The sequence below is a fragment of the Homo sapiens genome, chromosome 16, assembly GCF_000001405.40.
Source record: "Homo sapiens chromosome 16, GRCh38.p14 Primary Assembly".
In the NCBI taxonomy this organism is placed as follows: Eukaryota; Metazoa; Chordata; class Mammalia; order Primates; family Hominidae; genus Homo; species Homo sapiens.
This window is the reverse complement of record NC_000016.10, coordinates 79,871,366-79,943,454: the sequence shown is the minus strand read 5'-3', so window position 1 is coordinate 79,943,454 and position 72,089 is coordinate 79,871,366. Positions and strand designations below refer to the sequence as shown.

The 72,089-nt window shown below is 40.8% G+C and overlaps 6 annotated features.

Annotated features, from left to right (window-relative positions):
- Nucleotides 24,615-24,674: an enhancer, noted in NCBI's record as "active region_11165". NCBI's record gives its function as "activates an Ori minimal core promoter by ATAC-STARR-seq in GM12878 lymphoblastoid cells {active_cell/tissue: GM12878}" and the evidence as "EXISTENCE:reporter gene assay evidence [ECO:0000049][PMID:35858748]".
- Nucleotides 27,969-28,263: a silencer, noted in NCBI's record as "tiled region #4834; K562 Repressive DNase matched - State 7:EnhWF". NCBI's record gives its function as "represses a minimal TATA promoter and a strong SV40 promoter by Sharpr-MPRA in K562 cells {active_cell/tissue: K562}" and the evidence as "EXISTENCE:reporter gene assay evidence [ECO:0000049][PMID:27701403]".
- Nucleotides 45,579-45,723: an enhancer, noted in NCBI's record as "145 bp enhancer 204/205 fragment used in the MPRA reporter construct; PK_construct_1575". NCBI's record gives its function as "activates an SV40 promoter by MPRA in HepG2 cells {active_cell/tissue: HepG2}" and the evidence as "EXISTENCE:reporter gene assay evidence [ECO:0000049][PMID:23512712]".
- Nucleotides 45,645-45,658: a transcriptional cis regulatory region, noted in NCBI's record as "HNF4 motif; enhancer activity is reduced when this motif is scrambled". NCBI's record gives its function as "necessary for full MPRA enhancer 204/205 activity {active_cell/tissue: HepG2}" and the evidence as "EXISTENCE:site-directed mutagenesis evidence [ECO:0005528][PMID:23512712]".
- Nucleotides 67,164-67,273: an enhancer, noted in NCBI's record as "active region_11164". NCBI's record gives its function as "activates an Ori minimal core promoter by ATAC-STARR-seq in GM12878 lymphoblastoid cells {active_cell/tissue: GM12878}" and the evidence as "EXISTENCE:reporter gene assay evidence [ECO:0000049][PMID:35858748]".
- Nucleotides 68,824-68,933: an enhancer, noted in NCBI's record as "active region_11163". NCBI's record gives its function as "activates an Ori minimal core promoter by ATAC-STARR-seq in GM12878 lymphoblastoid cells {active_cell/tissue: GM12878}" and the evidence as "EXISTENCE:reporter gene assay evidence [ECO:0000049][PMID:35858748]".

Sequence of the window (72,089 nt, the reverse complement as noted above, 5' to 3'; positions counted from 1 at the left end):
GTATACACAATGAAATTATTCAGCAGCCATTAAAAATCAAGTTTTTGAAGAACATTTTATAATATTGTAATATAGGAATGTTATATGTATAAAAAGTGTGTATACTCACACTCACGTGTTCATATGTATCTAGATGTTAAAAAGGAACATCTGAGCTATTATTTTAGGTTAGTGGGATACTAGGTGATTTTTTATTCTCAGATTTAAGGTTATTTATACCTTCTAAATTGTGAACCATAGACATGCATTATTTTTATGATCCAAATGTATTTAACAAATGTGCACATAAAAGTGTTCAAAAGGTGCAAAGAAAAGACAAGGAAATGCAATCAAGGAAGCATTACCCGGCCCCTCTGACCTCACTTGCTTGCTCAGAGGAAGGCTCTAGCACTCTCCTCACACAGCCATTGAAAGTATTGAAAGAGTGAAAAGTGCTGCATATGACACAACTTCAGGTGCATATTCAAACACTATCATGAGACCTATATCTCTGCTGAATTCTTTTATCCTCAGTATCTATACCCATAAAATGAGTATAACAATATTGAATTCACCTCAAGGTTATAAATATGAAAGGATATAATTATAAAAACACTGGTACACTTAAGGTCAATTAAGTTTTCATGAAAGATAATGAGAAACAAAACCAAGGAAACTATTAGTAAAGTGGTTTTTAAGAGATAGCTTCAAAGGCAGGGGAATGACCTCCTTGCTACATTCTACCAACGTCTAGCTCCTGGATGAAATGGTGGGTGCTCTAGCTTCAGGGGAGATCAGTGGTGCTAAGGGCATTGATTTGAGCTTAGAGAAGAGGGAGTTGAGGGGGAGCAATAAGATCACTGTTTGCATGTGTTTTCAAGATAGTCATGTGAATAAAAGAGCAGTCTTACTTTCGGGTTTCTTAGACTATGCTATGGGCAGAATTGGACCCTTCTCCAAAAGCAAAATTTTGTATGTTACAGTTTCAACCCATAATACATCCTAATGTAACTATATTCAGAAATAATACCCTTAGAGAACTGATCAGGTTAAAATGAGGCCCTCAGGGTGGGCTCTAATCTAATGTGGCTGGTGTCCTTGTAAGAATAGGGAGAGATGCCAGGAGCACACAGAACAGAGGATGACCATATGAAGAGGCAGCAAGGGGGTGGCCATCTGCAAGCCCAGAAGAGAGGCCTCGGGGAAACCAGCTCTGCAGGCACCTTGATCTTAAACTTCCAGCCGCCAAAGCTGTGAGAAAGTAAATTTCTGTTGTTTAAGCTGCCCAGTCTATGGTTCTTTGTTATGACAGTCAAAGGAAATTAATATAGATAGTATTAATTAATTGGTTGAACCATTGGTTCATATATTCGACATGTATATGGGCCACCAGGTATATAGGCTTACAGAGATAAGGCCCAGTACAAGTGTGTCTCAGTCAGCTCAAGTGGTTATAACAAAATAACAGAGACTGAGTGGTTTGAACAATCCGTTATTTATTTCTCACAATTCTGGAAGCTGGGAAGTCCAAGATCAAGGTGACCCCAGACTCTGTTCATGAGGGGCCCATTCTGCCTCGCTGTGTGCTTATGTGACCTTTCCTCTGTGAATGAGTATGGAGAAAGCTATTTCTTTCCCTTCCTCTTATCAGGGCACCACTAATCTCTTTAGGAGAGGATATAACCTAATCTAAACCTATTTACCTCCCAAAGTCCTCAACTCCAAATACCATCACACTGTGGGTTAGAGTTTCCACATATGAATTTGTGGGGAACTTAAGCATTCAGTCCATAACAAGGTGGCTAGAACCTAATTCGTGTAGATAAAAGCCAGAGGAGGACAGATTTTTGGTTCTGCATAAAGTAGCAATATAGACTCAGAGTGAAGCGACAGTGGCTGCCCCAGACAGCTAGCCCATCAGTGAATAGACACCTTCTTTCAGGTCCTAATTCAGCTGTTCCCCACTGGCCTGGAAATGGCCAAGGAAAACAGGAATTATGCTCCCAACATTGCAGCAATCAGTTGGTGGCAGATAGTATTTGCCAAAAATGATCATGCTAATCCCATATGCTTTTCTTACAATGTAATGCTAACACCTGCATCTAGAAATGAGGTCTAGGTTTCTTCCTCTTGAATCTAGGTAAGTCTAGAGATTCCTGGGGTGCCCACTTGCTCCAGCATCCCTCTGCTCAAGTCTTTGAAGCCCAGGCCCCAGATATGAAAGCCAGAAAGCCTTCCAGATGACCCCAATCCTAGCCACCACTTAACTTTGAACTCATGAGATACAGTGAGGTGGAACTGCAGATCCACTCCTGAATTTCTGACCCACAGAGAGTATGAGATAATCAATGAATATTGTGGTTTTAATCAACCAAGTTTTGGGATGATTTTTTTTCCCACAGCAATAAATAACTAATCAGATTTAAAGAACGGGGAAGATATAAACTGATATATCACTAAGCCGCTTTTAATTCCAAGTCTGTGCCTGTATCATTGTCATTCATTGCCACTAATATAATACAATTAAAGGTTTCTCCATGGCAAGCAAGGTTCAGGGAGGAAGCCAAAGGGCTTCGGCTTAATATAGCCACCCTCTCACTTTTGATGCTGTTTAAATGATGACTTATGCATGTATGCTGTGTTTTTCATTCCCCGTTTTGCCCTGTGTAAACACATTTCTCCAGACTTGTTATTAACAATGGCCAAGTGGAAATTAATCAGTGGAAAGAGAGCCAGCTCTTTAATTGACGATTGTGAATTTGGAGTTGGGATAAGGTCCTGTGAAAGCATATAGATGCATTACTTTTACATTTTTCCTTCGACAATTTTTCCTGCTATTAATTCTCAAAAGCAGACATAGGCTGTATTTAAGGCAATGCAGAAACATCTCCACACGAAGGGGACATTTACAACAGTCTCCTGAATGGGCTATTTTCTTCCAAACCACCCTTCATCCCACTAAACTCTTTAGCTACACTAGTGTTATTGGAAGTTATCAGAATTTTAAAAATTGTCTTCCTCATTCCGTTAACGACTTTTTTGATCGAATTCCAACACTTGCTGGGTATTTTGGCACAACATAGAAATTAATTTATTATATCACCTGTAATTCTCCATTTTCATCCTCAATAACAGATTCAATAGTTAAGAATATAGAGTATTATACTGCTTCTGTCTACAAAGAAGAATCTGAGGGAAATATAATCTTTGTCTACCATAAACAAAATGTCTGTGTTCTAAATGAGAAAGCAACCTCAGGGAAGATGTCTCATCTTAGGCTTCTTTATCATCCAAGTGCCTGGCATTGTTCCTGACAAATCATATGTGCTAATAAATGCTTGAATAATAAATGCATGAGTAGATGCTGGAATAAATATGACTTGGAAAAGAACATAGACGTTTGTGCATTTGTTTAGGCAGGTGATGTGTGTGTGTGTGTGTGTGTGTGTGCATGTATCTCCTGTCATCTGGCAAACACGGTACTAGCCACTAAAGATGCAAAGATAAAAAAAGGCACCTGTGATCTCCACATTCACAAAACTTAGACTCTAATTGAAAAGATGATCATTAATTGAATAAATAAAAAATTATGGATGTGTGAGTATGTATAACAAGCAGAAGTCTATTTTATGACTGAAAAATATATTAGAACAACCATACTTAGAACAACACATATTACAGCATAGAACAACATATATTAGAACAGCATATATTAGAACAACATATATCTATATATAGAACAACATATATTAGAACAACCCTACCAAAATGTGTACATATGTTCACCAAAAGACACTTAATAGCATGTTCCTAGCAACACTATTTGTCATAATCCCAAAATGCGAATGACATAAAATACACATTGAAATTAGAATAGATTTTAAAGTTGTGGTGTATTTATGCAATCAAATACTGAACAGCAATACAAAGAAATGACCTACAGCTATATAGAACAATATTATGAATCTAACCTACATAATAATGTGTCAAAGTGTGCACTGTATTATCCCACTTACATGAAGTTCAAAACTGAGAAAGTCAATCTGTGCTATTCGAAATAAGATAGTGGGGACCCTGGCTGAGGTAGTAACTGCAAATGGGCAAGTGTTGGGGGCTGTGGGTGGTGGCTGTGTCCTGTTTTTGATCTAAGAGTTGCAATATGAATGTACTCATTTTGCTGTGCATTTGTCTGTAGGCATGTTATACAGTAATGTAGAAAGATAAAATGGTCGATGGCTCCCTATTGTCCGCAAGTTTAATCCTAAAGTCTTGGGAATGAAGATATGACTCTTTATGGTTGAGTGATGATCTACTCTTTTCACCTTATTTTCTTCCCTTGCCTGCCAATCTTTGCCCAATAGAAATAGCCTCATTTCTCAAGCACGTCTTCCTGTTTTCCATCTTCTTGATTCTATAAATGTGGTGTTCTTGTCTGACATACCCCATTACTCTTCTCTACCATAAATGTCCCTTCTCATTGGATACGCAGGCTCAGCTGTGATGTTATATTTAGTTAAACGTTATCTCAAATTGCTCTCTCCACCCCTATAATTCACCTCATGTGTTGTTCAGTTTATCTGTTGTATTTCCAATTATGAATTATTTAAAGTTACCCTTTTACATATTTTATTACGTACCTCCCAACGCCTATGGGCTGAGCAACTTCAGGAAAGGGAACATTTCTTAGACTTCATCTTCCAAGTGCCTGGCATAGTTCCTGACATACCATACGTGCTAATAAATGCTTGAATAATGAATGCATGAGTGGATGCTAGAATAAATATGACTTGGAATACAGGCATTACTAGACTGTCAAATAAAAAGGAAGCTGGGGAACCCCAATTTGTGGAAACAGTGAAACTATCAACTCATATGATCATCCCAAGCAGGGGATGAGACACCTAAAGCTTTACAGAGAAATTATGTCACCAGGCAGAATTATTGATGCAGGTGGGAAGATTGGATATAGGAAACATGCACACACACACACGTGCGTGCACACACACACAAAGACTTCTAAGCAAATGAATGCTAAAGGCATTTTCCACACAACAAAAAAATACAGTTGCCTCCCTTATGGCTTATCCACGCATCTAATTCATGCACTCATTCACTCACTTATTCATTCATCCACAGCTCTTTATTCAGCAATGATTACATGCTAGGTATCATTCGAGGTGCTAGACGTTACAGGTGACTCAGTCGTTGCCTATAAAGAGAAGAAAAACATGCAAACATATTATTAAGTTGATCCAACCTGATTATTGAGAACCAGGAAATGTCTACCATTGCATTTTCTCTTGATGTCTTTAGGATCATCACTTTGTTTAAATTAACCATTTCTAAATAGTCCTCAAATCAATTGTATTATTTATCAGCTACCACATTTTTCTTTTATGTAATCCATAGGCAATACATTATATTTTCCTTTTGGAAGCTAAAAATTAAAGAGAGAGAGAGAGATAGATAGATAGATGATAGAGACAGGAAGGAGAAGAAGAAGAAGAAGAAGAAGAAGAAGAAGAAGAAGAAGAAGAAGAAGAAGAAGAAGAAGAAGAAGAAGAAGAAGAGAAAGAAGAAGGAGGAGGAGGAGAAGGAGGAGGAGGAGAAGGAGGAGGAGGAGAAGGAGGAGGAGGAGGAGGAGAAGGAGAGGGGGAAGAGGAGGGGGATGAGAAGGAGGAGGAGAAAGAGAAGGAGAAGGAGAAAAGAAGAACTTTAGTAAAATTTATTCTCTATCCAAGGAGATAAAACACACATTTTATAATTTTCCTCAGTAAATGTTCCTGACTTTTCACTGGAATACACTGAGAACATGGAGAAGCTTGGTCAAGCATTATCTCTGCTTGGTTGATAAACAGGTCACTGGAAGGAAATTGTTACAGTGATAAAATGTCATCTATTTTATATCCTAATGTCTCTTACTTAAAAGGTTACTTCACCACTTCGAGGATCTCTTTTTAAAAAATATTTAAATATACTGAAAACCAGAAATCAATAAGCAAACCTCAACTTGCTTTCTTTTCCACTTTTCTAGGTGTTAATCACAACCATTCCAGTAGGTAAATGACCCCAGGGAGAACGGATAACACCTTCTCGTGCTCTTACCTTATATTTATATCATTATACACTAACCTTTGTCTATATGTCTGTGCACAGGTATATATCTCACTGCACTTAATAATTTGGTTGTGTATCTATCTCTTGTCTTTGCCTTTAAACTTCTGGAGTGAAAGTTAAAGTTTCCAAATCTTTTATCTTTGCATCATTGACCTTGGGTTCAATGCATGGTACATTTTGGAGATGTTGTGTTTGCGAAATAAACTGAACTAAACGAGTGTCTTATCTTTGGCTATTTTCCAAATTATTTCTCCAAAGACACACATTTTAAATAGTCTACTTAATGCTTTGCCTTGATTTTGTTCCTATCAAACACTTAGATTCCAAACGGATTTGCAATGATTGTTAAAGCATTGGGCTGGTAAATGTCTCCACAGAGATTCTGCACGTTAATGTTTTAACTGTGTATGGAAAGATACACTATCATATGCAGACACATTCCCCCAAACAGAGAACAAGAAGGTGTTTGTGATGTTATCCCTCTGCGAATCCCACTGCCCACTAAAGTAGGAAACCTGCCTTTGAAAGTTGGCGCGGCTGTGGGATGCTCAGCTGTCACTTTCTTCTCACATTTATTCTGAATGAGCACAATCCATCCATCAGAGCTTAAAGAGTTTTCCAACAGTACATTGACCTTGAATGTGGCACATTGATTTTCAGTAACGCACCGCAAATAGGGTCGTTACTGAGTCACCCAACAGTGAATGTGATTGGGAACAGATTCCTGAAATTCCGATAGGGTGCCAGCTGCCTTGCATGATGGATCAGCCTACTGTAAGCCATCAATCCTTGCCGGGGTCTTGAAAATGGTGACACCTGTATGAAATTCATCATTATGCACACCACCAGGTAAAGCATGAGACCATAACCAGGCTTTTCTGCAACAGTGGGGCCTCTTGGTTGAGTGGTCTGTTTTGTTTGCAGCAGTATTTATTTACTGAAATGCTTTCTGGAGAAGGACCCCCTTGGTGAGGGTGACAAAGATGTAAGCACTATAGGGAATTACATCTGCAGCAAGGATTGAGCGATAGATAAAAAGCCTATGTCTTAAGCTGTTAGAGGTTAACGCTAGATCAATTAAGGTGATTGTTTCTTAGATTGCATTGGATAAATGTACACACACAAAGGGGGACATGAGCACAGCCAGAAAGGAAGAACAAAGAGAAATTAACTGATGTTAGGCTCGAAATCAAACTGGAAAATGATTTTGTGTTCTTTTGAAATGCCGTATTATCTTAATAAAAAGCTTCTTTCCCAAGTGAAGCATCTAAGGCCTTTTTTCACTTGAGTGTAAGAAACCTTAGAACAAATAAAGAGGTTTATCAAGGACTGGATAATAGTGGGTGTCATGTAATTTTGCAATAATGTGGCTTTTGGAATGTGTGTCCTTTTTTTGAGAAATGATATCGTGTTTTATAAATGATAATAATCATCACTTGTAGAGTTTCTGCTATGTGCCAGTTGCCACTCCAGGAAAATTACGAGGAATGTACTAACTTCCTAATAACTCTGGCATGTAGATTTGACTTTCTCCCCACTTTACAGATGAGGAAACTGAGCATCAGAGACCTTGCTCAGGCTTATACCATTATCCATGGCAGAACAAAGATTGGAAATCTGGCTTTCGCTCTTTGACTTCAACTCCTCCATACTTTCCCCTGTGGTTCACTCTTGCTTGCAGAGCATGAGAAATTAAGTCATGGGCATTTAGACATATTACCTGGTTTTAACATTGCCCACTTTAAAGGAAGCAAGTTAGAGCAGATTGCACCTTGATCCCTTGTCCAAACAGGTTAAGAGATATTGCTGGGCATGTGAAGTTTGCAAAGGTGCTCCTTTGAGAGGTGCTGACCTCATGATTATAGTTCCCTAATTATAAGCTTTTTGCAAGAGGGAAAGTGTTTGGAGGGGTCTGAGTCTTATAATTGATGTTTGTGAATGCACGCCTCAACCCAGCATCTCTCCTCGTTGCAGACAACCCAGTGTTGGGTGCACATGATCTTCCTCCACCAGACTTAGGGGTTGATATCCAGCCAGGCAGTACCTACAGTGATGATAGGTGAGGGCCACCATGGGTCAAAACTAAGCCCATGCTACTTGCAGGAAGATTTGGAAAATGCTCACCTCGCTTCTTTTGATAATTAAGTCCCGCATTCATGAGGAATCCAATGTTTGCAGCCAGATTGAGCTGCCTGGTGAGATTCTGCTTGTTCTTAGAAGTCTTCTCTGTCTGACTTACTTTCTAGATCAGGCACAGATGTCTGGCTCCAAAATGTAGCCTGATTCATTCATCCATTCATTCGTTCATTCATTTATTCATCATTCATCTTAATCCCCACTTCCCTCCAAAATTCAAGTTTCAGTCCCAGAGTGTCTGACATGCCTCTGGGGTATAAGGCTTTTATAGAAGTCATGTCTTCTTTGTCTTTTTTATTTTGAGCATTGTGTATAAAGCTTTGGAAATAAAAGACCCTCCATGCCTGCTCTGTAAAAGACAAAAAAAAAACGTTAACAGAGAGACTCATCATGGTCCAGAACATTCTTCCACCTCACAGAGGCTGTGAGGCCACATGGGATAAAGTAGGTGAAGCACATGGCCTTTCTATGAAGGTGAAATGGCGACCAGGGACTTTCCTGAGATTCGTGGGCTCATGGTGGCAATAATGTAGCTGCTGTGAAGTTTCACGTCTGTGTTTTAGATACAGTAGAAATTTAACAAATATCCATTAAAAAGCATAATTATTCATTAAATTAGTGGCTGCATAAGCATCTCTTGAATAAATAAACAGCCACAGAGTGAATGAATACTGTAAATAACTATTTGTCAAATAAGTGCGTGGATATCTACTCACCGAATGACTTTAGACACAACTTGGCTCTGTTAAGCTTCCCACAGTTCTAGGAATTCAAGCTGAACTGATACAGTGGACAACTTTGAATCTAAACTTGTCAATGCATTGTGTTCGAACTGTCTGAATATCTAAACTCCCCAAGTACACAGTTGATGGAATTGACTACACAGAAATCTGTTCTCAAAATTCCAAAAACTTCCCCATAATTCTAGTTTCTGTGTCTAAAGATAAACCTCCCACTCATTTTTGCTATTCATTTTCTCATTTTTGAATGACCAGAAAAATGGTATCCTGGGTGGTAGGCATACTGTGTGTGCTCAAGGAATGAATGGGGCTTCATAAACATCTATTCCAAGAGCTATCAGTATTCATAAAGGAAACTCAATACATGACAAATGTGATTAGAAACGACTGTCCAATAATGACAAACAAGTTCTAATAAAAACAGACACAATCTTAACAATTACTTGAAATGCAGGTATTTATCAAACAGGGCAAGATTTTAAATGACCATATTGCATTAAAGAAATCGAACTGATGGAATTTTAAATATGCAGCTTGGCCATTTCACTTTGTTCACGCCTTCCCCCTCACCAGGCTCCTTGCAGAGAAATGGGGTGGGAGTGAATTTAAACAAAGAGCGTTCTAATGTGCCCTGAATTATTCACATTTTTTACCAATGTTATCTCCAGAGTTCAACTCTGTAGAAAAATGAGACCACAGTCTAGAGGAGAGTGGGGCAGATGACGGCCTCTCAGACTCCAATTGTGAGAAACAATGGAGAGACACACACACAGCTGAATACACTCTGCGTGGGTGGGAGGTGCGACTGGGCCCCTTGGTAACGGTCCTCAAAGGGATTACTAATGGAAACGTCCAGATAGATGGATCTATGGAAAAATATCTAACTGGGCAGGACATCGATGATTAGAAATCCTTCTCTTTCTCTCACTACCAATGCACTCATTGTCTTTCTCTATTTTGGGGACTTTAAACAAATCCTATGACTCTAGCCACAAGGCACCAGAATATCGAATGAAAAGCCCACCAGTTATTAACTTCCTGTAGAAGTGAAAATCGTATTTTTCAAACAACATCACTAATAACAATAATAATAACCTTGATAATTATCAGGACATTTATTCTTTTCTTTTGTCTCCATGATTTTAGTTAATTAATATAAAAATTCTTAAAAAGTTCTAGAAAAATTAAATGAATTGTTATCATCTAACATTTAGTAATTGCTGTCCATATGCCAGGTCTTGAGCTAAATATTGCACAGGTTTTATGGGGCCTGAAGATCAAATGTTTTGAGGACTCTTTTCAGGAAAAATAACACAAAAATTAGGTATGAAAGTAAATATTTATTGAGACTGAGAAGACTATAAATTTTATCAAGCTTTAAATACTACAAACGTTAAATGTTTCCAGAGTCTTGGAAAGAGCCTATGCAAGAGAAAGGCCTCAAAGCTTAAGCTTCATTGGCTTCAGTGAGGTGACCCTGCTTCTCACATTATCTGGAATTATATTACCTAACCCTCTTCACAATCCTACAAATTGGGTGCAACAATTTTTGTCATCCTACAGAGTAAGAGGCTATGGCTCAAACAGGTTACATCACAGACCTCACATTACAAAGCCAGGATTTGAACTGAGCCTTAAGACCAAAGATGACACAAACACACACACACACACACAATCCCTCACAGTGAATCTGCATCTAAATGACTCCTCTAAATGAAAAGATAAACATCTCATACCTATGAGTCAGAGTAGGAGTTTCTGGACTTGGGTACACGGGGTCAATATCCTAACAGTTATCAGCTTCAATTAAGATTGAAGAAGGAAGGAAAGGAGATGGGGAATAAAGAAAGAAGGGAAGAAGGAAGCGTGGAAAATCATGCCAACTCCCATTTTTTGACTATTAGCCTGTGCTTGGTCATGATGTCATAAAGCGAGTCACTGAAGAGAGACCTTTCTCGACTTAAAGGGAGGACCACATGGTAAGACGTCTCAGTGGTTGAGGACTAGCTATTGTTTCTATATTCTCCATGAGAGCAAGGTGAGCTTCAGGAATGAAGAAAGCTTCATCTTGTTCAACATTACTGCTCCAGCATGATTTATATTCTTTCTAAATCTTCATTGAAAAAAATGATTATTTAACTGAATGCATGAATGTGTGCATCCTCCAGTGGTTTTGCCCTTTATATTTGTGACATGAAGAATAATTGCTATAGAGTTAAGGATGGGCAGGCAAGGCCTTTTTTTTTTAAATTTTCCAGAGACAAACAGAATGCGCTTGTTCAGTTGCTGCATGGGTGAGGTTGGAGGGTAAAGAGGACCCAGGCAACAAAGATTCTGAGTGAATAAAAGACACCTTGTTATCCACTGTCTTTGATCTGCATGTCAGTTTCAAACCAGTCTGTGGTCATCCAGGTGGCAGCAAACAGCTACCTGGGAATGTCAGTGCACAGATTATCTCAGGTGTGGACATACTTTTTCAAGGGGATGTGGGGAGGATAGATGAGTGAGGCCAAGGTCAGTAGACAAGCTGCCCAGCCAGCTGGATGCTTTGTGTGAGCTTCCTGTTTACTCTGGAGCCCTGTGTCCAGTCATTGTCCTTCCCTACTGGGTGGACTTCCCATCTCCATGCACAAGAATTTGGAAAAAGAGAAAAATCAGAAACACAATTGTCCAAGCCAGGGTGGCTGGAAGCAGCATGGAGGTTTAGAAAGGGCACAGGCCTGGAGATCAGAGAGCGCTAGTGTGAGTTCCAAGGTGGGGCCTTGGGACTCTCATTTCAGCTCTGTAAGCTGTTATTGACTCATCCACCAGATGAAAATGATATAAACATATATATCACAAAATGGTTATGATGGCTGAATGAAAAATACATGCAAAGTGTATAGCACAACGATTGGTTCTTAGTAAGCATTAAAAAAACGTCATAGATACTACTAGTAGTATTACTAGGAGGGTAGTGGTGGTCATCATCATGGGAAGAAAAGGAGGAGAAGTTGCAGGCTGGTGGTGATGGTAGTTACCATATTAGCAGTAGTAATATCAAGAGGAAGAATTGCGGTAGGGTGGTGTTGATGGTAGTTGTAGTAGTAGGATCAGTAGGAGTTAAAATAGGATGGTGGTAGTGGTAGTTGTTGTAATACTGGTAATCATAGTAGCTGTAATACTATGCTGGTGTTAGGTATAGTAATGACAGTAGTAGGGGGAGAAGTTATTCCAAGATGATGTGGGTAGGTGTAGGAGGAGATGGAAGATGAGTCGGGTCGGGGTGGTAGTTGTAGTATTAGTATTAGAGGTAGTAAGAGGAGGAGGAGGAGTTGTAATCAGGTGGTATTGATGGCAGTTATTACAGCACAAGAAAAATAAGCTGGATTTTTAATAGAGTGGCAGTGGTGGCAGTTGCAGTAGAAAGAAGAAGAGAGAAGGAGGAAGAGGGGCATTAGTAGAGTGACAATGGTAGTAGGTGTAGTGTTCATAGGGGTGGAAATAAAAATAGTAAGTTTTAGAAATGGTAATAGTAGGCCAGGCTCAGTGGCTCATGCCTGTAGCCCTAGCATACAGGAAGGCCAAGTGGATGGATGATGGCTTGAGCCCAGGAATTGGAGACCAGCCTGGGCAAGATGGCGAAACCCTGCCTCTACTAAAAATATAAAACTCAGCTGGGCATGATGACACTACCTGTGGTCGCAGCTACTCTAGGGGCTGAGGTGGGAGAATCACTTGAGCTTGGGAGGTTGAGGCTGCAGTGGGCCCTGATCGTGCCACTGCAAGCCAGCCTAGGCAATAGGGTGAGACACTGTCTCAAAAAAATAAATTAAATAAATAAATAAATAAATGGTAATAGTATCATAAACTAATAGTAACAATAATGAAAATAGCCATAATAATATAGATAAGGATAGTAAGAATAGGTTTGCTACATGTGTGTCTCTTCTTCAGTCCATGCTGTCAAGATTCCCAGGATGGATTGAGTAGTGATTACTGCATGCCGGTTAGTTTTGAAAAATTTCTAACGTTATGAAATTACTAACACACACCCACACGCACACACACACACACACACACACACACACACACGCAGACAAGCTTGCCCTACAAAAATTAAATGATTTTAGATCTTCTAGGAGATGATCCTGGAGTCTACCACATGGGGAGCAGTGAGTTTTCTGAAGGATACACACAGGACACACACCTGAGTGTTGATGAATGCCCTGGTCTATTCATTAGCCTTGGCAGTAGTGAAAAGCTTAATCAAAGGGAAAGAAAGGAGGGATTGGCATCGATTTTGTGCCTACCCAGTACCATACCAGACATTGCCACTTGCCTCATTTACTCCTCTGCAGAACACCAAGAGAGAAGACGTTTATTCATGAAACAAAGGCTCAGGGAAGTGTGGAAACCTGGCCAAGCTCACACAGCTGGTACAAGGAGAATGGGATTCCAATGCAGGGTGATCCTCTTACCAGGGGCCTGCCCAGATTCCTGCAGCCCTCATTTCTCCCTCTTCTGAGGTCTGTGTTGGGTTACTGAGCACAGAAATCTTAGTACTTAAGGTTTTCTTACTAATTCATGAGTATTAATTTGTCCTCAGCTAGACTATAAACGTCTCAAGAGGAACCAGAGAATTATCTTTGTATAATACATGATACCCTTTAAAAAACAAAGAACTTTGTTGCTTAACTATGATGTGTTGGCAGTTGCCCTGAAGACGAAGTTATTTGTATAAATAACCAGAGGAAAATTGAACCAGTGCCTGGACATATTTTTTCTTGAAAGAAAACAGACATTGGTGTAAAATAGAGGTGGATTTAGATCCAGCCCCAACCCTTATTTTTTGAGAAATAAGAATAGCAAATTACATTGCTCCCCTGAGTCTAAGTGTCCACATCTCTAAAGCAGCCACATTTCTCTTCAGATGATTGGAAATAATCCAGTGATACATACAACTTGATGTCTGACAATTGACAAACCTAAGAGTAGCTATAGGCAGAGGAGGCACTGGAGCCCTGACTCAGCCATTTACTAGCTATATGAGCTTGGGTATGCTGTTAGTCACTCATTGCCTCAGTTTTTTAATCTGTAAAATGGAGTGATAAGAATAGGAGTTCATAGAATAAAACCTTTTTGAGTGAATACACATTTAGAGTATTCAGATATGTCTGACACACAATGATCAATAACTTCTAGGAAATAACATCAGTTATTTTTCATAATGATATAAGATGCAATGAGCACATGAGACAGAAAAATGTGCTTTACAGAAGAAGAGAAGTTGAGATGGGCCTTGAAACACAGGCTGCTTTCTGAATGGCTAGGAGGTTCCACACATTCCAGGCAAAGGAAACGGTATAGGCATGGCAGTGGGGAAGGATGTGGCCTTCCTAGAGGATTGGGAACAGATTTATGGATAATATCTCTTGTCCACATTATACCTCTGGGATGCTGGGATGAGAAGGGTGAAGCAGAAGTTGGAGGCGGCTTTCCTGAAGCATCTGGGATGACCAACCTCAAATTCTGACATTGGCAACATTCATACATTTATATTCGACTTACCCTCCATGGATTTTACTCTGCACACTGTGTACTGATTTGTCACTTTTTTAGGGTAAGATTATGTCTCTGAGTAAGCTGATTAGTGTTAGACTGATTGTTTTAAAATAACTCGAGCGGCATCTGAATTTATTTACATACATGATATTGCCTTCTATAAACACAGCTGTATGCAGAAAGAAAATTCAACGGTATTTTAGGAAGTTAAGCCAACAGTTTAGCTGTAATAAAGGCAGCTTTCTCATTCTGGTTTCTCTTTATTTTTTCTTTCTGGACTAAGTTTTTCTGCAAGGATTGAGCCTAAATGCTTCTGCCCAGAAAAGTCTCAGGGAGTGGGAGAGTTGACATTCTGCTGGCCACGGGGAACAGCCATCAGGAGGAGGCAGAGTGCGTCTTTTAGGGAGGTGACCTCTCCTGGCACCAATTCCAGGAAGCGAGGCCATGCTGGCTTTCAAGCAAATGTGGAAACAGTCATGAGTCTTAGGACCCTTTCATATTCTGTGCAGGGCAAGGCTTTTCTGATTTCGTTGGTTCCATGTGTATTTAGAGAACAACATTCTGTGTTGCCAGGCTCTGTGTTGGGCTCTGGAGATTCAGTGATAAAAAAGGAAGATGCAGACCCTGCCCTCATGAACCTTACACTCTATGGGTAGAGTCAGGTGATCGGTAAGAGGTATGAAAATGACTATGTAAATGCCATTATGATGAAGGCAATCACGTATTAGGTTGATGCAAAATTAATTGTGGTTTTTGCAATTAAAAACATAATTGCAAAAATCTTACTTTTGCATCAACCTCATACAAGGACATGCAATGGGCCACTTGATGGCAGGAAAGCAAGTGATAAGAGAACACTCCTCTGAAGAAGTGGCATTTACACTGAGAACTATGGGATGAAAATGGATTGACTAGGTGAAGAGGCAAGGAAAGAGTGTTAGCTTGAAGGGACGAACTTGGTGCATTCAAAGGAGGAGAAAGAGGACAGTGGGGCTGAGTAGAAGAGAGTGAGGTGAGGATGCAGAGGAAGTCAGAAGCCAGACCAATTAAGCAGGTGCGGGCTGTGCTGTGCATTTTCACTTTATCCTCTGAACAATGAGAATCCATCAATGGGTTTAAGCCATGGAGTGACATGGTCAGATTTGTGTTTCAAAATGACCAGAAGAGAATGGATTTGTAGGAGACATGAAAAGGGATGTGGCACATCCATCAAATGGCTACTGCAGAGGTGTAGGCAAGAGGGGAGGGTGACTAAGACAAGGGCAGGGGCAGTAGAGACAGAAATGGGCAGTCAGATTGAGACAGAAGTTGGGGATTTGATCAATGCAGCTCACGTTTGACTGCACGTGAGGAAAAGGAAATAACAGGTCCAATTAACATTTTTGTTTGTTTGTTTTTGACCTGAGTAACATTAGTGGTAGTGATACCACTCAAGGAAATGGGAGAAGATAGGAGAGAAGCAGGCTAGAGTTAGAATGTAAAAATTATGAGCATTCTTTGGCTTATGTAAAATGTATGATGATTATAAACTTCTAACAGGAGATGGGGGAAGACAGAGATGTATAGGTCTGAACATCCAAGACGGACTTTGGCTGGATATTTTGCTGGAAAGAGAGAAAGTAAGTATGCAAAACCATGAGAGTGGATGAGATTATGGAGAAAAACAGGACGAGGGTAGCAGCAGAAGCTTATGAAGATGTGAGTTCCTTGAAATCATCTCTGCTAATTCAAGACATTGCAGGCAGTTCGAAGTTCTGTCTGGGGAACAGGTGTCTGAAACAAGTTTTGTATATAATAGGATGGGACTCAGAAAAGTAAGCTGTGCACACAGACAATGCACCAATTCCAACAGGAGGATTTACACCATTTGTCCTCCTGATGTGTCACGATGCAGGGAAATGTCAGCTGTACATCCACAGAGGATTTATGTCAGCACTCCATCGCGGCCAGTTTTTGAAGCCCATCGCAGGAGGGATTTATTAGGCCCTGGCGCTAGATCACTTTTTCTTAGGATTTTGACTGCAACACATTCTTCTTTTGATTATTTAAGCTCTCGTTATTTTTTAGCCCATTGCCACAAAGTCTTCTGAGTAAAATGGAAGAGCTTCCTAGTGCCCAATAAGAGAAAGAAAATACAAGAAGGAAAATGTTGGTAAGAGATTAATTTTGCTCTAAAAACGCCTCCATGTGGACATTATCTTAGTGGAATTGCTTACAAAAATGTATTAGCTAACATCAAGAGGCAGTTTAGTGGAAGCCGGAATGGTCCCCGATCCCAGCTCTGTCACTTACTAGCTGTGTTTCCTGGCACAACTCACTTAACTTCTCTGTGCCTTCTAATCACATCTTTATATTAACATTCCTAATACATAGAAGCATTTCCTTAATGTTCACTCTCATCATTTTTATATCAGTTATAGGAGCCCAGGGCTGCGAAGGAAATCTCTATTTTGTCCATGATCATTTACTGATTAATTCAGTGGCTCCAGGCAACCAAGTATCTTGAACCATATTTTCCTAGAACAGAAAGAGTTTATTTTATTCAAAGCCCCCACAGAGACCATAAAATTGCTGCTCTAAAATATGAGAGAAAAAACCCCTTATGTGCAAAGGTATTTATCACAGCATCGTTTATGTTACAGAAAAAGCGTAAACAAATTAAATTTCCAATAACTAAAAAATGGTTAAATAAAATTTGGCCCATTAACTTGATGAACTATTAAACAATTAAAGTTACTTTATGTGCATGTGAATTAGTATATGTACAAATGTACTTTATGTATGCCAACATGTTATTTTTGCTAAAAAATAATTGTAACTGGGCATGAGAGAGAAACACTAAATGTACATTGTTTATTTCTGTAATTATTGAATGTTATTGAGTAGTGGGATTTATTTTTTTCTTTATATAAAGAAGAAACATATAAAACATATAAATACATAAAGAAGATCATTCTAAAAATACAACTTGTTTTTGACACAGAACTTGTAATTTTAGAATCATCTTTATTGAGGTAAAATACATATATGTAATAATAGAATATATACATATTTATAATAGAATTCATAAATTCTGAGAGTGTAATTCATGAGTCTTCATAAATGTATCCAGTCATATAGCCATCTCCACAATGGGCATTTCCACTCCCCCGTGTAACCATCTCCATAATAAGGCATTTCCACTACCCTGTGTCCTCTTTTTCTCCCTCATGCTTTTTGCGTTTATTCCCTCCTCCCATCTCAGTCCTGGAAAAACACTGATTTACTTTCCATAACATTAATTTTATTGTATTTAGAATTTCATATAAATGGATTCTACTGTCTGGTTTTTTTTTTTTTTTTTTTTTTTCTGAGGCAGAGCCTCACTCTGTCCCCCAGGGTGGAGTGCAGTGCAGTGGTGCGATCTCGGCTCACTGCAACCTCCGCCTCCTGGATTCAAGGGATTCTCCTGCCTCAGCCTCCCGTGTAGCTGGGACTACAGGCGTGCACCACCATGCCTGGCTAATTCTTGTATTTTTAGTAGAGAGGGGGTTTCACTATGCTGGCCAGGCTTGTCTCAAACTCCTGACCTTGTAATCTACCTGCCTCGGCCTCCCAATGCATGCTATATTTGAGTCTGACTACCTTCAACTAACATAATACTTTGGACGTTCAACTACGCTATTGCATTTATCAATACTGTGTTCCCTCTTATTGCTGAGTAATAATCCATTGTATGGATCTATCACCATCTATTCACCAGTAGACAATTGTGTGAGTTGCTTGTAGTTATGGGCCATATTGAATAAAGCATCTATGAGATCTACTTGATTTACTACTCTATAAGCAGTACTAGTCTTTGCATGAACATAAATTTTCACTTAACTCTGGTAAATACCTAGGAATGGGATTCCTGGGTTATGTACTAAATGTATTATGTTGGTGCAAAAGCAATTGTGGTTTCACCATTAAAAAAAATGTATGTTCCAATAGTTCATATGAATGTATGTTCCAATAGTTCCACATCCTCACCAGCATTGGTATTACTTGACTTTTAGCATTTTGGCCATTTTAGTGAATTGCATAGTTGTATCTTTTTGTGATTTTAATTTGTGTTTTTCTAATAACTAATGATATGAGTCTATTTCACATACATATTTCTCATTTGTATCTCTCTTCTTTGGGAGAAGTGTCCCAGTTTTTTAAGAGTTTCTTTTTATTATTATTGTTGAGTTGGAATACTTATTTTGATGTTCTGGTTATGATTCCTTTATCAGGTATTTGTTTTACAAATATATTCTCCCAGTCTTAGCAGTTTTTGTTAACAGAAAACTTTTAACTTTGATGAAGTTCAGTGTATTAAATATTTTTCTTTTAAACTTCATTATTAGTGTTTTAGATTACAAAATAAATATATTTACTAGTCATGGGACTATCTTGGTTATCTACTTCTTGAAGAAACTGGTTGTTTGTGTCTTTCAACAGATGTGTCCATTTTATCAATGTTATCAAATTTATTTAAATGAAGTTCATAATATTCTCTTACCCTTTTAATGTTTGAAATATCGGTTATTTTAGCACTTTATATTAATAATTTGGGTCTTCTCTTCCTCTTTCCACCTCCCCTTCCCTTTGCTCTCTCTTTTATGAGCACACACATAGCTATGCATGTGGAGTGTGTGTGTGTGCATGTTCAGTCTGGCTAAAGATTTACCAATTGTATAGATTTTTTTCAAGAACCTGCTCTTGTTTCATTAATTTTCTTTATTGTTTTTTGTTTTTCTACTTTATTGATGATTGCTCTTATCTTTATAATTTCCTTGCTTCCTGTCCTTATTTAAAATTTGCTTTTCCAAGTTATTAAAGGGGAAAGTAAGGTCACTTATTTGAGACCTTTCGTTTTTCTAATGTGAGCAATTAATGATATAATTTTCCCTCTAAGTACTGCTTAAGCTGCATCTCACAAATTTTGATACATTATGTTTTTATTTTAGTTCATTTCAAAATATTATCTACTTTGTCTTATTATTACATCTTTGATTCATAAATTACTTAATAAATTGCAGTTTCATTTTTCAAATGTAAAGATTTTCCATATATTCTGCTGTTATTATTCATTAATTTTATTGTAGCCAAATAAAACCTTTCACATGATTAAAATTGCCTTAAATTTATTAAATCTTGTTTTATAGCCTCGAATATCATTTTACTTGGCAAATATTTCATATGCGCTGAAGAAGAATGTGTATAATGCTGTTGATGAGTAGAGTGTTCTACAAATGTCAAGGAAGTCAAGTTGGTTGATAGGGTTGTTTCTGTGTTCTCCATTCTTACTGATTTTCTGTCAACTCATCCTATCATTTACTGAGACAGGAGTCTCGAAGTCTACAAATATAATTGTGGACTTGTCAATTCTTCATTTTAGTGATACCATATTTAGCTTTATGAAATTTGAAGCTCTCCATTAGGTTCATATACATTTAGAGTTGCTATGTCCTGTTGATGAATTGCCCCCCTTCACCATATAAAATCCGCTTTATTATTCCTAGTCATATTCTCTGTTCAGAAGTCTAATTTTTCTGAAATTTATATAGTCTCTCCAGCATTCTTTTAATTACTGTTTGGTCAATACATCTTATACCATCCTTTTGTTTTTACCTATGTGTGTTTCATGTTTACAGTGTTAGAAACATATAATCAGGTGTGATGGCTTATTTTATATGTCAGATAAGCTATACTATGGTTCCAGTTGCTTGGTCAAATGCCATGGTAGATGTTGCTGTGTAGGTATTTTGAGATGTGATTAATATTTAAATCAGTAGACTTTGAGTAAGCAAATTACCCTCTATATCGTGGATAAGCGTCATCCAATCAGTTGAAGGCTTTAAGGGGAAAGACTGAGGTACCCCACTGAAGAAGTAACTGCCTCCACACTGCCTTTAGATTGAATATTGAAGCATCGTTTCTTCTTGTGTTTCCAGCCTGCCATCTGCTTGGACTTGCCAGCTTCCATAATCACATGAGCCAATTCTTTAAAGCAAATGTCTCTCTCTCTATATATATATATACATGTATGTATATACTCACATATATATATATATACACATACATATATATACACACACATATATACATACACACACATGCATATATATATACACACACAGGTGTGTGTGTATACATTCTGTTGGTTCTGTTTCTCTGCAGAACTCTGAATAATACATTGGGTTTTGCTTTTTTATACCGTGCAACAATCTTTGACATTTAACTGGAGTGTTTAGGCTATTTACATCTATGGTAATTACTGATATGGTTGAGTTTTACTCTATCACCTGGCTATTTGTTTTCTATTTATTCCTTCTTTTCTTTCTTCATTACTTTTTTTGCCTCCTGTTGAACTAATTGAGTATTTTAACATTCTATTTTATCTCTATTATGGCATATTGTTCTACCTGTTTATTTCCCTTTCAAGAAGTTGTTGTACTATATGTATATATGGTATTACAGCGTATACATACTTTATACATAAAAACATACATATGAAGTATAGTACTACGTACATGTATAGATATGTAGTGGTATCATATTTAAGGGTAGGGTGTAAGACTATATATAAAATACTATATATAGTGTATACTGTATATAAAATACTATATATATGCATATATATACTGTGTAATACCGTATATGCATAGTATATATAAAAACTACAGCCTACCTTCAAATATTACACTGCTTCATGTATAGTATAACACCCTTACAACTATAAAACTTATTTTTCCCACTCACCTGTTGTGCTGTTTTTGTAATATACCTTATTTGTGTAAATCCCACAATAAAGTTGTTATTTTGCTTTGAATAGTCAGTTATTTTTAAAATGAGAAAATACTTATTTTTACATTTAAAATTTCTTATACTCTCCATTAATTTGTGAAAATCCAAATGTTTATCTTTTTTTAAAATTTCTGACAAAGAGACTCATGTAATTTTTATCTTTTTCTTCTGTATATAATGTGTCATATTTCTTTGGATTTTTTAAGGTTCTATTTCTATTTCTAGATTTCAGCCATTTGATACTGATGTACCTTGGTGTGGTTTTCTTTGGGGTTATTTTGATTGAGGTTCACTGAACTTATTGTATGTGTGAGTTTATGATTTTCATCAAGTTTGTAGAATTTTCAAATATTGTTTTATTTTTTTTTCTGTTTTCTTCATCTTTTTCCTGGACTTCAGTTATTTGTATATTAGATTACTTTATATTTTATTATACCTTACTTTTCCACTGTTTATTTTTTTCCATGTCTTTTCTGATTTGTTTACTTCCTATTGCTATATCTGCAAGTTCATTAAGTTTTTCTTCTTTAGTGTCTATTCTGTTAATCTTAATTTTCTTTCATTTAAGATATTGTAATTTTCATTTCTGGAAGTTCTGTTTTTAATGTAACATTCAATTTCTCTATTCATCATACTCATATTTTCCTTTACCTTCTTGAACATATGGAATCTTTTAATAGTAATTGTTTTATAATAACAGTTCATAGTAGCAATTATTTCTAAGTCTGCCTCAATTGATTGATTTCCTCCTGGTTACAGGTCATATTTTCCTGTTTCTTTGTATGTGTGGAAATTTTGTAGTAGATTAATTAAGTGTAGAATATTGTAATATGCTGTCAATTGTAATACATTGTTACGGCTCTCAGTTATTTAGAATTAGTTGAATACTTTTAAGGCTTACTTTTAAACTCTGTTATTCAGATTAGTATTTAGTCTGGGGCTAAATTTGCCCTAATACTAAGGCAATACCCTTCTGAGGATTCTACTTAATGCCTCGTGTTTTAACAAGATCTTTTCCCACTGCTGGTAGAAAGATGAACAATTTTCAGTTCTGTGTGAGCTCCAGGAATTTTTCTGCCTTCTTCTCTCCTGGGTCACATCCTCTCACTCACGTACAAATTAATACTCAGCCAAAGATTCAAGGGCACCCCCTGCAGATTTCTTGAACTCTTTATCCATCTACCTCCCTTGCCATCTTACTCTGTCCCACAAATTCTAACTGCCTTGACTTTTCTGAACTTTGACCTCTAGTTCTCTGCAACTCAGCAAGACTGAGCTCAGTCTGTTCAGGTTCTCCATCTCTGTATTCAGTCCTGGTAACTGAACCCAGGCAGTAATCTGTTAAAATTATAGAATTCACGTTACTTTCTTACCTTCTTTCAGGAATCATAGCCGTATAAGGCCTGTGGTTAATAAGTGTCTAAAAACTATTGACTATATGTATGAAAAATTATAGAAATGTATAGATATTAAAAAAATCATTAGAAAGTGATTAGAAAAACAATGTATATGTTTTTAAAAATTTTAAATTTTTTTCTAATTATTTAAGGTGAGAGGATACATCTGTTCCCTGTTATTTTGTGTAAGTCAGAAATGGAAATCTGTAGTTATTATCTATTTCAGTGCTTTTCTGACAACTAATATTTTAAATCATAAATTGCACATATTTTCTAAAAATATGGAATATGTATTTAGTAGTGAAGGCAGGGTATATGTGCATGCGCAACTTATTGTCATTGTGCCAGCTGTATGAAAGATAAGTATGAAAAGTTACTGCAGGTCCTACTTGTGGTTGTCTTTAGATGTTAAAACTTTGCAGCCTATGTTTCTTTCTTTCTTTTTTGGTGTTTTTCCAATATGTTTTAATGGAAATGTAAAAATTGTTTTTATATTGGAAAAATAAACTTTACTTGCAATCATTAATGCTATTGAATAATTTACATGGAGGAAGAAATTCCAAGCAGAAAGCTCTTACCTATAAAAGAATTATGTTTACATGAGTTAATGAATATAGAGATCATCTTTTCACGTACCCAATCTTTTCATGTACAGTTTCCCGTCATACTTCATTTATTTCTGAAACGTATTTAGAAAATACATTCATAAAAAATACATTTTCATATTTTATTTTTTCCAGAATATGTTTGGAAAATACATTTGTAAAAAATACATTTATTTTTTAAAAACCAAAGGTATGATAAAATAATAAAATGATTAAAATGAAGGTAAAATTTCAAGATACAGAAAGTGGAATGGTTAGGAAATATATGGGTTGAGAGGAGAATAGTGGGAGGGGCATGGAAAGGAAGCAGTGTAATTTTAGCAGAAAACCTAGACTAAGGGAAGCTTCGGAGATTGAAGACCAAACTTATCTGTGAGCTTACCAGTAGCCACAACAAAGAAACAGTGGGATTTGGAGCTCTCAGAATAAATCAAAAGTTTTTTCATCTGCAGATGCTTTTTTTTCAAATTTTATTTTTTCTAATTCTAACTTCTAAAATAATATTTTATATTAACTAGATCAAAGAAACACTCAGCAAATAGAATTGTTGTGCTCAGCTGTTTAAGAACAAAAAAAGAATGCCAGGCATAGACCCTTTCTTAATGAAACTGAGTTCCAAGACAGTGCGAGAACAGATAAGTTACACCTGGACTGGTTTCAGATTAAAACAAGACAGTGTATGATTGACTTTAAAGTCAAAAGCATGCATGATCCCAGTTTAAAGTAGACCTTTGGTTCTTAATGAACAAGTGAGTGTGGATAAGCGCAGGAGAAGAATGAGGCATTCTAAGAAAAATGCAAAACACAGGGAAACAAAGAGGCAGTTAAGGACATTGCAAATGGCCTGGGAAGGTCAGATGATTGCAAAGTGGTCCTGAATAATTACATAATGGGGGGTGCATTGACCATTGATAGCAGACGACAGCCCTGGGCTCAAATCCTACCTCTGCTAAATTAAACCAAAACCAAAACAAAACAAAACAAAACTAAAGAAATGCCACACCCACTACCTTGAAGTTTTAATAGGGCTGGCTGAAGTTTCAGCTTTTAATAGATGCTATCTACCAGGCTCTGCTGTGTGTAATACAGCTTTTTCTTCCATGTATTGACGTAATAACGCATTTTGGACCAGCAGAGGTAAAACCAAAAGTCTTAAGCTATTTAGAATTAGCTGGATTTCTTTAAGGCTTACTTTACTAAGAAAGTTTCCTGACCCAGACCAGCAATTTCAGTACAGAAAGTTCATCTTGTCCGTGGCTGCAAAGGGGAGTTTGGGTTTGTGGAAAGGGCCACAAAGGGACCTGGATGGAGGAGGTTTCTAGTCTGGCCTTTAGATGGGGCTGAGTTAGAGAGCCTCTGGATAGAAGACTGAGGCAAGAAACAGGCATGTTGCTGGTGTGTGTGTGTGTGTGTGTGTGTGTGTGTGTGAGAGAGAGAGAGAGACAGAGAGAGAATGAGAGAGAGTGTTGTTGTTGTTGAATCCTCTGGGAAGAAGCAAGCTGCTATAGGACTGAATAAGAGAAAGGATGAAGTTCCTTGGATGAGTTGTGACAATCTTTGGCCCTCACCCTTTGTTTCAGCAATGATGCAGTTAGGAAAATACAAATACACATTAGGTGTTTTAGCTAAATAATTTAATAAAAGAACTTGTTTGTACAGTTACTGGAAGATTTAAAAGGCAAAAAAAGGGAACACTGAGGCCATACCTCAGTAATAGCTGTAGGATGCAGCTGACAGCTCTAGGGTGATATAAGGTATATCAGAATTCAGAAGCTCAGTGGAGAGGCCTGGTAGGGCCGAGGCTCAGACCTCTGAGTTGCCTCCCAACTTGTGGCTCATGGCAGGGTCCCTTGGAGCTGAGACCCAGAGGTCTGAGAAAAGGGTCTTCCTGTTGGTGTTGGCACTTCCACAGAGGTATGAATTGGTCTAGGCTGGAGCCTGGAGTCAACAGCTGCTGCAAGGAGGAAGTATTACTGCCAAGGTGAAGTGAGGCTGTGAGGAACAGAAGCCAAGAGAAGGCCGAAATCCCTTCTCCCTACATTATCCTGCAGTCTGCCACTAGCCCCATCTATCCGCAGAGCCCAACCTAGAGCCAGCTGCAAAACTGAAATGTGGAGTGGGGAGACCGAGCCCCAGCCTCACAAAGCCTGGAGAGAAGCTGGGGATGTGAATGAGCCACGGGGACTTCACAACGGAATTCCCATCAGGACCTGACAAAGGCTGGCACAGGCCAGGTGCGGTGGCTCATGCCTGTAATCTCAGCACTTTGGGATGCTGAGGCAGTCGGATCATTTGAGGTCAAGAGTTCGAGACCAGCCTGGCCAACACGGTGAAACCCCATCTCTACTAAAAATACAAAAATTATCCGGATGTGGTGGCATGTGCCTGTAATCCCAGCTACTCGGGAGGCTAAGGCAGGAAAATCCCCTGAACCTGGGAGGCGGAGGTTACAGTGAGCTGAGATCGTGCCACTGCATTCCAGCCTGTGGCACAGATGCTCACTAGGGATGCCCAGTATCTGCCTGAAAACAGAAGACAACAGGCATGTTTTGATGAATGACTGTAGGCTACATCAAAAAATTCACCTTTTTTGTTTTTTACTTTATTTTATCCTTACAATAACCCAAGAGGTGAGTAGTATTATTCGCATTTTACAAGTGGAGGATTTGAAACTCAGACAGGTCATGTAACTTTCTACGGGTCTCAAAGCTAGTAGATGGGAGAGGCAGGAAATAAACTCAGAATGTGGTGATTTCAGTACTTCCATTTTCACTAAAAGGCAACTCTCTCTCCTGCCTCTTTGGTCCTACTACCTCAGTTACACATTGATCACACAATACCGTCTTGGAATATAAGTTCCATGTGGTCGAGACTTGCTCAAAGCTTGATGTGGTCACTGGCTGCTATGTCACTGGTCACTATGCCTATGACCACATCCAGGTGGTCGCATAGGTACACGGGCACTCAGTCAATACTCATTGAATAATCAAATGGCATATTTATGTTCCTTTAGGCTTCTTTATGTATTATATGGAAGTATATCCGGATATATAATTTAATACCGAAACATAATGTGTGATACGTGTGTGTGTCTAAAACATATTTTGGCACTGCAGAGAGAAAAGCATTTGAAGTCAGAAGTATTGCCTGCTAAGAGACAACATGTAGCTTTCAAATGAGGCAAAAGTGAATGCATATTTGATTTTCAAATTAACTATCCCATTAAACTATGGTCTCTTCTTCCCCTTCATCCCACCCTGTCCGCATCCCACCGCCCCCACACCAAGCTTAGCCTATCATTAGCTGCTATCTGGAATCGACAGTGGAGTAATTTGAACTCTGGTTCCCAAGGGCCTATTCTTTTACTTCCTGCTGTAGGAATACGGTGTGTATTGATTAGATATCAGACTGTAATGGGCTTCCAATCTCTCTGCTTTAAGATATATGATGGAGATGACAGGAAACAGATACCCTGTTACTACTTGTAAATAGTCTGGTTGAACAAAATGGTTGGTAACCACTTCGGTGCCGTTCACTTTTTTACCATCAGGAAGGAGCTCCTTTTTTCACTCTTTCTAATATGACTTCTTGGAAAGGGAAGGCACAGAGTTTTCTTTTTGGGCCAGACCCGTTGACCAACATGGTCATCTCCTTTAGAAACTATTGGCTGGGCGCGGTGGTTCACGCCTGTAATCCCAGCACTTTGGGAGGCTGAGGCGGGTGGATCACAAGGTCAAGAGATGGAGACAATCCTGGCTAACATGGTGAAACCCCGTCTCTACTAAAAATACAAAAATTAGCTGGGCATGGTAGCGCATGCCTGTAGTCCTAGCTACTTGGGAGGCTGAGGCAGGAGAATCACCTGAACCTGGGACGTGGAGGTTGCAGTGAGCCGAGATTGCACCACTGCACTCCAGCCTGGAGACAGAGTGAGATGCTGTCTAAAAAAAAAAAAATACTATTCAGGGAGAAGGATTTCCCTTAAAAGTTCATGCTTGCTTGGAGAGTTGTTCACAGACTACTCAGAAACAAAACCCACAGCATCTGCAGCCCACTACCACCTGGGTGACTGATACAAGGTAATGGGGGTTGGAGGCTGAGTGGAGGCAGAAGCAGCCTCCTCCCCTTCTGAGCAAGACCTGGGGCAAGTCACTTGTAGAAGCCTCAGTTTCCACATCTGTAAAATGGGAGAATAGTCTTGTTCACAGAACTGCTGTCAGGATTGAGTAAAATAATGCACTTGGAGTAGCTAACATAGTGCCTGGGGCTTGGTTAGTTTTCTTTCCTTTCCTCACTTTACCCCATCTACCAAAACTGATTCCCTCTGCTGGAATTCTGACAGTTCTTCAGTTTGTAGAAGAGGCAGGTACACATGGAGTGTCTCCTTGTGTGGCATCATTCAAACCTCAAATAGCACATAATGGTGGCATTTGTAAGGCAAATGGACTGAAGCTCCCAAGCTGAAATAAAATTCCTCTGGAACTGAGTAAACACTGGTTCTATGTTGCTGATGGCAGCCTGGCTCATGCGTTGATGACTCCGCAATTTGAAGTTGGCCTGGGTTTGTTTTGCAGATTTTGCCTACTTTCTGGATGAGGCTTGGGATATTTGTGTGTATTAGAAGGACCCTGGCTCACAGCTTAATAATGCAAAGGTAAATATGAAGTTAACCAGTGACATCCTTCTCCTAGTGGCCCAGCAGATGCCAAGATAAAGGTTCACATGCCTCCCTTGTTGATATGGGTTTGATTTTGCACAGATGGGAGTGTCTTCTGTTGAGTCTTCAATTTCCTTCCCTTTTCTTATCAGCAAAGATGACTAAAAAACAAGTTGAATGGTGGTTCAAGAAGCATTTCAACAGAAGATTGTAAACTTTTAAGGGGGAATAAACTGTGAGTTTATACATTTTTAATTACACCAGGCTTAAAGCTCATATTCATTTATTACCAGAGATATCAGCCAGTTATCTGCCACTTCTCTAATCTTTGCCCTGAAAACAGACTTGACCCTGGTCAAGTAAGATAAATGGAGAATTAAAAATGGCTACCTTCTGGGAATTGATTGGAAAAGAGTGGGAAGGCAAGCCGGGCTCAAATTAATCCTGGACTCTTTCCCAGTCTTCCTGCAGCTACGGCTTCTGTGGGTGAAGGCAAAATCAAGCGGACCTAACCTCTGTCTTTGCTAACATTTCCTCATTTCTCCTTCTTCCCCTGCCCCCATTAGAATGAGGGGATCAATAAAGCTAGCTTTGAGAGAGGAAGGAACCGATCTTCATGCTGGTATCAAATGCCGTATCTCTGCGGCATGTGGAGAAGGGCCAGCGTGCTGTAAGTGACCTAATTGCACATTCCCCAAAACACCGAATTCATATTATTGGCTTCATCAGCATTGTCCCTCCTAGAGGTTGCTCTTAAGTAGTTCAGGAGACGATTGAAGGAAAGAACTATGACTGTTACCTTCAATACAGAGGAATCTGGCCAAGAAAGAAGCAGAGACACACATAATGATGGTCGCCATTTATTGAATGCTTTCCTTGTACCAGACCCCGTGCTATATTCCTGATGTCCAGCATCTCATTTCATTCTTGCAACAATCATTTTAAGATGGTCTGATTATTCCTGTTCTACAGATGACGGTAAATGAGACTCAGATAAATTAGGAAACTTATTCCCATTTATACAGCCGGTAACTGCAACAGAAGGTTTTAGACACAGGTCTGTCAGGCCGACCACCCCGCCCCCAACCCCCAAAAATAACGAGTGCCCCTGATATCCCATCATGTCAAGTTACTAACAGCAAAACAAAAAAGAAGTTACAAAGAGGTTATTTAATCTAGCCCTTCATTTTTTAGATTCAGAAACAAGTCCACAGTGGGAAAATGACTTGCCTGAGGTCACAGAGCAGTGCCATAACTATGTCCTTTGATTTTGGACTGTCCTTGGACCCCCCATACCCTTAGCAAAGATACAACGTACTTATCCTCTACTCCAGTTCCCAGGCCGCACGTACGAGCAGGAAATACATCAGTTCTCAATACCATGGCTTGGTGGGGGCCAGAAAAATGGGGAAACAGAAGGATGACATAGTAGAAGTAAGTTTAATGGGTTACTTTATTTATAACAAACATTTATCAAGCACCTAAAATATACAACGCACAGTTAAGGTAACAGGTTTCTGCTATGAATAACAGGTGTACTAAAGGTTGGCCTCTGTGTGCCTGTGTGTGTGTGTGTGTGTGTGTGTGTCTGTGTGTGTGTATGTGTGTGTGTGGTGTGTGTTTGTGGGCTTCTTTTCTTACACTCCAGTAGCTGTATCAAAGACAAATTTGAGCTTATAAGTAAAAGGAGGTAGAAGTGAGGTAAAAATGATATTAAAGTAACAAGAACAGTGACAATGTGTAGACAGGCGCTACAAATTAAGCCACAATTTTTTTTTTTTTTGAGACGGAGTCTCGCTCTGTCGCCCAGGCAGGAGTGCAGTGGCGCGATCTCGGCTCGCTGCAAGCTCCACCTCCTGGGTTCATGCCATTCTCCTGCCTCAGCCTCCTGAGTAGCTGGGACTACAGGCGTTCGCCACCACGTCCGGCTAATTTTTTTGTATTTTTAGTAGAGACGGAGTTTCACCGTGTTAGCCATGATGGTCTCGATCTCCCGACCTCTTGATCTGCCCGCCTCGGCCTCCCAAAGTGCTGAGATTACAGGCGTGAGCCACTGTGCCCGGCCAAATGTTTGTTTTATAACTAACCTTGATCACCTACCGTAGATAAATTTTTTACAGTATTGAGGTAATCAAGTGTTTGGGATTCGCTACTTATAAAAGTAAATAAAAACAAACCAAAATTAAAACATCTCTAGATTGGATGCTTTTACTTAGGAGTAAAATGCTGAGTATTTTAAAAAGAAGGAATAATGACACCATTATTTGCTAAGTGCCTACTCCCGGCCAGGCATTCCATAGACATTACTTCATTCAATCCTCTCGAGACTCTTGCAAGGTATTATTATCTCCATTTTACAGATGAGAAAACTAAAGCAGTAATGACATCTCACTAAGGCATGTAGCCAGACAGCGGAAGTGGTCAAATTCGCTGCAGAACTGATACTATTGGAAAGGCACCTCTCCACCTACTCACAAGAGGAGATTGAGAGTCTTATAATCATGATAAAATCATCAAAATAAAAATAAGAATTCACATGTATTGAGCATTTGCAATGTACCAAGTACTGTGCTGAGCAAATGTCAGACATTATGCTAGTTGATTCTCACAACAACCCCACGAGGGAAGTACTATTATCAGCTCCATTTTACAGGTGCAAAAACAAAAGCACAGAGAGGGTAGGCAACCTGCCCAGGATCACACAGCTGGTAAATGATAGACCGAGGATTCGAATCCAGTAAGTGTAACTCTAGTTCTGCACTCTTATCTGTTACACTGCTTTGTCTCTACAGCAAGAGAAAATAACAGTTCAACATAAGTAAGAGAACAATGAAATTGAGAATTCTAGAAATATCAAAATATCACTGCAGATATGGTTTAATTGGGAAGCAATTGCCCAAGATAGCATTTTCACTTAAAAATTGGCTGAAATTTTGGCCCATTGACATATATTCTATTATTTCCTTCTCTAAGACTTTGAGCACACTGCGCCAAAAGCTCTTATTTTTACACAGTGATGATTAAGGGACTTCTCATTTTCCTTAATGTGTTTCTTACTTATCAAAATTGTTCCAAGTGATCCTGCGGGTGAAGAAACCATGTTCACAATTCCCTAGTATAAACGTATGTAGAATTTCTGTGTAGCTATACCTTGAATTTCTTTTCTTCAGACTGCAAACTGTTGAGTTTCTTCTCCCCATTTGTCTCCTCTCACGGTTTCCTAGGGGCTTCCAGAACGCTCTCTGAATACCCTAGTCCATTTCACCCTTTATGCTTCAAGGAACAAGAATGTTTTGCTATAAGAATATTGGGTCTTTTTCTTTGCTGCTTGGTTTGTCTGGCTCATAAATAATTCTACAGGTCACCCATAGCCGAGACAAGCAACCTCTCTTCGTAAATGCCAACAATCAGTTCACAGAAATATCATTACTATTCCATTGATGAGAGTCACCCAATACATGGAAGGTCAGATATGGGAATGGAGTCGGCACTTAACTAATTTTTGCTGCTACCTGATACCAGGCACTTTATATTCATGAACTCATATAATCATCATAAAACCCTGAGAAATTGGCATTACTGTTCCCATTTTATAGATGAAGAAACCGAGGCTCCTGGTATGCCAAAGGTTATAAAATGAGTTTAATATGAACAGCTATCACTAGTATTTATTAGGCTTGTACTATATTCTAGGAGCCTCCTCCACTGTTCTTGGGCATTAGTTCATTTATTTCCACAGCAACTTTATGGGGGAAAACTTGATTGTTATCCCTCTTGTACAGTTGAGGAAACTGTAGTGCAGAGATATTAAAGCAACTTTTGCAAAGTCCAGCAACTGGGAAGTGGCTTGAAACCGGAGGACATGATGTTTGAACTTGCACTCTTAAGACAAAATGAATGGCTACCAATTTCCTAACAAATCCTAGAGTAAGTTTCTATGACCTCTTCAAGATATAAATCGATGGGAATAGCTTTGGGCGATTGCTGGTCTTGGGATTTAGGGCCAGACGGTATTAACTGGAGGACTGTTCTACTTCTTCCAGCAAGATGATCTCAGGCAAGACACCTCTGGGCCTCATGACACCTGCCTCCCAGGCAAAGCTAAGAAGCAAGTAGAGAATGTAGGGAAAGACACCACATAAATCAGAATGAAATTGAGGTCCATTATGCTGGTATTACCATGGAAAAAACAATGAAACTCTCCTTCGAAAGAGGAGTTGTGCCCCAAATTTAAGGCCACAGTTTAACACAAAAGGTATCCATTTACAATTTCTTACCAAAACAGCTGTTTTCCTTTTAGAAAACAAACACATATACAAAACAACAACATTTAACAACAATCCAGGAAATTGCTTCTGTTTTCTTTCTTTTTTCATTTCATTTCACTTATTTACTTGATTTAAAAGAAACTGTAGCCAAGACAGAAATGTGTAAATACAAGAAGACGTTTCCTGCAGGAGGGGCTTTAATGGGTACATATTACATATAATTTTCCTGCACTTGCTTTTCCCCTCCATAGCTCATCATGAGCCTTCTCTCATGTTAGGGCATTTGGATCTACCCCCGTTCTTCTTAACAGCCACAATGATCCCATTATGCGGAGGTTCTGTTGCTTGCTTTTTTCATTCCCCTATTGATGGACCTACAGCTTGTTTCCTGCAATCTATAGTTATTACAGCAGCAAAATCATGTCTGTTATGCTTACATGTATATTCTCGGACAATTGCTTTTGATTTAAACTAAATAAAACATCCATTTCTAATTTGACTTATAAGAAAGATAGTTGAGAGATTTAGATCAGAGTATAATTTCTACATGCATAAGGCAAGGGGTAGGGAGTTTCACCGGACCCTATATCTTACCTCCTTCAAGGGGCCCCTGCACTACCCCTCTGTGTCTCCCAACCCCTTTCTCCAGCCCCTCCCAAACACACCTTCCTAAGACCCCTGCTTTTTATCTCACTAAACCCCCAAGGAAATGGCCAGGTCATTAGTGTTGTCTTTAGAACCAGCTCTTTTGACTTGGTTTGCAATTTTATTCACAGTAAAAACTGTTCTATGATTGAAAAAATAATAATAAGCATGATTCACTGACTTCTTTTGCTGTGGGTGTCATGGCGAGGGGTCCATGGCAGTGGCTGTGCTATGTAGGTCAGGCATTAACCACACATATTGAGTGAGGTCACTCTGGTCAGAGTGAAATTTGCAGAACAAAAGTATCCCCTTTACTGTGTGCAACGCCAAAAGGTGCTCAGAAAAGAATCTTTATCTCCTAGATGAAAAAAATATGAAAACCATTTGCTTCCAGCATGTCAAAGATCCTTGCTGTCTTTTCCCCACTTTAAAAAAGAATGATTAGAACATTTGTCTCAGTCCTCCAGCAACAATTATTAGATTCAGAAGCTCCTCTTAGGGTGAACAGGATCTGAGAGCGAATGTCTTAAATCAATTCCTTCTATTTCTGGTGTTAAGCCTCAACTTGTCAGATTGCTTGTGACTCCTTGGGCATTTCAGCATCAATATCAGTACGGCTTTGAGCTCCCAGAATCCGTCTGGCATTAACATTAAGAATATATTTGGATTCGTATGCTTATTTATCTTTTTGGTTTCTTTCCCACCTCAGCAGCCAGCCTCACGCTAGCCAGGAACTGACAATTCTTTTTGAAAAACTAAGCAAATCTTTCAAAACAGTCTTCAAGTCTTGTAGCAGCACGTTTGTGCTGTTACAGCTAAAGAGCTGTCAGGCCTCCAGCGTGCACCTTGATTTCAGCTCAGCAAATGGAGCAAAATATCCATTTTGTGCATGAAATTGCCTGTGTTCTGCATGGGAATCTATGCTCCTCAGCACCCTCTGCACTTAGCAGGCTCTGCTTGGCTTTTCCTCGAGTTGGAAAATTGGGTCTCGAGGAATAGGCTCCTTCTTGCCTGATGCTGGAAAAGCCATCCCTGAGGAAACAGAATTCTAAGTGAGAGTCATGAATTCTCACTTAGAATGTTTTTCTTCAAAATATATTTTTTGTGTGTGATAGAGCCCACAGCTGGCGGAGGTATGATCTAATGTTCACGGACATCCAATATTCTTAAAAAGTCAAAACAGCTCAGAACCCTGACGGGGTGAACTTATTTCATGCAAACAAATAAACAATCCAACAGCAAGAATAACAATCAAAGTAGTCTTTTATGTGCAGTTTGGAATAGTATCAAGAGCCTCAAAACCCTTTAATTTCACTTATTGGGATCAATCCTAAAGAAATAACCCTGGATCCACATTTCCAATCACGTACAAGCTTAGTCATGAAAGCATTATTGAAAAGGGTGGGAAAAAAAAAAAAAACAAATAAACCCAGGAGAAAAAGGTGTCTGTCTAACACTAGGAAACTAGTTAGGTCAATGGTGGTACATAAACAAGATGAAATGCCTTGCACATATTGGCATGAGTTTATAAAAGGGGTTTCCAAAGAAAAGTTAGCACTGATTTCTTAAAGTACATTTTTTGGAAGTGTAAAAAACACACAGAAGAGTGTACAAATCATACAAGCATAGAAGCAGTACCTAGATAAAAATAAATTAAAAAAAAAATTCTCAGCTTCCCAGAAGCCCTCCTGGGCCTCATCTGGTCATTACTTCACCCAGGGAAGCCATTTCTAACACCTTAGATCAGGTGTGTATTTTTGAACTTTATAAATGGAGCCGCATCTAAGGTATTCTCTTGTCCCTGGCTTCTTTCAGTGAATACTTTGTTTTAAGGAGTCATCCATGCTATCGTGAGGAGTTTCAGTTTCCAGATTCCCACTCTACTGTGCGAATATATTGCAATTAAATATCCATTCTGCTGTTGATGAGCGTTTGAATAGTTTCCAGTTTTGTCCATAATGTATAGTGCTGCTAATTGTTCTTCTACAGGCTTTTGATGATCACATGTGCACATTTCTGTTGGGTACACACCTAGAAGTAGAGTTGCTGGATTATTGGATATGTATATATTCTGTATTAGGAGAGGCCACCAAATAGTTTTTCAATGGATTATACCAATTTTTTCTCCTATTTGCAGTGTACAACTGCCCCAGTTGCTCCAAAATTTACCAACTCAATTTTGTGTCCAGTTTTTTTTTTAATTTTGGAAATGTGTAGCTAAATGACAAATATAAGTACAATGATGAATTTGTAAAAAATATGTATATATACATACATTAAAAAAATTCCTGGAAAGAAATACTTCAATTTGTTCATAGTTGGTAGTTTTGTGTGGTTGATAGAATCCTGTACTCATTCAAATTTTCTATCATTTTTCCCCTTATATTTTCTCATCCTCTATGACAAGGAAGTATTAATTTTATAACCCTTATTCCTTTTACCAGGCATTAGGTGAACATATGACATTTAGAGTAAGGTGTTAGAATAGTCGTGTGACCACCTTCCCATATGATGATCATTTTCAAATGCTATTGGCTCTGGGAGAAGCTGTTATTTCACTAGACGTTTCGATGGGCTAACATCAATTTATCCATGTAACCATTCATCCATCTACATACTCACGCACCCATTGATTTACTCATGCATTCAGTAAATGTTTATTAAACACCTACTCTGGGCCAGACATTTTGTTGGGTAGAGAAGAGCCATGGAAGAGATTCTTTGGAGCACTTATATTGCAGAGTTTTGTAATTAAGCATCAGTAATATAACAATATTGAAGATACACTGATACAAATAAGTATAGTATAAATAACAAGTATTTTTTGAGGATTCATGACTTACTAGGCATGGAGCTAAGAGAGTTACATGTAAACAATTATTTAAATCACAATCACCTATAGAACAGATATGGAAGCTAAAGCTTAGAGACCTTAGGAAAGTAGCCTGAGATTGCAAAGCTAGACTGGAATTGAGACTCAGATCTACAGAACACCAAGCCCTGCTCTCCTGATCACCTTTTTGGCCCTGCTGCCTTCTACCCAGAAAGGGGCATTCTGTGAGAAGGGAGCACAGAGGAAGTGACATTGATGAACAATCAAAACATAGGCTTTTAGGTTTAGTCTTAAAAGATGCAAAGGAATTTGTTAGGCAGGAGAAGAAAAAAAGGCCAGTAACGTGGGAAAGTAAGAGTGACTTCAGTTCTGAATGGAGAAAGGGCGGAAGTGAGAGATGAAGGGGAGAAAAAGAGTGGGAGGAACTTAAAACGCACCAAAGGGAGGGACCTTGAATCCTCCCTGTGTAGTTCCCAATTTGGAGACCAGTCCAAGTCTGGCCTTGGATAGTGCCTCTGAGTACCTTTCCCTCCCTCGCATGATGGGTAAACTATTCTCTCCTTAGTGTGCCCACAGATTCTGTCTGCACTCTCATTACCACATTGATACTATTTATTTATTTATTTATTGAGGTGGAGTCTTACTCTGTCACCAGGCTGGAGTGCAGTGGCGCGATCTCGGCTCACTGCAACCTTCTCCTCCGTGGTTCAAGCAATGCTCGTGCCTCAGCCTCCCGAGTAGCTGGGATTACAGGCATGTGCCACCATGCCTGGCTAATTTTTGTATTTTTAGTAGCGATGGGATTTCACCATGTTGACCAGGACGGTCTCAATCTCCTGACCTCTTGATCCACCCACCTTGGCCTCCCAGAATGCTGGGATTATAGGCGTGAGCCACCATGTGCAGCCCACATTGACTCCTTTTATAGCTGTACTATTCAATAGGATGACCACTAGCCATGCATGGCTATTTTTTATTTTATTGGTTATTTATTTATTTATTTATTTATTTATTTTTAGACAGAGTCTCTGTCACCCAGACTAGAGTGTAGTGGCATGATCTTTCTGCCTCCCAGGTTCAAGTGATTATTGTGCCTCAGCCTCCCAAGTAGCTGGGATTGCAGGTGTGCTCCACCACACGTGGCGGATTTCTTGTATTTTAGTAGAGACGGGGTTTCACCATGTTGGCCAGGCTGGTCTTGAACTCCTGTCCTCAAACAATCCAGCCACCTCAGTCTCCCAAAGTGCTCGGGTTACAGGCATGAGCCACCATGCCTGGCCACATGTGGCTATTTAAAATGAAATAAAATTAAAATGCAGTTCCTCTGTTGCACTAGTCACATCCCAAGTGCTCAATAATCAGGTGTGGCTAGTGGCTCCCATATTGGACAGTGTGAATATAAAACATTTCTTATGTTGTAGAACATCCTTTGAAGGATGCTGCTTTTTAGCCTCTCCTGTGCATGGAAAATCACCTGAGGAGAGGAACCATGCTTGAAGGTTGCCCCTAATGCCTTGTATGGGATGTGGCAAGGACGAGATGCTCAGTGTCTTAAGTTAAGTCAATAACTTTAGGACTGGAAGAGAATTTATATCCCACACCTTCATTCAATAGAAAGACTGAGGCTGACACTGTTACTAGTAATATGTCTTTGACCAAGTAACTTTATCCTCAGTGCTTCTCCAGTTTTAAGGTATGTGTGAACACCTGGGGTTTTCAATAACGGTGCAGATGCTGATCCAGTAGTCCTGGGGTAGAACACAGATTTTTCATTTCTGAGAAGCTCTCAAGTGATGTGGATGTTGTTGGTTTGCCAACCACACTTCAAGGTAACGAGCCTCTATAATCAGTGGAAAAGACAAAAATAAAATACTAAAGGACAAATCTGGAAACTCTAGCTCTAGGTATGGAGATTTTTCTGGGATATGAATTCATTTTGTGAACACGAGAGCACATTTAAGCCACTTATTCATCTATTCCTTTTAGGACACTAAGACGTCTCTTTATATTACCGTTTAGAAGATGAAAAAATCAGAGGGAATGTTTAGAAATCAGGTGTCAAAAATGCCACCCCTCTATTCCCTGCCTTTGACACCGTCATGATAACCACAATGAAAAGTTAATACCACCACTAACAAAAGCTTAAAGTCAAGGTATAATTGATTCTGTTTCATTTAGCTAGAGAAATCTTAAAACAAATAGATAAACACACATGTGAAACATGAGTCAGAAGGGAAGGAAAAAGGGCAATGTGACTTTAAGAAACTTCAGGAAGAGAGGTATAGAAGCAACACACTTTTCTGAGGAAGAAAAGTCTCTTTACATGTCTCTTCCTTTTGCAGTATCTCCTTCAAAACCACATTTGACATGGGTCTAATTTCCTTGCTCAATATCATCATTATTAAATAGCCACAAATCACAAGTAACATGTTTATCGTTTCAACATTTCTTCCAGGATCGGCTTTGAATTATGGATTGTGAAAACATAGATTTTGTTGCCTGGGAGGGGGGAAAGAAAATTCTATCAGTGTTCTAGAAAATGAATTTTTAATACCATTTGAAAGACAGGTTACAAATGTTCTAAGGTTTTAACTCTTTAAGACCATTTCCAATGCCTGAAACAAGTATGTTTAATTATGCTCCTGACAGCTCTCCTTAATGCTGGTGAGCTGGAGAGAAAGACACAGATATTTTCTAGAAAAGGAGTAGACATATAGCTCAGGGTGCTGGTTTTATGGGCAAACTGCAGCAATTCCCTTACTCCGTCTCTCTCCAAATTCCATGGCCCATGGAGGAGTCATAGCATGTGCCGTATGAGTCAAGTGGATGGGGATGAAATCTGGCTACTGCCTCTTTGCAGCCATTTAATTTTCGCTAAGTCACTTGTTAATATTTTCTGTGCCTTGGCCATCTGGATGATAGTAATACCTAGTTGTTGGATTATAGGAAATATTAAATTAAAATAATGTATATAAAGTGCCAGACACATGGTAACAACTGTTTTAATTGAGGTAGTAATATTCATAATGGTATTTGGACTTCATCCCAGGAAGGACAATTTGTGAGTAGTGGGACAGGGCATGAGAGTTTTCAAGGACACTGAGAATCTATTCATCCCCTAATCTGCATGGATGACATCTTTTCTATCTCCAAAGGCCTCTGTGAAAATGCATACCGGATGTGGCTGTAACAATAATGATTTTCGGAGTAGGAGTGATGGTGTGAAGAACAGGGAGGACGGTGGGCATCCGAGCCCATTGAACATTATGATTTATATATTGCTCATATGAATTAATATAAGTTCATGTTATTGTGTCCCAATATGCACCAGGCAAAGTGGTAAACACTTTCCATGCATCATCTCATTCACTCTTCACATCAGCCCTGCGAAGTCAGTACTACTATTTCCTATATAGTACAAGGTTTTTCAGCTTCCACACTATTGCTATTTGGGGCTGGAGCGCTCTTTGCTGTTGTATTGTCCAGAGCATCGTAGGACTCTTAACAGCATTTCTGGCTTTCACCTACTAGCTATCAATAGCATTCCTTTTCCTACCACCCTATAATGTCTGCAGACATTGGCAAGTGTCCTGCTGCAGGGGAACAATAAACCCTGGTTGAGAAGAATGAAGTGAAGTTCAGTGATGTCCCAAGATCATCCAGCTAGCAAGTGCTGAAGCCAGAATCAGACGTCAGGAGGTAAAATTCCACGTCCCTAAATACTAAAGCTCTGTTGTCTACTAGGCCCAGAATAGAAAGTGAGGTTCTGTGTTTTCTGGGTTGGGGTAGAGGAAGTGGCCTTTTGAGCAAAAATCCTGCTGTGAGGAGTGAAGGTAAGAAGTCATCTAATAACCTGGACTCATCAAATGTTTCCAGGTATGCATCTACCCCTTAGAAGTTCTTCCCTGATTCTAACAAGGCTGCCTAGTTACAAATTATTTGAAAATGATTCCTTGGGATTGTTATTTTTCTCAGCCAGTTATTGAGCATTCAGGGAAAATCTAACATTTGACTCCAAACCATTAGCTCCTCCTTACTAACAAGACTTGGCAGTAGATGTCTTTTGGCTTTAAAAACAAAACAAAACAAATGTACTTTCAAAGATGGATATTTGCCTTCACTGAGGACTATATCATAGGTTCAAAAGGAAAATTAAATGAGAACATTTTGATTATGCTAAAATATTTGTTCTATGTCCCAAGGAGACCAATTTCACTTAAATTCGTGATTTCTGAGTGATTTGTTAAAATTCAGTCCCGCTTGTTTCTAGAGTCCCATCTCTGTAGTTTAGCTGTGCCTATCACAGGTACATGAGGAAGTCCCTATTACATCGTTGTCTATTGCTTTAATAACAAGAATTTCTCATATATGCCTTCCAGTCACAAAGTACATTCATGTTTATCTTAACGAATCTTGCAACAGCTCTAGATAAGATGTCACAACTATCCCAATTTTTACATATGTGGAAAGTGAGGCCCAGGGAGATTGACATGCATCAGTGAACACCTGGCAGCTATTGGGCTCCAACTCAGGACCTCCTCTAATTCCAAAAGTGTGGATAAGGGATGGGTGCCTGGCATCAGGAAAGATGTGAGTCTGTCTTTGGGGGTCAACTCCATGTGAGTTTTCCTTTGGGTCTCCAGAAGAACCTCAAGAAATGCCCCAGCTAGTGACCACCAAGGGGTTTTGCTTCACAGTCACTAAGGCCTGGAGGTAGCCAGGGGTTTGTGAATGTGTGTCTGTCTTCAATGCCACACACCCTTAAGGGAGAGCAAACATAACTGTATCTACGTGGGTATGTATACAGTACATTAAATTAAGAATGCTGGTACTCGAACTTTATAGAGGGCAACAGACGATCAGAATTGGGGCAAAGGGAATGGGTCCAGGCAGAGTCCCCAGTGAGCCTGAATTGTCTTTAATTATTGTTCAGTATACCATGCCCACCTCCATAACCACCCATGCCCACCTTTTATGCATCTCCAAATGTTCACTCAATCTGCCCATCCAAATAGTGCTTCTTCCTGCTTACTCTCCAGCTCAGCGTTTGTTTTCATTCTTTCCTGCCTCGAAGTTTTCTTGTCCAGAGTTCACGGGATTCTGCTCCACAAACGCAGTGGAATATGGAGCCACCAGGTCAGAGATGGAGAGCATATTTTTCTGATGTGTCCACAGCCCCCAGCTGAGTCCTGGCACATAAGAAGTGGGAGGAGGTAAAATTCAGAGACTGAGTCAGAATATCAACTATGGAATCCAAGGCCTGCCACTCACTGGCCCTGTGGCCTTGAGTGAGCCACTGAAGCTGTCTGTGGTAGGTAGAATAATGGTCCCCCAAAGATGTCCACATCCTAATCCCCAGGATCTGTGATTACGTTACCTTACTTGGCAAGAGGGAATTCAGGTTGCAGGTTGAATTAAAGTTGCTGCTCTGCTGACCTTAAAATAGGGAGATTACCCTGCGTTATCTGGGTGGGGCCATTGTAATCACAAGGATCTTTAAAATTGGAAATAAGTGGCAGAATAGAAATCTGTCTTGTCATGATGCCATACGAGAAAACCATTGCTGCTAGCTTTTAAGATGGAGGAAAGGGTCATGAGTCCAGAAATGCAGTTGACCTACGGAAGCCTGAAAAATGAATAAAATGTTTCTGCTCTAGAGCCTCCAGAAGGAACACAGCCCTGCTGATACCTCACTGCGAGCCCAGGCAGATCCATGTTGGACTTCTGACCTCCAGAACTGAATGGTAATAAATTTGTGTTGTTTGAATCCACCAAATGTGTGATAATTTGCTGTAGCGAGTAGGAAACTAATATACTGTCTATGCCTCAATTTTTTCATCTGTGAAATGGTGACAATAATAGCACCTGTAAAGAATATTGCTATAATTATTCACAATAGCAAAGACATAAAATCAATCCACATGCCCATCAGTGGTAGGGTGGATAAAGAAAAAGTGGCACATATACACGATGGAATACTATGCAGCCATGAAAAGGAATGAGATTATGGCCTTTGCAGTGATATGGGTGAAGCTGGAAGCCATTATCCTCAGCAAACTAATGCAAAACAGAAATCCAAACACTGCAGGTTCTCACTTATAAGTGGGGTGTGGTAGCGGGTGCCTGTAATCCCAGCTACTCAGGAGGCTGAGGCAGGAGAATCGCTTGAATCCGGGATGCAGAGGTTGCAGTGAGCTGAGATTACGGCACTGCACTCCAGCCTGGGCAACAAATCTGAAACTCCGTCTCAAAAAAACACAAAAACAAAAAACACCAAAAAACAAAATATAAGCGAGAGCTAAACAATGAGAACACACGGACACAGGAAGGGAAACAACACACACTGGGGCCTGTCGGGGGAGGGTGGGGAGAGCATCAGAAAAAATAGCTAATGCATGCTGGGCTTAATACCTAGGAGATGGATTGACAGGTGCAGCAAACCACTATGGCACACGTTTACCTATGTAACAAAGCTGCACATCCTGCACCTGTACCCCAGAATTTAAAATAAAATTTAAAACAGAATATTACTTTAAAAAATAAATAAAACAGTATATGTACAGTTCATGGAAGACAACCTGGCTAAGGTAGAGAATATTGGTGTTTATTAAATGTACAACCAACGCCTTGAATGAATGGACAGATGAATGAATGAACTGAGATGTTTGAACCAAGAAATACAAAAAGAGCAAGGATATTTCAATGAAGGATCAAATATTTGCTAACTTCAGATTGAGTGCTTTGACAATTAGCTCCTGGCCATTTGCTGTTCTCTGCAATAGCTGAAAGAACATGGCAGCCAGTCCTTTCCTTGATTTTTCCCTTGGTTTTCCCTATTACGTTTTGGGCAGGTTTGCCATTATTCTCTGGGCTTCCACTCTGACCCTCTTGACTGAAGGGTGGTTCAACTCCCTGGAATCTCTTGACCAATAAATAATGATAAATAATGTAACATTAAACAATTTAAAAATCAGCTCTCTGTAATGCTGTAACAATGGCTGGTGGGATCTTCCTATCACGTTGACCAGTGTGTGGAATGATGGAGGCGGCGTATCTGTGCTGTTCCCTAGATCTCCTTTGCTTTCACATCCTTCCTTTTTGCCTGTGAAAAACAATCCACCCTGAAGAAACTTTGTCTCCATTAAGATGTTTTTTTCCTTCCCTTTTTCTCTTGTTGGCGGTTCCCCTGTCTCAGGCCATCTAGCATCTAACCTACAACAGAACAGCCTGCTCTGTCGTCTCTCCCCAGCATTTTCTAAATATTCGCATTCTTCAGATGCCAGCTCCTTCCTTATTTTCTCAATTCTGTATTTGTTTATCCTCAAAAGCTCTTTTGTAGCAGCCCACATGGATCTGGGAAAACGTGGAGGCCAGCCCTCTTCCCTCGGGCAGGCGGGTGGGAGGGCCGAAGCCCACCAAGAGCTGCATTTTTCACTCTCCACTTCTGGGGCACTTTCCGAGAACAGAAGCAACTGCAAGGTCCTGTTGGGCCAGGGAGCTGACAGAGCCCTTCCAATGTCAGCCATTTCCCTGAGGATCTGGGTCCTGGTGGGTGCAGGCTCTGTTGAAATTGGGGAGATTGTTAAACCCGTAGCTCCCAGTTTTGCAAGTAGAAGCTCTGCATTTTGACCTGGTCCCTCTCAAACAGACCTCAGAGCTCAGGGTGTTTAAAAACCAAGGATCATTCCAAGACCAGGATACACTAAGCATGAACTATGCCCATGAAGTCTACAGTACTCATCCACAGATTAGAAGGTAACTAGAAAGCTTACTACCTTCCCTGCAGCCCCAACTTGGCCTTTGCTCAGGACTTGGAAACCCTGTAGAAGGAAGCAGGAAGAGCTGGAAAGTAGCAGGCAGTGGACTGAGTATGCCTCCTAAGGGTAGCCCAAGGACAAGGGAGAAGAGAAAGAGGAGGGAAAGGTGTTTCCTTTGTCAACAAGAAGGAATTTTCCATCTCTTCAGTATGGGCCACAACAGGACTTAAGTTCCCAAAGTAGGCTGGGATGGGGGCTCACACCTATAATCCCAGCAGTTTGGGGGGCCGAGGAGGGAGTATCACTTGAGCCTGAGAGTTTAAGACCAGCCTGGACAAAATACTAAGATCTTGTGTCTACAAATTTTTTTTTTTTTTTTACTTAGCAGGGTGTGGTTGTTCACACGTGTACTCGCAGCTATTTGGGAGTCTGAGCAGAGAGGATCAGGTAAGCCCAGGAATTCCAGGCTGCAGTGAGCTAGGATTGCACCACTGCACTCCAGCCTGGGCAACAGAGTGAGGCTCTCATTTCTTAAGAACCAAAAATGTCCCAGAGTTGGATTTAGAATCATTTGTTCTTTGAGGGGTGGGGGATGAGTCATTTTCCTGCTTTATATTCTTTAACCTTCACCCACTGCCTTTAGAAGGTGAAACTTGCTTGCTGAGCTCCGTGGTATCCGCAGTATCCATTTCCTTCTACGCAATTGTCATCCAGTTGTTCTAAACTGTTAACGGGTCCCTCTAAACTCTTCATGCCTTTCAGACTTTGGTGCCTTTATAAAAACTCTGCCAGTGAGGCTGTTCTCCTTTTCCTACCCAGATAATTCTTATTCACCCTTCAAGCCTCAATGCAGCTGACTTCTCCTGCTGGGCTAGAGGAGCATCCTCTGTGTTGTCATGGTGGAGCTGGAGGGTGCTGGGTTTGCTGGGTGCGTATCAGGTCACAGGATTCACATATGTTAATTGTCTCCAGCATTTTGCGTACACTAACCCATGTATTCTTTATCACTACTCTGTAGTAATATTATAAACCCATTTTATAGATTAGGAAACTGAGTCTAGAGAGCTGAAGGAACTTGCCCAAGGTTGCAAAGCCGGTAAAAGGCAGAGCTAGGATTTGGCCCTTAGCAGCCCAGCTGTGGTGTGAAGAGTATGAACTCTGTAGACAGCCAGAAGGGGATTGCAATTCCACCAGATTCTCACCAGCTGTATGACCTTAGGCTACTCAACTTCTCTACTTTAGGTGCCACATTTTAAAAATGGGATTATAAAGAGTATCTATTAATGCATGAAGAGGTCATAGTGGTGATGATGGTTAAAAATGTAATGTATCCTAAGCACCTGACATGGAGGAGTCCCTCAGCTAAGACCTCACAACAATAATGTTATTACTATTAACAGTAATTAGTATTCTCCCTTCACAGCCCTAATGACACTAGACCTATTCATCTGCTGCCTCCCCACACAGTACAGGAACCATGTTGTTTTAACCTCTTACACAGTGGCTAATACAGAGCGTAGCAGATATTTGGAATTCTGTAACTGTTTAAGAATAAATGGTTGTTGCTAATCTAACATACTTAGCACACCAGGCATGTCTTGAGCGTTCCATTTATATTAATAATAATATTATTATTATCATTCACTCGGATGGTTTAATGTAGATACATCTCTGATGGGAAAAAGTGGGACTTTCCACTTTTGTCATATTTGATAAAGGGCAGTCACACCTTCTAGTTGATTCAGAAGAAATACTGTGAAGTTTGCCACTGTATCCACTAAAGAGCAACAGCATGGCTCATCCTTGTGTCACACAATTAATTAAGCTGTCTTATTTTGTTGTTGAAGATGGTGGTAGAGGCTGTGAAAATGTCAAATGGGGTAAAAGCCAAAACGGTCCAATCATTTACCCTGCAATGAGAATCACTAACCACAGGGCCAGGGTCAATATTAGAGCAAGTTACATATCAATTGGGAGTCATCAGGGCCAGGGTCAATATTAGGGCAAGTTACATATCAATTGGGAGTTATTAGTGTCTATCCTTCCTAGTGCTGGGAGAGCAGATTGGTCCTCAGCCCACTCATACGAGTGGGGAGCCAGTGGCATGGACTCTGACCGTGAAAAACAAGACGCTAGAAGGATTTATGCTCCCAGAGCTTAAAGGTCAAACCACGATGTGGTTACAGTGTCTGTGCTTTCCAGATATGCTGTCCACAGGGATGAACAAAGTCCAGCTTGCAGGAAGGCCTGCGTTCAAATAACAACCGCGGCTTCAGGCACTCTTCCTGGTCTTCCAGCAGGGCTCTGGGAAATGGCAGAGCAAAGCACTGAGGGGCCCAGCAGGGCTGGTGGAATCAAGGGGAAGGTTGTCACTCCCAGCACTAACTCCAATAGCTACTCTTTGCAGAACACACACTGTGTGCTGGACACTGTATGGAGGGCTTTTATAAGTGACATCACTTAACCCTCACAGATGCCCCCAGAAGGGGTATGGGTGGGTTATTTCTATAATTATGCAAATAAAGAAGCTGGAAAGTTAGAGTGAACAAGCTGAGCAACGTGTGGGCTGCAGAGCTTTCCACCCTCATGCTGCCTGCCTCTGAGCTCAACTGTTGGATGGATATAGGCAGCTGCTTACTTCAAACTCATCCTCTCCTTTCTCTGCTCAGACTGATTTTGTCCAGAACAGCAATGTGCTCACTGCCCTGGGAAATGCTCACTCTCCCAGAACCCTTTGCAGCTAGGGTCACAATGGCACAGGATTGTCGGTGAAGTTTAAGGGAAACCCTGTTGGGAGAGGGTGTGTGCTGTTAGGGACACACTCACTTTCCTCAAAGAAGTGGGACAGGTTCAGCCCATCTGTTCCTTCTCCTTTGCCTGCCTGGGATGCAGTCGTTAAGCATGGAGTGGCAGAAACCCTTTGTTCAGAGGCAGGCTCTGTTGCCCAGGCTGGAGTACAGTGGTACAATCCTAGCTCACTGCAGCCTTGAACTCCTAGGCTCAAGTGATCCTCCCACCTGAGCTTTCCCAGTAGCTGGGACTACAGGGGCTTGTTACCATACTGGGACAATTTTTTAATTTTTTAATTTTTTGTAGAGACAGGGTCTCTTTATGTTGCCCAGGCTGGTCCTGAACTCCTGGCCTCAAGTGATCCTCCCACCCTCGCTGGAATTACAGGTGTGAGCCACCACACCCAGCCGCAGAAGCCTTCTCGCGCCTGTTACGGAAAGGCAAGAAAACTTTAGAGACTTCAGAGACCTCAGAACTGAGATCCTGGGGTGGTTGAAGGGAGGCATGCCACCAGGCCTTAAGGTTTTTATTGCTACAGCAAAACCAGCCACCAGCTAAGCAGGCAGCCCATTCGCGTCCCAAGCTGTGTCCTGCTCTTTAAGTGGGCTCAGGGTGTATCTTGCAAGCTACATCCCAAGGCGTTCTAGTCAATGTCTTTGGGGAGGAGGAAAAAATAAGAAATAAAGCAAATATAAAATGTAGAAAGGTGTAAACTCTAAACAAGTGGAACTTGGCCTCAGAAACAAATAAGCTCTTCAAGGCTTGTTTTACTTCCCGATTATTCTCTCTGTAGCTGGGTAAACTGGTTTTCCTCGCAATGGCCAGCTTCACTGCTGGGCGGGTTTTAGCAGTCAGCTCCGACCCTCTAATTGCACTTATCATGTACTAATTAGCATTTAATAAGCAGCAACCATGTATCCGTTCCTGAAACAATAAAGCGACCTCATCCCCACTTCAAAGTTGAAGAAACTCAGATTAGGATGTTAGCAGCAACAAGAATAAAGGGCCACACATGCCTAATCAGAGTTAATGGCACAGTTAGAACCCAGGGGACCCCAATCTGGAATCTGGTTGCGGGCGAGGAGGCTTCATAATTAGCCACCACGATTCCTGTTGGAGTCACTCACTGTGGTGGAATAATTAACGCAGGCACGATTCCTTTCAACAGGCGCCAAGACCTAGTATCTAGATGTACACTATAAGGCCTGGAAAGATCTTTCTGCAGGTGAGTTCTTGGGGCTGTGAAACTGTGCAGAGTGTTGGGTGGGGACGCCCCCACCCCCGGCCTTGCTGTAGGATACCTGACTTTGGCAGGCAAGAATGGGACTGTGTGGTTTGGACACACTTTCAGAGTGTGCACAAGGCCCGTGCCAGGGATTTGGTGAGCAGCGGGCTGTGTTTTACAATCTTATCCTTGCTCCAACACTGTCAGCTGGGACTTAATGTCTCTGTCTGGGGAATACTACCAAGGCCAGCTGATCTCAAAGTGGGGTTCCCTGGGCTGGCAGCATCCCCTGAGAACTTGCTGAAGATGAAATCCCCAGGCCTTATCCCAGATACAATGAATCAGAGACTTCAGGGGGAGGGACTAGCAGTCTGCATTTTAGCAACACCGCCCCACAACCCCCAAGGATTTTGATAGACACTCAAGCTTAGAGGCACTGGCCTGAACCTAAAACAGGAAGGAGCTCTCTTCCCAGTGTAAGCAGGGAGTGGTGAGTGGAAGGAGAACTTGGGGCCCCCTCTCAGATCGGCCCTTCTAGAGCAAAGACCTCCTCTGTGGTGCTCATTCAATCTCTCACCATCTCACAGAGCTGTTCATGCCTGGGGACCATCCTATAAAGAACAGCTTTCTCATCTGGATGTGACATCTCTCCCACCTTTGTTCTCACTGTTAACCCTCTACAGAATGTTCTTACTCTTCCGGGAAGCCTTCCCAGACTGATTCTCCACTCCACCAGCTCATAATCGCCGGTGCAGATGTGAACTTTTATTAAAATTCCTTGTTACGTGTCATTCCTTCCCTAAACTAGGCCATCTATGAGGACAGGTCCCAGATGTTAGCACACAGTGGTTTGTACATAGCATTTCTTCCATGACCTTCAGTCATTTAGTCAATTGTTTTCCAACTTCTAATATCAATTCAGTAAATATTTTGTGTGTTAATTTGAAGAAGAACTCACCCAGTGTTACATTTTCTTATATCTACCCTTTATGTTTATCCCTCCCATTTTTGGTTATATGTAGAGGGGATTTTTAATTTTCTCCTAATTTTCCCTGATATAAGTATGTCTTCACTTGCAATCTGACTCCCTTTACCATGTATAACAAAGTTTGCTGCACTTTTAGACACCATGTTGTCCCATCGGTATTTTTCCAAACATCTATTTGCCAGATGCTAATAGAAAAATATTAGAGACATTTTTTTAAATCACAAATTGGTTCTGATTTTCTGATATTTATAACATGGGTTGGGATACAGGCTTCAAAAAATCAAAAGGATCTCGTGCCTATTAGAGATGGTTTGTCAGTACTACTCGGAGACCACTTCCCTGGGTCAGATCCTATGTAGCACGGAGGTCAGAGAAGGGCAAAAGTGTGTGTGTGTTGAGGTGTTTGGAAAGATTTCATGAAGAAAGGCGGTCGGGAGGCCAAGAAGCTGTCTCCTTAGGGCTGGGTGTTTGAAATTGTCGCCTTCATATGGTTGTTCTGAGGGAAAGAAAAATTACCAAATACTCAGGCTCATATTGTCTTTAACACAAACCTGAGCCCTGTGAAGGGGGTCTACTCTTATTCTGATTTTACGGATGAGAAATACAGTCAGTGAGGTTGAATCATTCACCCCAGATCCCAAAGGTAGTAGATGCTGAAGCTGGTATTATCCATGTTGTTTGAATTGGTGCAAGCTACTTCCCAACTACCTCAATTTCTCAGGCCAGCAAAAGAAATGTGAAGTGGTGGCCAGGTGTGGTGGCTCATGCCTGTAATCCCAGCACTTTGGGAGGCAGAGGAGGGCAGATTATGAGGTTAGGAGTTCAAGACCAGCCTGACCCACATAGTGAAATCCCATCTCTACTAAAAATACAAAATTTGCTAGGTGTGGTGGCACACACCTGTAATCCTAGCTACTCAGGAGGCTGAGGCAGGACAATTGCTTGAACCCAGAGGGCAGAGGTTGCAGTGAGCTGAGATTGCACCACTGCACTCCAGCCTGAGCAACAGAGTGAGACTCCATCTCAAAAAAAAAAAAAAAAAAAAAGAAAAGAAAAGAAAGAAAAGAAAAGTGGAGTGGCCACAAATGAAGACAGCAGAGTGTCCTGCCGCTATTTGGTAAGTGACATTTCAGAGAGACTTGCTTGGGGGACAAAAAGAAGGACTTATAGCCACCCGCTCCTGCCTCATCCTTTTTACCCTGGAAGATACTAAAGCATGGGGAGAATTTTCCCATGGCCGGCCTAAGAAGTGAATCCTACAATCTGTACACATCGTTTCAGAGAAGATCACTAAGACAAATGTTGAAAGAGTCAACAACATGGTAAAAGTTGATTATCAGCTATTTAATCTCTGTTAAAGGTTTTACAAACAATTTGAGTTTCTTGAAGGAAAAGTAAACTCACCTCTTTGTTATATGCACTTAACAAATAAGCACACACACACACAGACACATTAAGTACAACTTTAAATGTGTCTACCAGATGACAATGTATTTCTAGAAGGCTGCATGGAGATAAGATTCAACATGTATAAATTTGTGCCTATGGAGGGTTTTGTGTCCTGGCTGATCTTACAGCAGCAAACACACACACGAAGAGATATACTAGAGAGTTATTAAGAGGTGCTAACATTTATTAAGCATTTCCCAATGCTCCAGAACTTTGCCAAAATCAAGGCCTCCTCTTATTTAATACTCACTGCCAGCCTCCAAGGGAATTGCTACATTATCTTCCTTTTGCAGATGAGGAAATGGAGGCCTGAAGCAGCAAAACACAGGCTGATGCTTGCAAAGCTGACATTTAAACCCAGATTTGTGAAACGAGATGGAGAGAGTCTCATTCTTTACTTTATGTCATCATGAACCTCTAGAATTGCAAACCATCCATCCAAAAGTAAAAAAGTAAGACTAAAATAAGAAAACACATGTTCATTTGACTTTGTACACCAAGTCCTTACCCACCGGGATCCACTACCAACTTCAAAATTCCGCTGGGCCCACCCTGCATGGCATTCGAACAGCAGGAAAGGCTCATGCCGCTCGGCACTTCTAGACTTGAGGATGGTGCCTGTGACACGGACAATAGGTGATGGCTATGGCAGGTGGGGTACAAGAGCTTTTGGAGGTTCTGCAGAAGTTCCTGTGGCCACCCAGACACAGAGCCATCCCCACCCCTCAACCCTCTATAGGGGCTTGTCAGTGAAACTCCTGCTGTCACAAGGAGCAAGCCTAGCTCAGAGGGAGATGGGAGGGGGAACTTGGAGAAGGCATAGCCCTTGATACCTGGTTATGCAAGTTTCTATGGTCACTGATGGGCACATTCAAGGCAGACAGTGTGAGCAGATGACAGGAGAATGCATAGATTTCAGTGTTCTCTGAAGACTGTCTGGAATATAAAGTCCATTGCATTCCACTGGTGTTTCCTGAGCACGTACTTTGTACCTGGCACTGCACTCATCTGTGGAGCTTGATTTCTACCCTCAAGGCCTGGCTCAGCAGAGACAGGATTGCCTCCTGGTCATGAGCCTGGGCCCTCGCCCAAGAGAGCCTCAATTTGAAACTGGCTCTACTGCTCAGTAGCCCTGTGACTTCAGGCAAGGGACGGAATCTCTATGTCTCTGTTTCCCCATCTGAAATAAGGGGACTCAAAGAGAACCCACTTCATATGGTTGTTCTGAGGGTTAGATGAGCTCATATTTGAGAAGCATAGTACCTGACACATAACATGCCATCAACAAATACTAGCTGCCAGTATGATTATTACTTGTAGGCATTCTAACTCCAATTTCTCTCCCTATTGCTTAGTGGCCTTGAGTTGACTTGAGAAGTTATTTTTTTCTTCCTCTAAGCATCAGGACTTTCATCTCTAAAATGGAAAGAATTGATGCATAGACTAGTTCAGAAGTTCTTAAACTTTTCTGATTTTGGCTGTAGAGTCTTGTTCATACAAAATTATGTGTGGGAATGCCTACAAGTGGAGTTTTAATGGTTGTTTTAGATAAAGTCTCACACTTTATTCCTAGCCTCAAACTTTTTTAGCATCTTAGAGCCTTAGTTTCCTCTTCTGAAAATGAGACCATTCATAGAACTGACCCCGTGGGGTTGTTGCAGTGAGAAATAAAATGGCGCATGTGAAGTGTTTAGCTCCTACAAAATGTCTTGTTTATCCTTCCCGCCACCATCTCTCCTATTTAGAGAGAACTTCTCACCCACTGCTGTGGCCACAGAAGCTCTTCTATGGGAATAGGTCCTTGGGGGCCATCTCGGAAAACCACTGGGTAGATCCTCTCTAACACCCCTTCTGCCTCTACTGGGGCAAGGGTCAGGACTGATAATCGGGCTTCCAGCAAGCAGATAAAAGCACGTGCTTAGAAGTACTGAGAGCTCTTGTCAGACTGAATGTTAGGTTCAGTGAAGGCTGCAGATCAATGGGCTTTTCAATATGTCAATATGTTTCTGCTCACAATCTATCCTACTCGTGTGAGTGTTAGCAATAGCAAGATGGTGGTGCATTTGGGGAAGGAGCTGGGGCAGAGGACACAGAATCTCTACAGGGTTCTTTAAACAAGCATTTTTAAAACATAGAGATCTTTTTCCTGCTCCAGAAAGTTAGATTTATTGAGCTGAGTCAAACAACTGTACATCCTGACCTCACTGTTGCAGTCATTGATCAGCTCTGAAACCCTCCAGCACATTGCATTGCCATTTCAAGAAAGAGCGTGTTCTCAGAATGGCCCATGGGCTACATTCTGGCCACTTGTAGAGAGAGGCATTCTGGGAGATAGGCAACCGATAGGCGAGAGACACTTGGGCACCCAGGGTGGTTCCTAGCTGGGTGCGTATCTAGCTAAGTGAGCCAGACTCTGGGGTGACCATCCCAGAGGATGCTTCTCAATACTCAGCGCAAGAAAGGAAGGCAGAAAAGAAGAGCTTGGTTATGCTCTTTTGGTTTTAAAATTGAGAATATTAACTTTTCAGTACCAGTTTGGATTTGGTAAACATTGTGCACGCTTTGCCTATTGCTTGATGGATGTTGCACACTTCTACTTAATGCTTAATTATGGGCGTGTGGTGCATGCAGCATGTGCTCATGTATGTGTGGGTGGGTCCTGCTGTGCATCTTTGAGTACATCCAAATTAGCTGTGGGGTTCTTTGCTAAAAACATATTAGCACTTATAAAAACACTAATCCCAAGAATGAGGCCTGATTCATGGTCTAAATACTGCCAATGTTTCCTAGACTTGGGTTATGTTTTTAAATTAGTTTTTATTATAAAGGAACCACAAACTAGTTGAAAATATTTTTTTTTAACATCTAGAGGAGGATAAAATAAAAAGTTATCTGTTACCCGTTTCCCAGAGTCCAAACTTTCCCTAGAGGAAATCTCTGCTGACATCTTAGTGAATCCATACATTTAGAGAATTCATATATTCTCTGTACTCATACATGTGCTTATTTATGTACTTTTAAATAAAGATAATCATATTACTTATACCATTTCTCAATTTTGTTAATTCACTTAATAATACTTGACTTGAATTTGGATCAAATTCCTATCAGATTTCAAGTTAAGAGTGTGGAAGTCGTTATGAGCTTTCAGTGAATTTGAAAACTGGGGAAATGGGTCCATGTTGATGCTGTGAAGGGAAAGCAGAAAACACAAACTTAAAATATGAACGAAAATTGAGGAGGGGACAGGCCAGAGAAGAAGCAGCACTAGATCTGAGTGGAGTGAGCAGGATTTGATGCATCTATGCTCAAATATGGGATGAATTGCTTTTGATGGGGGTTGACAAGAAAGACAATAATGGCTGTTCTACAAGGGTGGCCCCCAGTGAACCATCTCCTGGTTTTCACACACTTGTGTGATCACTTCCAAGTGAATTTCAAATGAAATCTGAGCTGGCCTGGCACTCACGTTAGGCTATAGAATGCAGAGGAAGTAATATAATGTTGATTCCAGGCCCAGCCTTTAAGAGGACTGTCACTTTTGCTTCTTACTTCATGAAATGTTCACTCTTGGGAGCCCTGAGTCACCCTACAAGAAGTTTATCTACTCGTCTGGAATGGCCACATGGAAAGAAATAGTCCTGAGATGGCAGGAAGAAAATGAGAGCCATCACAGTGTCTCTGTCTTCAGATGTTTCCAGCCCCAGCCATCATTTGCTGCAAGTGCTTGAGAGACCCTAAGTGAGACCAGCATAATAACCACCCAGCTGAGTCCAGTTAAACCAACAAATTGAGAATAAAAGCTGTTGTTTTACAGATCCTCGTTTTGTAGTAATTTGTTACACAGTAATAAAGAACTAAACACATAGGTCATGGCTGGAGTATGTGTTCTTTCCAGACATGTTTACAACAAGCGTGATACACTCTCAGGAAATAGAGAAATCTGTAAGGTTGGCCATTAAAATCTAAGGCTCCTCCACATGGGTTTTGAAAGTGGTCATCTCCATGATCAACATGTTAGGTATTTAGCTGAGTCTGGCTTTGGAATTCCTTTGATAGAACAGGAAGAGGAAGACTACAATTTTATCTCTGGCCAGCGTCTATTCCATTTATTTTTTGAGACAGAGTCTTGCTCGGTCATCCAGGCTGGAGTGCAGTAGTGTAATCTTGGCTCACTGCAAGCTCTGCCTCCTGGGTTCACGTCATCCTCCTGCCTCAGCCTCCCGAGTAGCTGGGACTACAGGCACATGCTGCCACGCCTGACTAATTTTTTGTATTTATTTATTTATTTATTTTTAAGTAGAGATGGGGTTTCACCATGTTAGCCAGGATGATCTCGATCTCCTGACCTTGTGATCTGCCGGCCTCAGCCTTCCAAAGTGCTGGGATTACAGGCATGAGCCACCACGCCCAGCTGCCAGCGTCTATTCTAAACAAGAATAGAATATAATTCTTTTTTTTTTTTTTTTTTTGATGGAGTTTCACTCTTGTCCAGGCTGGAGTGCAATGGCACAATCTTGGCACACCGCAATCTCCACCTTCCAGGTTCAAGCAATTCTCCTGCCTCAGCCTCCCCAATAGCTGGGATTACAGGCATGCGCCACCACGCCCAGCTAATTTTTTGTATTTTTAGTAGAGACAGGGTTTCTCCATGTTGGTCAGGCTAGTCTTGAACTCCCGACCTCAGGAGATCCACCTGCCTCGGGCTCCCAAAGTGCTGGGACTGCAGGCTTGAGCCACCGCACCCAGCTGCCTACATCTTCTTAAATGGACGGGTACGCTATAGGGAGAGAAATGAACGGACCTCAATCTAAGGGTTTTCATTAATTATATAGCAAAAAGTGAAAAATAAAAAGGAAGACAAAAAAGCATCAAGAAAATCTAGAACAACTCTATATCCTGAAGGATATAATGATTTGTAACCAAATCACTTGTCTCTCTCCTTAGGAGGTTGGTTGGCATAATTAGTTAATTCTTGGAAAGAGTTATGTGTGTCTTCTTTATTAAGTGACATTTTCCTTTAACAAGGAACATAAGGATCAGGAAAAACTGTCATCATCAGAGAGTAATGGGTTTTCTTTTGAGAAGCCCATGTGTTTAATGAGGACAGTATCTTTTATCCTGCAGCATTCCAAAGGTATTTAGAAACTTTATGGGGCTTGAAATGGAGCCACCTCTGGCATGAAATCTGGGAACACCTCTCGCCATTTGAGGACAGGATGTGCAGATGCCAACCGAAACTACCCAGAGCACATAATTACCAGTTGGAATTATCAATTACCAACTGGAATGGGTCCAGGCCCCGGGCTCAACCCCTGTGACAAACATCAAGGGCTATTTAAAGACCACATGTGGTTTGATACCTTTGCTTTGGCCTCATCACCATCTGGGACCCCAGAGAAGGGTATATATTAAATAGATTAAGTCTTCCCTGGTGGTCAATGTTGGGTTTGAACTCATAAAAAAGAGACCTCAGAGTCAGGCCCATGAACCACATTCGACCCTGCTGACCACCTGGTCTGGGGATATGAACGGCAAGCTTTGAAGAACAGAGGATGCTAAAAGCTTTCATGTGGTCTCTTCTATCTGCTCCCATCTGGGAAGCCACAATGTAAACCAGCCAGGTGCCTGGAATACTCTAGTCAAAATACGCAGAGACATAGGGGTGCTGAGAGATGAATGGAACAACTTGAGAGACAGTCCAAACATGAGCCGGGGCACATGCATGACTCACACACATGGCTGGCATGTGAATGTGCCTCTGAGTGTGATCTGGAAGGCATATGAGTTGGGGATCTGTTTGTGAGTTCATATTGGCCATACACGTATGGTTTTGAGTTTGTTTGCTTGTTTACCTTTCAGTTTTATTTATTTATTCAACAAATAGCTATTGGCAGACAGCAGTACAAAGCAGAGCAAAATAAACAAGGCTCAGTCCTCCAAAGCTTAGAGTCAAGTAATGGGCAAGTGAGGGAATCAGATAATTCTAATTCAGTGTGGTGGCAGCATAAAGCATTTAGCTGCAAATGAATTTTCCAGTGTGAGTGCTCATGTCCATCTGAGTGCATGTAAGAGTGCATAACTCTGTGTTATGGTGCATTTGGAAAATAACAGAAGTTTACCAAGTGGTTCCAGCAACTTTTGGCCATTGGAACACTCTATGGTGATGCTAGGTTCATAAATGGAGCCTCAGAGATGTGTGTGAGAGGTGGGAGGCAGAGGTATGAACGGGATCCTGAAATCCAAAATTTCTGGCCACAGTTACTCCACCCCCATCTCTTCCCATGGATAAATTGACATAGACTGTGGATTTCACTTTCAGAATAGAGGGAACAGCATGATTGTTGCTGGAAATAATATTGTGGTCTATAAAGAGATCTAGTGTGGTGTGTGTGTATGTGTGTGTGTGTGTGTGTGTGTGTTTCATGTCTTCAAATGACTTTCTGGATCAAAAGATGATTGAAACCCTTTGAAAACCTAAGAATATAAGGTTTCTGCAGTCAGTTGCCTGCTAGACTGATGTACCTTATTCTGATTTGGGTTAAGTAAATCATGTGCAAAAAGAAGAAAAAAGAAGAAGGGAAGAGTAATGCACATTTATTTCATGCCAACTGCTCTTAGGCATCGATTTGAGCAATTTGGCGTGTGTTGTCTCTTAAACCTAAAAGCCTTCCCAAGGGGGGTGTTATGACATCCTTTTGTAGATGAAGAAGCTGAGGACCAGGTGGAGTATCTAAAGTCACATGCATTTTTATTTCTGGCTTTTTTCTTCTCTCCACCATTGACTAGGCCCTCATCACCTGGATTCTTGTCATAATCTCTGAAGTTGAGACACTTTCTCAATTGGAGCCCCTTATTTGAACCACTGAATACAGAACATGATTTGAATGATGATTTTTCCCAATGCTTCTAAGGATGGGACATAACTAGAACCATTCTCAATGCAGACAAGAGAAATTCATCCAATAATTAGAAATCTTCTAGAATTCTAGATGCAGAAGACTGAATTTTGTTCATTGCATGCAATGGATGCCTTGGAGCTAATACTCTTCTCTTATAAAACTCCAGCTCTTCCAGAGGCTTCTAGAATGAGGTTCCTGAGAACTGCTGGATACAAGCCTATTCCCTTCTGAAAAGTCTCCTTTTGACTTTCATTTGCTTCCCTTGGTTATGTGGGTCTCTTGCTAAAGCCTCCACTTTAGAGACACCTTCCTAAAGTACATCTTCTATTCCCATTAGTCTCTGAATCCTAGTTATTTCCTCCCCAGTAATTATTACAAACATTACTTACGGTGTTTATTTGTTTGCTTATTTGTAATCGATTTCCTCTTATTGGTAGGTAAACTCCACAAAGGGCAGAGGCTTGTCTTTCTTGTTTACCACTGAATCGCCAGCATTTACATCATGAGTGGATAGTACATTCTCAGTAAATTTCAGTGGGGTTAACTAAGTATCAATTAATCATAGGATTTATCAAGTCCCAGTAAGAACTATGCATATATAAAATAAAATAGTTATGTGTAACCCTCCTCCTACACACACACAAACACACACACACACACACACAGAGACACACACACCAGAAACATCCGTGTCTTGGTTTTTGTCTCCTTTTCATTAACTTCCTGAACTTAGCATGCCATGAAACTGGTCTTCCCAACAAGCAGGATCATTAAATATTCAGCCCAGTTTATCTTTGCCTGCTCAGATTACATTAGCCGAAGGCCTCAGCACAGTCTTTTGGGAAGAACAGGGATCTCATGGATGAATGGCAGGAAGCCCACTGCTCGGGGCAGGAAGTGATGGAGAAGGACGGGGCTGAAAATGAAACAGGCCCCCCTCAAGCCACTTAAAGAATGATGGGCGCATCTCCTAGATGTCGACAACATCTGCTTGACTCAGAGTTGGTCACAGTCACTCTGTGTCTTCAGCAGGAGGAGCCCACTGGCAGTTTTCGGAACAGCACACACTAGCAGTTATGCAGGGAACAGACTGCTGGGACAGAGTGAATTTCCAGGTAGCGGGCCTGCCCGGACCTGCACTCCCACCCTGCATTCAGGCACGCATGTGTAGCAGTCCTGTTGTGGTGAAACTGGAATGTTCTGAGCCTTGTGAAACCAGAGAGGTTTTCTATGGGCCTTCATCATGCAGCAATTCCATTTCATTTTTATTTGTCAAATTTTGATTTTGCTCTGATTTCAGTCAGTGCTAAAATGAATATTAGCACACTCCTTTGTGAATACCTAAAAAAGTAGACTGTCTGTAGAAGGTATATATTTATTCATGCACAACACACATATATCTCTATATTGCCTCTTCCAGTGAAGCTATAGTGATATCCTAATAATAGCTAATGTTTCTGAAAACTGTGGCTGATACCATGCAAAGTGGTTTATGGAGTAGGATAGCTAGATTTAGCAAACAAGAATAAAGGACACCAAGTAGGTATAAGTAGTATGTCCTAAATACTTCATGGGGCATATTTATATAAGCTAAACAATTTTGAGGGTTTTTTTAGTCTGCAATTCATATTTATGGTGGAATTTTCTACTTTATCTGGTGATCTTACTTATGGGTGTGTCAGTTTCCTAAGCCTGCTATAAAAAAAATTACCACAAACTGAGAGGCTTCATACAACCACCCAGAAAAAAATGTATTCTCTACAGTTCTGGAGAATACAAGTCTGAAATCAACGTGTCAGCAGGGCCATGCACCCTCCGAGAGTCCATAGCATCCTTCTTTGTCTCCTCCTAGCTCCTGATGGTAGCCGGCAATCTTGAGTGTCCTGTACCTTGCAGTGGCTTCGCTCCAATCGCTATCTCCATCATTACATGGTGTTCTCACTGTGTGTCTGTCTCTGATTCTCTTCTCCTCTTGCAATAAGGGCATCATTCATATTGGATGAAGGGTCCACCCAGTCTCAGTTTGACCTCATCTTGACAAATTATATCTGCATCAAACCCTATTTTCAAATAAGGTCTTTAACTCTGAGATACTAGGGATTAGGACTTCACCGAATCTTTTCAGGTGACACAATTTATCCCACAGCATATTGGTTATCTCGTTTTATTTTCCTTCACAGGATAACTTGATTCGGTTCACTATGAGAAAACTAAGTCCAACATGTTGTAAATAACTTGTCCAAGGCTGCACCGCTGTAAGAGAGAATCGCGAGATTGCAACCCAGGCAGGACAGTCAAGGAGCCTGCACTGGTGCTCCTGATGCTACACAGTCCCTAGATACGTGAAAACTATTCAACTCAAGGCATAAAAACTCAGGGCCGTGGTCTCTGCTTAGAACAATCTCCATGGGGCATGGCCATGGGCCAGTCCTGACCGTCTTTGGCTCTGGGTCCTGATATCTAAAATAAAAAGGTTTATGTAGAGCTGTGCTATCCTAGAGGGGACCAACAGCCACACATGGCAATGGAAAGGCAGCTAGATGGAATGGAGATAGCTTTAGTATCACAAACATACCAGATTTTGAAGACTTCATCCAAAACAAAAAATACGGTAAAAGAGCTCACTAAGAATTATTTAATATTGTTTACATGTTGAAATAATAATATTTTGGATATAATGGTGTAAGTAAAAAATATTGCTAAAATTAATTCCATCTGTTTCTTTTTACTTTGTGGATTTCATATTAAATGTTTTTATTTCACTATTGTTATTATTTTTATTCATCTGTTTTCTTTCCTACTTTAAAATTATTTCATTCATAGCCTGCACTAGCTTAGATCACTGAGCCTCGGACTTTTTTGTTTGTTTTTTAAAAAACTGTCTGTTTAACTATGGAACACTGCATTCAAGCACAACGCAAGATGTCCTCAATAAAAATTAGTTTTATTTATTTAATCACTTATTTATTCAACAGACGTTTATTGATCACATCCTAGACACTAGGTACTTGTCTAAAACTGAGGATTAAATGGGAACAACAGAGATGACATATCTTCCTCCTCTCTTGGACACAGACCCCAAAATGCACTCCCTAGGCAAGGTGTTGGCCGTATCAACCTATGACAATCTCAGCAGCAGTGTGGTGTTGATGTCTACCTATTCTCCACTTATTAAAATCAACTGATCTTTTTAATGAAGAAATAATGAATAGAAACAGGTTTAACTTTGTCGTGGTGTTGAGGCATTTTCAATCTTCAATATATAAAGCAAACAAAACTGTGAGTAGAAGTTAGAAAAAAACACACAAAAGAATGAGCATTTAATTGAGAGTTGGGAAGGCATAAGAGTATTTTAACCCTAAACAATGTCCGTAATAGTAAACATGCATTAATTTGAATCTCTAAAAAACAATATTTATATTTAAACAATTATATCATAAAGCATGCTTGACTTTCTAAAATATTATTTTGAATGTAAATTTGTAATTTTGAATATATAAAATACAATTGGGTCAAGTAAAAGATCTAAGAAATGGCTGCATTTAAAATATTTATAAAGAACATTACAAATCATTTTAACAAAAAAATCACCGCTATCCTATCATCTTAATAGATTTATTTATAGTTTTTCTTTTTTGCAAGTTATTTTTCATCTCCGTCTATTTCTTTTTTGCAAGTTATTTTTCATCTCTGTCTACATGTGCATATTTACATATTGTAACTGTAGTACAAGCATTATTTTGCATTCTTTTATTTATATATCTTTCATCCATCTATCTTCAGAGTTATAATAAGCAACAAATCTCTGCTGACTCATCTGTTTCTCGGGGAATTATCTGAACACCCTGACTCCCTTACTTGGTCAGTATTCCCTTTTTAATCATGAAAGGAATGTTTCTATTTTCTTTTTAGCAATGATCAGAGTTGCGTTTTTACCGTTTTATGCGTGATTCTTTGATTAATATCTGTTTCTTCACTGAAACGGAAGTTCTTTAAAGTATCATTTTTAGCTCTCTGTTATATCCTTAATCCGTGGTAAGTGCTTATTAACCATTTCTTAAATACATGGTACATAACAGCTACATAATATCTCATCACATTGATGTTGCAATATTCTTGATATCATGCCACTACGGTTGTACACTAATTTGGTTCAGATATGTTTCTTGAATAAAACACAGTATAATCAACATCTTTATGCATTTAATGTTGTAAAAAATGTATTCCCTTAAAATAGAAATCACAAGGTCAACAATTATGAAAATTTTATGGCCCTTGATGTATCTAATCATAGGATATTCCAAAAGGGCTAGGCCGATTTATCAACAAAGTATGACTATCAAATGATGAAACTGTTTGAAGCATTTATGATTATAAAGTATATATACGCATAGTATAATTAACTTAATAATATTAAAATTATAAGGAAAAAACTTCAAAACACCATAAGCACACTATTCAAAGATGATCACCACTTATCATTTCTTCCAAGCTGTGTTTCAAATGTATGGTGTGTGTGTGTGTGTGTGTGTGTGTGTGTGTGTGTGTGTGTGTCTAGAGACAAATGCCAGTTTTGTCAGTGCTGAACCATACAATTTACATGGCTGAATACCCTGCTTCTCTTCCTCCAACTGCCATTACCTAATAATAATTTTCAAATCTTCTAACAACTTAATTTTCATGGTTGCATATAACTTTGTTGTATAGCTGACTCATAATTTAAATGTCCTATAAGATTTAAAAATTGTTTTCAATTATTTCCTATTACATACATGGTAGCACTGATCTTTTTTTTTTGTATATACAGTTGATTCTCATTATTTGCAGTGGCTGTGTTTTATAAAGTCACCCTGAACACAGAATTAGTGAATACTGAATTATTCTCTTAGGGGAAATGTGGTTTTTTTTTTTTTCCTGCAAGCCTCTGATCACATTTTCATCAACTGACCAATGCATAACTTTATTTTACGTATTTCTGGTTAGACACCTTACTGAGTTTATATTATTCGTTCATTAACATTGAACTCTGGGCTAGTATTACTCTAACTCTTGCCTGAAAGAAGTTTCTCTAACACGGGTATATTTTCTCCCTAAGGCACATCACAGCCATCCTGCGCTTAGAAGCACCATACAGCACTTCAGCACTGTGCTTAGGGGTCGTTGTCTTTTTCTCTTTTTCTTTTTCTTTCTTTCTTTCTTTTTTTTTTTTTTTTTTTTTTGATAGAGTTTCACTCTTGTTGCCCAGGCTGGAGTGCAATGGTGCTATCTCGGCTCACCACAATCTCCACCTCCTCGGTTCAAGCAATTCTCCTGCCTCAGCTTCCGGAGTAGCTGAGATTACAGGCATGCACCACCACGCCCGGATAATTTTTTATTTTTAATAGAGATGGGGTTTCTCCATATTGATCAGGCTAGTGTCAAACTCCCGACCTCAGGTAATCTGCCCACCTCTGCTTACCAAAGTGCTGCGATTACAGGTGTGAGCCACCATGCCCAGCTGATTTTCAACAGTGAAATCACCAGCAAAAAGCAAGAAATGTGGGGGAAAAAAGTGGCAATGAATTGACTGCACAAAGGACATTGTTTACAATATAGAGCAGAAAGTTGCCTCGTGCCATCTTAGATGGAAAGGTGTTGCATCTTGGGTGACTCTAAATTTTTTTGCTGTTCTGTGCATGTTCACAGATGACCACAGGAGTGCCTTCAGTATTGATTTGGGGATTACAAATAATTTTAGCAAATAGGTGTATTTGCAAGTGCAAAATCTGTGACTAATGAGGTTCTAGACTGTATATCTTTGGGGATATTGGATATTTCTCCTTATGTCCTTGGGATAAACATGAAGTAAAGTCTAACCCTAGCATTCCTTTGAAAGGGTAGAAAAGGGAGCTAGTTGATAGCCATCTATCCCCTTATCTTAGAAAAGCAGGTATTAGGGATGCCTTTTGCCATGATTATCTCAAAGTCCTCATTAGTTCACTCCTTTTAGCCCTGAGATCTGACCTAGATTCCAGTTTCAGATGGGCCACTTCCTATGAAAGTGACACTGAGCCAGTTTCTTCACCATCCTGAGCCTCATTGTTTCCATCTTTAAACAGGTTAACTGTAAGACTCACCTCAAAGGGCTGTTGCAAGGAACAACTGAGTCAATACAGGTAAAGCATGGGACAGCCGCCCTCATCAGATTCAACAAATCATAGTGTGAGTAGAATGGCGTGTCTGGGAGGGCAGTTCTCCTAGAGCCCGAATGTGTGCTAACTATTCGGGACAGCCCATGGGGATCTGTAATTAAGATTTTTATGTTAAACTTCATAGGGCTTTGTACTACCCGAGAAAGGACAAGAATCCATATATCATCTAAGGATCAAAAGTTACCAAACTGTCCCCATTCTGGTTCAAAATCAGTCTCTTTATCAGTTGACTTCAACCTTGAGGCCTCAGACTGTAGCTCAAATTATCAAGTGATACATTCTCTCTTGTCCTCAGCCATAAGTTACCTAAAAAGTCAACTGAAAACTAGTATTGTGATAGAGTGGAAAAATCACAGGACTTTGAGCGGTACTGACCCACATTTGAATTCCTAGTTCTTTCTCTTACTCAGTGTGACTTTTAGCCCAATCACCCTATCCCTCAGAGAGTCAGGTTTTCCATCTGGAAAATGGACAAGGAAATATATATTTATTTATGTAATTTTTTTTTGAGACAGGATCTCGCTCGGTCTCCCAGGCTGGAATGCAGTGGTGCGATCCTAGTTCACTGCAGCCTCCACCTCCCGGGCTCAAATGATCCTCCCACCTCTGCCTCCCAAGCAGCTATCATGCCTAGCTAATTTTTTATTTTTTGTAGAGACAGGGGTCTCACTATGTTGCCCAGGCTGGTCTCAAACTCCTGGGATCAAGCAATCATCCAGCCATAGTCTTCCAAAGTGCTGGGATTACAGGCATGAGTCACCGTACCCAGCCTCGTAATTTTTACGTTTGATGTAGATGTTTGTCAAGTTATTTTTGAAGGTTCTAGCCTGATGGTCAGCACCTTGTAGGTACCATGTAACTGCATCTATTGTGAGATTGCCTGCGTGCGTCACCTGTGTGTTATGAAAAGTCACTCTGAATTTGGTTCTTGTAAATATTTCTGTAAGTTTCCTGTGTATTAATTCACATTTTCCATTTTGCTTTCTCTTTTTCGATCTTTTTTATCCTGACAGAAAAAAAGAATGGAGCTAACTGTATCACAGGACAAAATCTTTACTTAGAATCTGAACCTGTAGCAAGGAGCAAAATATATTGGCATGTAAGACAAGGCATTGCACTGACTCCCATTTCCTTGAAATCTATTTCCAAAAATCCTGAGGGAGGTGAGACTCTCATAGAAAGACAATAGAGGGATGACATGGAATTGTTATAAAATGATGACTGTTCCAGTGCCAAATGGGAATTTAATAAAAAGGATAAAATATTCCTATCCCCTTTCTTCGCAAAACTGATGAAGCTGTTCAACGTAATTATTACAATTTCCCTCCCAAACACTCATGTCTTTGGGGTACTCAATATTCATTTTAATGCTCTGAAGCTAGACTTTATTTTTTTCCTTAAAGAGAGAAGGGAAGAGACTTTTGTTAGTTAATAATTTCATAATTCCAAATTTGAGTTAGATACAATTAAATGTGTTTTTCAAATGATATATATATATGTATGTATGCTTGTATACATACATGCATACATATATGTACCTGCATACCTGCTCTTACCCAGAGAGACAGATTTATCTGAGGGATAGTTAACTAGTTACCTTGATGCTGGAGCTATTGATAAAAAAGTGGTGGTTTTATTATTTGTGTGTGTTGTTTTTTTTAAAGAGAGGGGGAATTTTATCAATGTCAATTTCTTGGTTGTTATATTATAGGACAGTTATGTAAGATGTTACAATGGGGAGAAGTGGGTAAAGGCATAAGGGCCTCCTGTATTATTTCTTATAATTGTATATGGATATTCACTTTTTCCAAGATAACAAAGTTGTAAAAAGAGAGGGAGAGGGGGAAAAAGGAGGACATAAAAATAGGGAGGGAGAGACAGAGACAAAGAGAGAGATGCAGAGAGATGGGCACACACACAGAGAGAGACTGAGAGAGAAAAAAGAATGAGAGAGAGATGGGGGAGAGTAAGAAAGAGAGACACACACAGAGACAGAGACAGACATACAGAGAGAAAAAGAGATAGAAAGAGATAGAGACAGAGACAGAGATTGAGAGAGAAACAGACAGAGAGACAGAGAGATTGGGAGAAGAGGCACAGCCCCTCTGCCTTGGGAAGTCGCACCCAGCCCACATTTGCCTACAGCACGTGTGCCCTCCCCTCACCTGGCTCACATCATCTCAACCTTCAGATCTGAGCTGCAGCGTCCTTCCTTCCTTCCTTCCAGCCATTCTCCTGGCTCCTTCTGTCCTTCTGACCCTGCCTGAACAACCTCAGTCACTTCTATCCACAGCCTCCTCAGGATACCTCCTCAGGAGACCCAGCATCCTTTACCTTAGGTCATTAAATGTTGATTCATCCATCAATATCCACCTCCCTGTGAGGGTCGGGGCTCCAGAGACAGGGCCCATCTCCTGAACTCCTGTTATCTTCACCTGAGCTTGGCCCAGCACTCAGCACATAACGGGTATTTAGTAAAGGTTTCATAGAAAAGAACTTTTTCCTATTGCTTTGTGATTTCATTCTTCATTAAAAATGTTTGGAAAGCTCCCCGATCTCCAAGATAATTTAAAATTTGCATTTTCGCTAACTTTCCAGGAATGGAGACAGTAGCATTTACTGTCTTTAATTCCTCATCATCTAAAGGAAGTGGAGTAAGACCCCCAAACAGAGATGGCCTCACTGGGCCTTTCCACACTTTGGACCCAGGCCACCGGGCCATCTGCGTTCCTCCCTCACATGTCAATGCCACGTTCCCTCCCTGCGCCCGACTCTGCGTACTTGCTCATGTCTTGGTTTCCTTGTGGCTCAGCTCCCTTGGCGTGGCATGTGACTACTCTATGTATGTTCTCCATCTGAATCATGCCCCCTCCCCCTTAAGGTTCAGGTCCTCTGAGATCCCCTCAGGTCTGTTATTCACCCTCTTCTTTTAAGATTCCATAATGCCCTGGACTTCTCAGTGATGATTGCAGGGGTCTGTGACCTGCAGCAGGCAGGGGTTCTGTGTGTCTCAGGCACTGCTTGTGGGTTCTGCAGCTATCTCCAGCTAATGTGGTGCTGACCCCGAGGAATGGGTGTTGGAGCACGCTGGTGAAGACATCAGCACTACTTCTCCAAGGTGGGGCTGCAGGGCTCGGCATGCCTGGTTCATCCTTCTGCACCCTCTGCTTCCAGAGGCGTCGCTTGACTTGCCCCATCAGCCTTCTCCCATGGTCTTGGGATCCCATGATCCACCAAGATCACCATCACACAAAATCCTCATGTTTTGTTCTTGCTGTTGCTCACATGCCCACCTCCCTGCCTGGACTCTCATCTACATAAGGGCCAAGAATATGTTGTACAAATCTTTGTAATCCCAGCACCTGGAATGGTGTCTGACATACAGGAGATGGTCGGCAAATATATGTCAAGCAAACCCACCCTGTGTGTCTTTTCTCTCATAGTTACAGCTGTGCATATCACTATTCTGTGGGTATGACTGAATTAATTTCCCAGCGAGTGGTCTCAGGGATCCTGGAGTTGAGTGTCAGCTCTCTGGCTTGAGTACAGCAGTCTCCATGGATATCACTGTGTATCACACCCACCAGGAAGCCCAGATCCAAGACTCTTTGAGTCAACCAGTGTGACATGAACCTGGGACTACCATACATTTCAAAAGATCCCCACGTTGTTGGTTCTAAGGTGCACTCACGGTGGAGAACACGGGCCCAAGAAGGAGCTAGAATTTACCATTAAGTAACCAAAATGAGCTGAATATTCCTTTGAAGAATTTAGCAAAAAGTCAGGCACTAGATGTAATAGCACAAATACCAAGAGTGAGCAAGCGGGTTTGAAATGGAAATGCAAATACAGACTCTGAAGGGATTTCCCAGGCTCCAGGTGTCCTAGCAAGGACAGTCTGTGGTTTCAGCTATGTGGGGGAGGGTGCTGTAGCAAAGGGGTTCTGGTTCCTGGGTCCTGAGTCCTGGGTCCTGGGTCCTGGGTCCTTAGTCCTGAGTCTTGGATCCTAGGTCCTGAATTCTGAGTCCTGGGTCCTGGGTCTTGGGTCCTGGGTGCTGAGTACTGGGTCCTGGGTCCTGAATTCTGAGTCCTGGGTCCAGGGTGTCGGATCCTGAGTCCTGGTGTTCAGGGTCTTGGATCCTGAGTCCTGGGTCCTGGGTACTGAATTCTGAGTCCTGGGTCTGGGTCCTGGATCCTGGGTTCTGGGTCCTGGATCCTGACTCCTGGGCCCTGTGCCAGGCTAGTAGATAGGCTCAAGAGAAGGAGCTGGAGAAACTTTGAGAGAGAGGAAAGAACGGCTGCTGCCTTCCAGGGTATTCTAGGGGACAGGGTAAAAAAGAAGTAAAAGGAAAAGAGAGAAAAAAGAGAGGGATGAAAAGGAGAAAGGAAAGAGATTTGCAAGTTTGGAAAGCCAAGGGCTGCAGGGTGAATCAGGGTCAGGAGAGAGAGAGGCATTGGAGGAAGGGAACTTATGGGCTGGGCCCCTTTCAGTTTTCTCCAGGCACCAGAAGCAAAGATCTCAGTTTCTTTTCAATTACTCTTGACTGCTGAACTAGGCTTTTTTGAAATGAGGCTTCCTGCCAACATGGTGCCACGCAGGCCCTAAGTGTGTATGTGTCTGTGTGTGTGTGTGTTTATATTTGTTGTCTTGGTATATTTGTGTATATGTCTGTGTACGTCTTTGTGTGTCTGTGTGTCCTTGTGTGTGGTGTGTGTCTGTGAATTTGTGTGATGCATGTCTGTGTAGGTGCTTATGTGTGTCTGTGTGTGTGGTATGTGTCTGTGTGTTTGAATATGTGTGTTTGTGTGCTTCATTGTGTGTGCATTTGTCTGTGTGTATCTGTGTTCATGTTTGTGTGCATTTGTGTGTATCTATCCGTGTGTGTATCTGCGTGTGTGTATCTCTTTGTGTGTCTGTTCCTGTCTGTGTGTGTTTGTGTATCTGCGTATCTGTGTGCCTGTATCTGTGTGTGTGTGTGTGTGTGTGTGTGTGTGTGTGTGTGTGGTGTACCTAGGCAGTCAACACAGGAGAGCATGGGCAACCTCAGTCTGGAGCCAGGCTGCTGAGACTCACACGCTGACCCTGGCATTCCCACCCCTGTGACCTCACAAAGTTGCTCACACCATCCGTGACCCACTCGACTCATTGGTAAAATGGGGATCATTATAGGACCTGCCTCTTGGGATGGTCGTCCTTGTGACATACAATATACAGACATGCCAGGCACACAGGCAGTATTCAAACACAGAAATCATAGGCATCCGAGTATACTCTCCAAGCAGCAACTCTGGGGCCAGGACACCTGTCTTCTCTAGTACCCTAATTTCTTTAAGGTGACCAATTTGCCTCTGTTTTCTCAGGGTTGAGGGGGTCTTCCTGGGACCACAGACTATCTATGTTAAACGTGGAATAGTGCTGGGCAAATCAGACAAGTTGACCACCTTATTTGTCATGTTTCACCCCCATCCCAATTCCCAATCCCAATTCCATTCAAGGGTCTGTAGACAGCAAACATTTAAGTATGATAGGGGCTCTAAGCCAAGAAGTTGCCTAAGGCCTGGGATCATTGTTTAACTCTTCCTGGGGTGCTATTGCTCCAGTGTGTCTGGGCTATCTGTTGCCTAATGCCTTCTCAGAAATGGGCACGGTTGGGTCCAGAGGGGAGGTTGGGAGCAGAAGAGAGGCAAGGATGGCTGGGCCCTGCAGGAGGTGACTCAGCAATGGGTGCAGTGTTTTGTCACAACAGGCCCCCTTTCCCTTGAATGCCCGTGCACCCATGACATGCTCCACCGGTTGCCATGAGTCAAGCAAGATGAGGTTCTCCAGGCTGCCACTCAGTGCAGGCCGGATCTGGCCTCCTCCCTGAGAACTTCCCAGTAGGAGGAGATGGCCCCTCCCCTGGGCTGAAGCTGGAGCTGCAAGAGCCAGGCCAGGTCTGGGGAGAAGTTGCAGCTACACCTGCTTCCAGCTGGCCACTCCGTGGAGAAGCCAGAAGCTGAGTCACTAGAATGACAAGCCTCTGCCATTTCACAGGAGCTGTGAGCCAAGGGAGCTGCTCCCTGAACACAGCTTTTGGGGTGAACCTCCCAGTTTGGGTTATTTCCAAGCCAAAACTCTTCTAAGCAAAAATGTGATCAAGGAGGCTTCTGGTCTCAGCTCCCCAGGGCAAGAAAGAAATGAACGTTAATAACGATTTTTGTCGCTGCCACCATCCCCGCTATTTATCCCTCCTTCACCAAGCACCCACTGTATGCCAAACTTTTTATACACTTTCCATCAGCCAACCTTTGAAATAGCTCTGGGAGATATTTCTTATTATCCACATTTAATACACAATAAAATGAGGACGTTGGGAGATTCTAGATTCTAGACCTTGGACTCGGCCAGGTCTATGGCTGGCAAACCCTGGACTTTTACCCTTTTGTGCACCTGCCCAAATCCTGCCTCTCAGGTCCACCCACCCTAAAACCACACTTGACAGATGCTGAGTCCGGGGTCCTGTTCAGAAAAAAAAAAAAAAAAAAGATAGGGAGAGAATAGAATATTGGATTCAGAGGAAGTATGAATAGAAAGGAAACTAAAAATGCAAATATTGCCTTTGCAAAGAAATTACTTATGAATTCACAGGTTTCTTCCCATGTTTCTGCCTCAGTTTCCTTTTGTATTGACTTAGGGATCATCTTCAATGCAAGCATCCACGTATTTCCCAGAACGCTTTAGGCTCACGGGGTCGGTTAAGGGATCCCTGTATGCTCAGCGGAGGCATTTACCAGATCACACTTCCCTTGCATGCCTTTGCGATACTGTCAGTTCAGCCTTGTACATACATTTGAGTTAATCCACATGATTGCTCTTATTCAACATAGATCTGGTTACGTTATTTATTTGATCACAAAATTTGCTTTAGAAAATCTGAATTTATTTTATTTTATTTATTTTATTATTATTAATTTTTGAGACGGAGTCTCACTCTGTCGCCCGAGCTGGAGTGCAGTGGCGCGATCTCGGCCCACTGCGAACTTCGCCTCCCGAGTTCACGCCATTCTCCTCCCTCCGCTTCCCGAGTAGCTGGGACTACAAGCTCCCGCCACCACGCTCGGCTAATTTTTTTTTGTATTTTTAGTAGAGACGGGGTTTCACGTGTTAGCCAGGATGGTCTCGATCTCCTGACCTCGTGATCCTGCCGTCTCAGCTTCCCAAAGTGCTGGGATTACAGGAGTGAGCCACCGCGCCCGGCTAATAATCTGAATTTATTATCCTCACCCCTTGTTTCCACTCAATTGTTCAGGTCTCCTCTGCGCACGTTTTCTGGAGGGGTCGGTGCTGTCTGGGGTCTGTGCCTTTCCCTGTACTAGGAAGTCCTTACACCCTTCTTCACCTGGAAGTCTCTTCTCCATCCTTCAAGCCCTAGTTCCTCGAGGGAGGCTCCTCTCACTCCCCTTAACCCTGCCTGCAGCTGCCGCAGCAACTTGCAATGACACAAACCCTACTCTCAGCACCCATCTCTGCAAAAGTTTCCAAATAGAAATGAAAGTTAGAGTTGTCTGAGATGTTTCTTAAAAATGAAGATTCCCAGGGCCCATCACCTAGGTGTTTTGATTCCATAAATCTTGTCTGGGGCCAATGAATCTGTGTTTTTAACACACGCTCCAGGTCATTCTCATTTAGATGCTTCTTGGGCCATTCTTTTAAGAGACTGCACACTACTGTCATTACTTATTATTTATATCTCAGTTCTCTGCCAACCTCCACCTACCTGTCATCCCTCAAAGGTCAAGAGCTCTCAGGAACAAGAACAGCATATTTTCATTTCTAAGATGCTGGGACACCACAGATGGTCAATAAACCTGTGATGACTGAACTCGCTATGCAATTTGTCCATAACTACTTAATAAGCACCTACTACGTTCACGGACTTGTCCTAGGCACTGGGGAGAAGCAACAGAAAACAAAAAGGATGAAAATCCCTGCCCTATGGATCAAGCAATGGATGTGTGAATTATGAAGACTAGATTCAGAGTGTCTGAGCTTTAACAGTGATGTATCGGAGGGTTTTCATTAACCAGACATTTAAGTATCTTCATGGACACTATATAATTAAACCCCACAATACGTAAGAGATAAACAATATGAGAGAATGATTGCTGTCATTTTTTTTAAGCAATGAGGAAACTGAAAATCAGAGAGGCTGTGGCTGTGGGGTGCTACACTGTTACTTGCTTGTAGAGTCTGGATTTCAAAGCTGGCCTGTTCCGTTTCTAGTGCTGAGTCCTTGGTTTCCTCTCCTGGATTCCTTTGCTGCAGCGTCACATCCCACAAGCCCAGGCCCATTCACATGATACAGGAGATCTTTCTCAGCAAAGCCCGGGTAGCTCAGCAGCTGAGTGAAGGCATTCATCCGTGATGGCATTCTCCCTAGCAAATTCACCTGTGAAGCAACCTGTGAAAATCACCTGTGGAGCTACCTGCACTGAGGTTCCACTGAGCTGTAAGTTAAATGTATATCGGCACAACCATGTTTCATGAAAAGAAGCCTGTTGTCATTCATCATGCTTTCATCAAGAGGGTTTAGAGCAGAGGAGGTTGAAACAGCTTTCCGTTGGTGCAAAAAAATCTGAGATTAATAGTAAACCTTGAAAATTGGAAAGCATCTGATTTGGGCTTTTGCATCAACAAGCCCAATAAGTTGGAGGAAATTATTAACATATAAATAGACAAGCTTCCCATTAAAACAGCGGTCGCAGACAGTTCTGGAAAAGACCTCTTCATGCAGAAAGCAATTACGATGGGAAATCGAGTCCAATTCAGGCCCATTTGCAGCAAGCTTGAAAAATCAAAATGTACCCACTCATAATCATGTAGACAACCCTGTTATTGGGGTGGGGCAGGTTGACCAGGTCTTTATTATTATTGCTATTACTATTTTACTTTTAAAGAATCCAACTTTCTAAGCTCCAAGTCTTAACTGCCTCACAACCTCTGCTCAGAAGGTTACAGCAAAGGGCAGACACGCATACTCATATACTAGCAAAACAAAACAAAGCAAAACAGC